The sequence below is a fragment of the Miscanthus floridulus genome, chromosome 4, assembly GCF_019320115.1.
Source record: "Miscanthus floridulus cultivar M001 chromosome 4, ASM1932011v1, whole genome shotgun sequence".
Lineage (NCBI taxonomy): Eukaryota > Viridiplantae > Streptophyta > Magnoliopsida > Poales > Poaceae > Miscanthus > Miscanthus floridulus.
Genome location: NC_089583.1, coordinates 94,605,151 through 94,675,216, shown reverse-complemented (window position 1 = coordinate 94,675,216; position 70,066 = coordinate 94,605,151). Strand labels below are relative to the sequence as shown.

General features: G+C 45.0%; 7 protein-coding genes across 17 annotated transcripts; 5 read left to right on the top strand and 2 right to left on the bottom strand.

Moving 5' to 3' along the window:
- Positions 1–10,149: 10,149 nt before the first annotated feature.
- Positions 10,150–11,474, bottom strand: LOC136552176 (auxin-responsive protein IAA26-like). Its single transcript, XM_066543710.1, has 5 exons — positions 11,344–11,474; positions 11,087–11,214; positions 10,857–10,947; positions 10,631–10,750; positions 10,150–10,178 (listed from the first exon to the last, which is right to left on the bottom strand). Exons 1-4 carry the CDS (start codon positions 11,472–11,474, stop codon positions 10,675–10,677), a joined length of 426 nt encoding a protein of 141 aa, XP_066399807.1. The 3' UTR covers positions 10,150–10,178; positions 10,631–10,674.
- Positions 11,475–18,491: 7,017 nt separating this feature from the next.
- LOC136550052 (B-box zinc finger protein 18-like) lies at positions 18,492–22,186 on the bottom strand. 5 transcript variants are annotated; one of them, XM_066541489.1, is made up of 5 exons: positions 21,828–22,186; positions 19,562–19,689; positions 19,350–19,465; positions 19,043–19,270; positions 18,492–18,939 (listed from the first exon to the last, which is right to left on the bottom strand). In XM_066541489.1, exons 1-5 carry the CDS (start codon positions 21,902–21,904, stop codon positions 18,853–18,855), a joined length of 636 nt encoding a protein of 211 aa, XP_066397586.1. In that variant the 5' UTR covers positions 21,905–22,186; the 3' UTR covers positions 18,492–18,852. The 5 variants fall into 5 exon arrangements, with proteins under 5 accessions (XP_066397586.1, XP_066397587.1, XP_066397588.1 ...); XM_066541490.1 differs by having other exon boundaries at positions 19,562–19,677; positions 21,828–22,185; XM_066541491.1 differs by having other exon boundaries at positions 19,562–19,658; positions 21,828–22,181.
- Positions 22,187–25,568: 3,382 nt separating this feature from the next.
- On the top strand, positions 25,569–33,147 carry LOC136550051 (kinesin-like protein KIN-7J). The gene is made up of 14 exons (XM_066541488.1): positions 25,569–25,656; positions 28,533–28,725; positions 28,818–28,907; positions 29,008–29,108; positions 29,223–29,336; positions 29,441–29,522; positions 29,627–29,694; positions 29,780–29,845; positions 29,949–30,073; positions 30,226–30,559; positions 30,693–30,809; positions 30,895–31,788; positions 31,995–32,293; positions 32,400–33,147. The coding sequence occupies exons 1-14, from the start codon at positions 25,618–25,620 to the stop codon at positions 32,710–32,712; spliced, it is 2,835 nt and encodes a 944-aa protein (XP_066397585.1). The 5' UTR covers positions 25,569–25,617; the 3' UTR covers positions 32,713–33,147.
- A 1,020-nt stretch (positions 33,148–34,167) lies between these two features.
- Positions 34,168–51,543, top strand: LOC136552175 (uncharacterized). Of its 7 annotated transcripts, none has more exons than XM_066543708.1 (7): positions 34,168–34,861; positions 35,007–35,113; positions 35,233–35,435; positions 36,175–36,253; positions 50,172–50,277; positions 51,133–51,252; positions 51,331–51,543. In XM_066543708.1, the coding sequence occupies exons 4-7, from the start codon at positions 36,177–36,179 to the stop codon at positions 51,364–51,366; spliced, it is 339 nt and encodes a 112-aa protein (XP_066399805.1). In that variant the 5' UTR covers positions 34,168–34,861; positions 35,007–35,113; positions 35,233–35,435; positions 36,175–36,176; the 3' UTR covers positions 51,367–51,543. The 7 variants fall into 7 exon arrangements, 2 of the variants coding, with proteins under 2 accessions (XP_066399805.1, XP_066399806.1); XM_066543709.1 differs by having other exon boundaries at positions 36,175–36,282; XR_010782764.1 differs by lacking the exon at positions 50,172–50,277 and having other exon boundaries at positions 51,331–51,522.
- Positions 51,544–53,701: 2,158 nt separating this feature from the next.
- On the top strand, positions 53,702–54,289 carry LOC136552174 (small ribosomal subunit protein bTHXm-like). The gene has a single exon (XM_066543707.1). The coding sequence runs from the start codon at positions 53,787–53,789 to the stop codon at positions 54,051–54,053; it is 267 nt and encodes an 88-aa protein (XP_066399804.1). The 5' UTR covers positions 53,702–53,786; the 3' UTR covers positions 54,054–54,289.
- A 4,549-nt stretch (positions 54,290–58,838) lies between these two features.
- Positions 58,839–61,616, top strand: LOC136552173 (EIN3-binding F-box protein 2-like). The gene has a single exon (XM_066543706.1). It carries the CDS (start codon positions 59,059–59,061, stop codon positions 60,853–60,855), a length of 1,797 nt encoding a protein of 598 aa, XP_066399803.1. The 5' UTR covers positions 58,839–59,058; the 3' UTR covers positions 60,856–61,616.
- A 3,614-nt stretch (positions 61,617–65,230) lies between these two features.
- LOC136552172 (homeobox-leucine zipper protein HOX6-like) lies at positions 65,231–66,623 on the top strand. The gene is made up of 2 exons (XM_066543705.1): positions 65,231–65,773; positions 65,940–66,623. The coding sequence occupies exons 1-2, from the start codon at positions 65,411–65,413 to the stop codon at positions 66,300–66,302; spliced, it is 726 nt and encodes a 241-aa protein (XP_066399802.1). The 5' UTR covers positions 65,231–65,410; the 3' UTR covers positions 66,303–66,623.
- Positions 66,624–70,066: the final 3,443 nt, after the last annotated feature.

Here is a 70,066-nt window from a genome sequence, read left to right as displayed (position 1 = left end):
CTCCCAAATGCCCTCATGGTGGTCTTGTGCCTCCCACAGATCTAGTCCAACCTTGCTTCATAGAGCCATTCGGCGAGGGGTCGAGAAGGATACCTAGAGATCTTACTCCTATAGCGAGGCTGCTTGATGCTATCATGAGGACTTTGCTCCCGAGGATGGGTTATCGCAAAGGATTGACTCGCTTCTAGTTATGGCTAGTGAACTCTCTGATACAGCAGACGGTTTTTGATATTTGGGATGCCATTCTTTCAGAGATGGAGGACACTCTTGTAGAGGGGTTCAGAGGTCACAGACAGCTGTCTTATGCTCACTGGATCACATTCTTGATCTGTAAGGCAGTTATAGTGAAGTCCCTAGAGACGATGGCCGAGTATACTAGTGCCACTACTGAGTTTCCTCCATACAACATGATCCAGATGCTCTGTCATAGCAGAGCAAGGACACCTAGCTAGCCATGTCATCACCCTAAGGTGCCTGAGACTGTAGCCTAGCAGGATGAAATCATCAGGAGCGTAGCAGCGATAGAGGAGGAGGAGCTAGATGCTCAATAGAAGGGTGTGGTTGAGAGCGACCCTAGTGATAGTTTAGATGATGACTATCAGGCTATTCCTCAGATGCCTCCTCGATGACGTGATAGTGAGGTCGGTGGCTCTAGCTCAGCTCCACGATAGCCACCACAGACAGATCCCGCTCTTCTTGCTATTCTTGAGCAGATGAGGCAGGATCAGGCATGCTAGGCCTAGGAGACTATAGCTGCACTAACATAGGTTCAAGCTAGACATGACGAGTTCCAGAGACAGCAGCAGGCCATACAGTAGTAGCAGCAGGCCATGCAGCAGTAGCAGCTCCTTATGCAGTAGCAGTTACTTGGATTTATGCAGCATGTTGTCACTGCTATTGGGGTTCCTCCACCACTGTCTACACCTTAGCTCAGCCAGCCTGCCACCACTTCAGTGACTCTAGCTTTACAGCCTAGTGGGCTTTAGAGTTAGGGACATGTAGCTACATAGTTTGCTTCACCGATAGAGCAGGCATCCCAGTGGTTTACTTCATCAGTGATAGCCTAGGGTCCGCACTTCACACCTATTGTTACAGGCTTCACTCCAGCTCATAGCTCCTCAGTGCTTGTGACTAACACCTAGTTCCCAGGAGCCTCAGTGCTACTTTTAGTGAGTTGACAGGGCAACCTACACCGCCAGAGCTATGAGTCCCTTCTCCTACCATAGTCGCTCTAGTTACTAGGACTACAGAGACACTCCCATCATCTATTGCATCATCAGAGCCAGCGCCTATAGTAATACCTGTAGACTCATAGGCCATGCCAGTCCTAGAGCAGACCTAGACCGCTTCAGCTTCAGTTCCAGCGATAGAGGGTCAGATAGCTCAGAGCTCTAGATAAGAGGATGATGCTATATAGTTTCAGATCGCTCACCGCACCTCAACGCCCGACTCGTCTGCTCCTGCCCCATCGACCGACCCTTAGGTTTTGGTGCTTGACGCCAAAGGGGAGAGAGATCGAGTATGTTAGATCTAGGGAAGCGATATATCTAGGGGGAGCTTATGATTTATTACTTTTGGCTTTTTATGTGTGATACATTACTATGCATTCATGTTTACTTTCATGCATTGAACTATATACGTGTGATTATGATATCTATGTGATATGTGACATTTGTGCTCTCTACTTTGATCTTTATATATGTCATGTCACTGCATTATGCTCATTTGGTTTGCTTCTATGTTTTACTCTGATTCAAATGAGCTTTATTTCTTGTACTCATGCTTATTTTATATCTATTGAGTACATCATGTTGGCTTGGATCATATAAGCATGTCTAACTTCTTTGCTCTTATTGTCAAAAGCTTATATGAACCAAGCATGTTAAAAACATCATCTCTTTTACATACTTAAGGTTGTATTGTCATCAATCACCAAAAAGGGGGAGATTGAAAGCATCTAGGCTCTTGGGTTTCGGTGATTAATGATAATACGAGATTACTATGACTAATGTGTGTTTTACAGAGGCAATTAAGTTAGGTCATGGTAATGGCAATTGATTGGGCAATCATGGTTGTCATGCCCCTACAATGGAAATCATTTCAGTTTTCAAAGGATGGATGATAAGGTTAAGGATAGACTAGTTCTAAGTGTCGTTTTGTGTTGAAGAGACACTTAGAGTAGTTTAGGACTTTGTTTTTCCTTTGGCCATACTATTTAGGGGGTATGGACTAGTAGCTTGACCTAGGTGAGTCTAGTGGGTTAGATGTGGTGCACATTTGTCAAATCTAGCACTAGGTAGCTCTAGAGTAGCCCTAAGATCAATTAGAGCAAACTTCATTGACATATGATTTTGAGTTGGAAGTGAATAGAGGGTTAAATAACTGATCGGACGTTGGTCTGGTTGTGACCGAACGCTGAAGGGTGAGTCTGGTCAGTTCATTTGATCAACTAGAGCCGTCTAATTGCGATCGGACGCTGAGTGAAAAGTGACCGGACGTTGGGTGCCAGAGTCCGATCAACTCCAGAGAGGTTCTAGAGAGGAAAATTCCTAATTGGACGTGACCGGTCAGTGCTGACCAGATGCTGGTCAGGATCCGGTTACTAACCGGATGCTGAACAGTGAAGTGACTGGACTCTGGATGTCAACATCCGGTCAATATCAGTAAGGTTCTAGAGAGCAGTTTTCATGACCGGACGCGTTCGGTCAGTGCTGACCAGACGTAGGTCTGAGTCTGGTCACAACTTAACGGCTCTGTGGCAGGGATAACTGACCGAAGCGTCCGGTCACCCCGCAGAGTGCTGACTCAACCTCCTAACAGTTTGTTTTGAATGAGGGGGTATAAATACTTCCTCTATTCATCCAAGGAAGTTCTCTTGCATATTTGTTCAGCTAAGAAATACCCTTAGTTGTGCTAAGGAGAGCAAGAACCTAGTGAGGTGATTAAGATTTAAGAATCCAAGATTAATGCCTCATTAGTGCAAAGAGAGTAGTAAGTGTGCATCCACCCTGCTCATTAGGCTTGTTGTGGTCCAGTGAGAGTTCATGCTTGTTACTCTTGGTGATCGCTATCACCTAGATGGCTTTGGGAGTTTGGTGATCATCTGACGGAGCTTATGGATGACCCAACTCAAGTTGTGAGCGGTTGTGGGTGATTCACCATGATGGAGTATCGAAGAATCAGCCTATAGAGAGCACTTGATCCTTGCGTGAATCAAGGGGGAGCTATACTCTTGCGCAGGTGCTCCAACGAGGACTAGTGGGGAGTGGTGACTCTCCGATACCTCGGCAAAACATCATCGAGTTCCTTCTCCTCTCTTTACTTTAAGCATTTGCATTTGAGCAATTCAATTCTTGTCTTTACATTCTTAGAATTGTCATGCTAGAGTAGGATTAGAACCTAGGGTGCTAAACTTTTGTGCGGTAGATCAATAGGAACACAGTCTAGGCACAAGAGGTGAAGTGGGCTAAGTGTAGGGTTTAATTATTGCAAAGAATTTTAGAATTAGCCCAATTCACCCCCCCCCTCTTGGGCATCTTATCCTTTCAGAGCCTTCACGTTAATCCTCACTAAGTCCACTAAAAATATATCAATGCTAGAATTTATCACTGAAATCAGAAACATTTGGTCATAAATTTTGTAAACTTTATTAGTCACCATTGGTAATAATATTCATTGGATATATTCTATTTTCTAAATAATTACCCACCTCTAATATTGTGTAAATGAACATAAGGTCACCCATGAATCTATATTTGAATTATCCACCTATGCCATTGAGATTTATGATCTAGAGTAAATTTAAATTTGAATATATTTACCTACCTACTATTATGATGGATAATATAGGTAACCCCTTACTTTTGCATGTAAGTTATCTCTTCTGCCATTATTAAAAGAACCTAAAATATTCCTTCAAATCTACATTAAATTATCAAATCTTTTGCTAATATTGACATATTAATACTGACTAAAGCAAACATATATGTTGTGTCATTATGCAAATTAACTACACATTCATGCACGAGGGATAACTATATATTTGTTGTTTCAGTAATCATAAAAAATAATTCCTCAACATTTCATAACTATCCTTAACAGTTCATATACCAATGATACTAACAAATTCTTTAAAATTATAAATAATACTGACATATAATTTATATATGTTATTACTTTAGTTATATTGATACATTTTAACTAACATGATTGATATATTGTTGGTACAAATTAATGCACACAGAATAATCCGCAAGTGCATGGATATTATATCGATGTAGCACTTTACCGAAAGTACCCAGTTTTATATCGAACTCGAGAAAACATGTGTGAGAATAACCAAATCTAACGTAACCCAACTTCACAATCAAGGCTAGATAATAGGAGCGTAGAGGAGACTGCTAAGGTCTTCTAAGTCTAACTTCGGTAAGCTTTATCTTCTATTGTTCAATTCTGGGGATATTACTAGAGAAAACACAGGCAAGGTATGTTTCCTATAGTAACAAAGTCCTGCTAGACCTACTAACGGAAGGTAGACTATAAATGATTCAATGAGGCTATAAAAGTCACCCTCGCGAGCTACCACCAATCCGGAAAATAGGATACATCCACGAGTAATCGAGTCTAAGCACCACGCTTATACTAAGAATACTACTTTAACCTAGGAGCTACAAGGATTAAAGTACTTAAAAGGGAGTCGCAAATCTGAAGAACAATATGAACAAGATGCTTACTTGAATTAGAAGTTGATTACCAAAGAAATCTCAGAACCAAGCTCAAGAAGAACTTGATTCCGCCAGGGTACAAGCCATAGAGTGAGCACCGACAGGTCAGGACTCCTCCAAACTCTTCTCTCTCACTCTATCTCTCTATCTCTAATACAAGACTAGATCCTATTGAGGACTAATCTTTTCTTGATTGCTAGCTCCGATCTTGGTGGAAATATGGATTAGGGTTTCTGGTCCTCAGGCTCTCATGATCAAATGCAAGGATTCCCTGGAGCATGGGGGTGCTGGCAGGTATATATAGGTCAGAGCGTCAATCCTGAGCCCTCGGATCAAACTGACTTGAATAAACAGCGGAGATACAATCCTTAAGGCGGTGGAGAACTGACATAGCAACGGGGGGCTAACATGGGGGCCCACAGGCTAGCCGGCCTACAGGTGGGGTCGACCAGCCCCACATGTTAGGGGCACAGGCTTCGCTTCGATGGAGAGCCTCCTGGAGTCTTTTAGAGTCTTCTCACGCTGTTTACGCAGCGTAATTCTATAATTTCCTTTGACAAATAGGTCCTTCTTGGCAGTTTTCTGATTAAATCCTGCTGACAACACAGATTCACCAAAACTCGTAGAATTTGTCAGTTAAAACCCCTAAGTCTATGTTAGTGATCTATTTTAGCCATTTATATAAGTTATATTGACGGTTTGTGATGAATGTTAACTACCATCAACACATACCCATATTGATAGTATAACCATTACTACACCTATAATTTTTTGACAAGAAGATTCAAACATCTTGAGTGGGAAGGTTAACATAGACCAAAGGTAGCAATGTCTTCTTGGCCATTTATATTCTTTTGGAGCAAATAGTAACTATAAGGCTTAAATATTAATACCCTATTGACGTTAGCATAGCTACCCAAGGTAGATCTCCCTTCATGATCTACCACTGATATTAAATAGCATGGTGCATGTTTTACATGACTGCTTAAGTCATCATAGTACTTAGGAGTGCATTCTATGACGTAAAGTTCTTATCTTAAAAGGTACAAAAGATGTTTTAGTAAAAGGTAAAAGATACAATAAGCACAAGAGTTTTTTCAACTTAATCTGAGGATTAATTTTTTTAATAACAAACAATAAGACTAACTTTAAAAACACAATTTAGATTCATGACGTCATAGGATATGGGGTGCAATAAGATCTACCATTGTTTAAGCTAATGTCTCAACTAAATACAAAATTGAAAATGCAAAGAGGTAGGATTCAAATGGGAAAATAACTATGGATATGGATGAACAATATATAGATCTATAATTGGTAAGTTTATCACAACTAGAGTATTTGTGTATACCTATTGTGTTAGAAAATGAATAAGGAGAAAAATGTATAATTCAATATAAGTGATTTTTATTAGTTAGAAGTGCTAAACAATACTCTCTCCCATCGATCCAATTTATACACACACAAGCACATTAGTATTCAAACTTTATTTTTTAAACAATGATATGTCCAATAATTTTTACCTACTATAAAATAGTCTTGATGCGATTAGATTTGTAATGAAATACTATCCAATAATCATAAACAATACAATATAAAACAAATAAATGATCAAAGTTTAACTGTGTCATGTCAATCTGTGCCTTATAAACTGGACCGAAGGGAGAAACTACTACTCTCTTCATCTTTTTATATGTCGTATTAGCTGTGTGCTAAGCCAAACATGTGTATCTTTTATCATCGGTTTAAAAAAACTATATAGGTTCATGACATAAGATTTATGTTTTAATTTAGATTCACTATGAAAAATGATTTCACAATGTATAATTCATACGCTGCGAAACTATAACATTTTTTTAGAATGAATGGTTAAAGATAGTAATGTTTGACTCATGAGAAAGTTAATGTGACATGTAAAAAAGAATAGAGGGAGTCCTTATATCTTTCAAGGTTCTAGCCCGTGCGAGAGCACGGGTTGATGGACTAGTTCTCTCATAATTGTTAGCACAAGCACTCGAGTAGACTCATCATTAGTTTTAATCTACATCGCATTAGTTCAATAGATTGCAGTTCCCTAACATGTTGATTTGTTAGCACTTAGCTTGGCCTATTAGAAACATACTTGTTCCTCAGGATTGATATTAAATTTTGGAACTTCTGAGAAAAAAAAATACAACACCGCTAAAAACGTGCATAACTGATGCTAACACCCACCCAGTTTTGAGTATCCAATATAGCATGATTGTTTGTATTTTCAGCTAATTATTCATTTAGAGGTAGGTAGTGTGCTCGTTGACAGTGTGCAACCTATAACTTTGGACGATTTGCGGCTAGTAGATTTATTCAGCGATCATGCCATGTGTTTGAATTCATCTAGGAATCAAAACTTTGTACATAGCTAGACGTATGCTGCTCTAACTCGTATGGGTATGTGAGATTTTAGAGATTTACAAATGATCATGTTATGCATTATTCCTATTTGTTTTGAGATTAAACTCTGTGCCACGGCTGAATACTCTACTCTAACTTGTATAGACACGAGAGAGAATGGCAGACCATGGAAACGCTTGGTAGTCCAATTTGTTATGGAATCAAACTCTACACCATGGTTGGACACACTAGCTCGTACGAGCATAGGAGAGAATTAGGTCCGTTGGATCTCCATCAGACGGTTGTAAGCGGCAAAGGACAACTCGCTTACTGGCGCAAAGAGTCGTTAGTGTGTACTTCTAACATTGAATGTACCGAAGCAACTCGCTCACCCGTGCAAAGAACTAAAAATTCCCTGTACATCGTTTTTCTGTTGACTTCATATCCCCTTGCTTCTGTATCTCGCAAGGTCAAATCCAAGTCGGAGTTTGATGCTTCCACTCAATCGCTGCAACGCCATCCTCATGCATGCAATGCAGCAATGCAATCATCGTGCGTGCGTGGCATTTGCAGCCTCCAATCCAAATCCAGCAAGAGGACAAGGCACAAATTCTGCCGATCTGCGTGAAAACGTTAGTCCGTCCGAAAGGGGCGCGAGCCTGGTTCTCGTTGGAGACAGGGGTAAACGGCGGCGAATATCGACGATCGCGACCGGGTAACTCAGCGTAACAACCGGCCAGAGATGGATACGGCAAATGTGCGACGTTTGCCGGAAAAGGGAGCTGTTAAGGTTGTCGAATTGGGAGGCCGGAATGCTTCTCTTCTTGCCAACTGCATAAAAGGAACCGGCCGGCGGATCGATGTGGAGGACCATTGCTGTCCTGCTCCTGCCCATGGGGATGGGGACCCTGTGGTCCGTGTCGTTCGGAAATGCAAGCAAGACTACTGCGCACGTAAGGGACAAATCCAAAGCATATTTGAGTGGTGCGTGTACAGGCTCATGGAGAAATCAATCAGTTCAGCAGAGCACAAATGTACAAGCTCATGGCAATTAAATTCTATTTCCAAAAGGTGGATTTTAAACTTCGAGATGCACAGTATCGTGCCTCAAAATCTCAAATAATCAACCACGCTGCTTTTGGGCGGGTCCTGATCTATATCCATCAGGTGATATACACAGTATGCAGGTAAATGCGAGCAGTTCAGCTACTCTGGAAGCAACACCTGGAGCATTTGCAGCGAAGGTTGCAATCCTGATAGATCTTCCTTTAAAAAAAAAGCTGGTAGGTGGATTGATCGAAGCACGCGCTTTCTCACGGAACAGGCCTCCGTTTTGCGAGACACCATGCGTGACACTCCAGCGCAACCTGCGCAGGTCTTTGCGTGCGAGAGTCCAAAGCTTAATATCCCGACGGTGATGGATCTAATCTAAAAGTTGAAAAAGCTTAGGCACGGTCGCGAAGCACCGGCGTTTAACCCTGTCACAGATGGCAAAGTTCGCCACCGACGGATCACGGGGCGCGGCGTGGGTTGGTGCGGCGTGCGGCGCACCGCGCACCGGCGCACGGCACGGGATAGGAGGGCGCGCGTACGCGGCCCGAGCCACGATTCATGCGTCCGGCAGAATGAATCCGTGTGCCGTCGTCATCGGGCTCTAGCGGCATGCAGCTCGCCGTGTGTGCTTGCTGGCCCGTTTCCGCACAGAGGTGGGCTTATTGTGCTTCTTCGTCCTTCGGGGCCGCGGCCCTCTAGGAGTAAGGGCCTCACACCAACAGAGTACATGTTCACCGGTCCAGCTCATGTTTCTCAAAAAAAAAGTAGGCCAGCTCATGACCACGGAAGTTCATCCGTCAATTTCCTTTTTTTTTTTTTCAATCACGTCAAACAGAAAACTGGCTGGAACGTCTATTCACAGAACTACAAATAGATCCAGCGATATTTATAGTATGAATATTTTGTGTCATAAATACTGATAATATTTTATATAAACTTGACCCCCAAATTTAAAATAGTTTGACTTCAGAATAAAACTAGAATAGCTTTCTTTTTTAGTTAAGCTCTTTTTTTTTTTGCTGTAAGCCAATAATTGTGATGGGTAAGTTACAACATTTATGTTTGCCTATTAAATTTATTTTCTCCAATTAACATGGTAATTTGAGGTGTCGACAATTAACATGGTAAATTATTTTGTTGGCCAATTAGGCAAGTACAAAAATAATAGATAGATTAACTTGTTCCTGAATGGTATCATAACAGAGGGAGTACTGTATCTCATTTAGACCTTGTTTGGATGCGCATGTATTCATCTCAATTCACATGTGTTGAAGTGGATTGGAATAGAAATTGAACTAGGTTTCATTCTATTTCACTCCAACACACATGAATTGAAGTGGATATAGTGCATCCAAAATAGGCTTAGTGAGATTGGCACGATCGTATCCTATCCTATCCTTAACCTACACGGCCACTTGCTACGATCGTATCCTATCCTATCCTTAACCTACACGGCCACTTGCTACGTCCACTATACGCGCATCAAAGATTCATTCTGCTACTTCCACGCTTTGGAAAATTGCAAGTCCACTGCTCTCAGCCCTGCCTATACGCAGACCTCCAAATGCAGCTAGGCAGCTAGCCATTGTCACACGATATCCGGACAGATGAATCGACGCGAAACAAAAGCGCTCTGAGCTCAACGCTACAACCCGACATCTCCAATCACGGTTAATATGCAACTTGTCTCAAAATTCGGGAGTTGCAACGACTCTCGATTCATGTACATGTGACATACAACAAGACAGAGCAATGTGACATGAGCTGGGTGGTGGTAGGTGTTTGTCAACCGTATCCCTGCTCTTGTGAGGAGCGGCAAGCGGGAGGAGATCGTACGTTCTTGCATTGGCGGCGTCAACTAACTTTTATTCCCACTAATCATGTGCAGTGCAGTCTGTGTGTAGATGGAATCGTACTTGCATTGCCTCATTCAGAATCGCGTCATCACCTTCGTCAGCTTCCTCGCCACTTGAGCTAGCTATGTGCAGCAGTGCAAGTTTAAGTTCGGATGATGCCTCTGCACATTCAAATCTGAAACCAAACTGACAGCCAATCAGTGTTTTACTTACTATATACAGAGGGGAAGAATGGACATGACTGAAATGCTCAGCGGCGACAAAAATGTTCCAGTTGTTCGAGTTTAAGTTCGATAAACATGTGGATGTTCTTGTTATGATGGTGTTTCTGGTATAGTAGCTTTGATGTGTGATCAATGCTACTGCCATGTATTAGCGTTCCTATCCCTTTTTTTCAAAGGGTTTCTGAATTCAACCTATTCTTTAGTTCTTTACCAATGTAGCGGATTCATGCCCTCAAAAAACAAAAGCTTTGATTCTTTTTAACACAGGAAAAGAACACATTTCTTCCTTTCAAAAAAAAAAGAGAACACATTTCTGAACATGTTAGTGCTGATTATGTCATTCAGCGCAATGCAACCACATGCAGAGTAGAAACAGCATATTTCTGAACGCCTCCCCCCTCACCTCTGACATTCTGTGTCTCAATGCTGTGCGGCGCGGCATGCCTGTCAGGCGTTGGAGCTCAACCCTCTCGCCTCGCACGATCGCATCACCTTCATCCTCTTGCACGAGGACACGAACATCCTGCAAACCAGATACGTGCATTTGCCATTTGTTAGAGCCCAGTACCATCTCTACTCCAATCGTCCAAATAATATAATGGCACTGCAGTTTCAGCGAGGGTGCTTACTCCCACGGCACGTCGCCGACGAGCATCCAGTCGCCGTCGCCGTCCTCGTACACCACAGCGTGCTCCCAGTCGCCGTACCCGTCCATCAGCCCTGCAGGAAACGAAACAAGAAGTGCAATTCTACATCAGTTTCCATTCTCCCTGTGGCTTATATATGCAAGAGCGACGTCGATCTGCTTGGGTTTCTGATCGATCTCGCGCAGCATAACACTAGCGCCAAGCAAGCTTACCGATTGAGCAGCAGCAGAACAGCTCATTGAGCGCCTCCACGAGCTCGCCGTAGTCGTCGTACGCCGCCACGTCCACCTTCCTCAGGTACGGCGTCCCGTCCATGCTAACCTTCACGAACGCTTGCATCCTGCTCGCAATCGGCCTCGGCCGGTCAGACAGAAACAGAACCACGTGCATGCCACCCACACCAGTCAACATGCGACCGGGTCAACCGCGAGAAATGCGGCAGGAGCAGGACCGAGGAGAGCTAACGTACATGCCGGATGACGACGACGGCTGCTGGTGCTGGCCGTTCTTCCTGGCTCGTCTCGCCTTGCGCGCATTGACCCCGGGTGGCCCCAGCGTCAGCTCGGTGAGGTCCACGCCGTCGTCGCCGTAGCCCGCCATGCGTTCCAGGCTCTCAGCTTCGTCCGTGCCGGTCAATCGATGGCGGCCTTTGTACGTCGTCGACGACGAACGGCTACAAGCTGTGGGACCTGAGGTGGAGCTAGCTAATCGTGAAGCTTGAAGGTGCTGGAAGCTCTGGGCGGCACCCGTATATATACCGGCGGTTGGGTTGGGCGCGGGCAGGCACCGCAGCCGGCCGGCATGAACCCTGGCACGGTGTCCTTCGTGGGGCCGACCGGAAGTTGCCAGGTAGACGCCCTGGTCTCCTGCCTCACGTCGCGTGCCATCGTGGCTGCCCGGACCGGAATCTGGTGTGTCGTCATTGCTGTGTAGCCAGTGCTCAGGCGCTGGTTTGTGGGTCAGAGGCGGCCTAATCATATTTACGGCCAGCTTAATGACATTCTGTACGATTGAGGGCTAGTATATTCTTGACAGGTAGTACTATATGCCCTGTTTGCTTGGTCGTGGCTGAAAGTATTGTTGGCTGATTTGTTGTGAGAGCAAAATACTGTTGGTTGGCTGAAAAAGTATGGCTTATAAGCAAGCGAACAGGCAGGGCGAATCTAACGGAAGACTGCAGTGGCAGACTATGAGTACAACCTGGTTATGAATACATTACTCTGAGTAACCCTGAACAGGTACGTTTCATACTTTTATTACTAATGTTCAGAGTTGTTCTAAGGAACGTCTTCATTCATGTACTGTAGCTGCCAATATCAGTACGTAGAGTAGCTATTTCCACACATGGCCGGCCAAAGGAACGTATTGCCATGGTCCATGGAAGCCGCCACAGTAGATCCGGATTCTGGCGAGGGGGTAGGGGACAGCCGCCCTCGCAAGGCCGCAAGTGGGCGCGTGGGAGCCGGCTACGTGCATGTGTCCCTCCGTGACACTGGTTCACGCCGCTGGAGACCCGAGTCGCGTATGTGCATGCACGCAGACGCAGGCGGCAGGACGCAGCCCGCAGCAGCGACGTGCCCGCACCGCACGAAGCCAACTCGGCTTCCTCCTCCGCTGCCCGTGTTTGTTTCGCAGCCCGCGGCAGCCGCTGGTCCCCGCGCTCGGTGCCGGGCCCTGGCTCGACAGCTCGAGGCCTCGCCGCCGCCGTGTCCGGCAAAGCGCGCACTGCTCCTCGCGGGACACGAGCATCGTGCTCCGCGCGCGGAGCAGCAGGACCGGCGGGCGGTAGTATAGTTCCATTCCATGCACCGGGTTGCCGGCCTACGTGACCGTGCCTGTCTCATGGCAAGCGCGCGACTGGTCACTGGGAGGGCCGGCCTACGAGACGAGCAGTGCCAGTGCGCGTGGATTTCCGCGGTGCCCACTGTCCTGGCGCGCGCCCGGTGTCGTGCCCCTGCTGGGAGAGCAGCGGGTGCGTGTGGCGGCTGGTCATTTGTTTGCGCGCGCGCCTCCCCGAGACTACACGCGCGGCGGTGTGCGATTGTTCGCGGCTCCCGCTGCCGGCAGAGGATTAACCTCGGAGTTGGTGGCCGGAGCGGCATGGGTTGGGTTCAACTCGAGTTTTGTAAGACATCCAAGAGCCTTTTGATGAAAACCATGTTTTGACTGAAAACTGTACTTCAAAACGAATGTTTGACCAGCACACTCGCGCCCTCAGTGGCACGAAACGTGTCGACTGGACCCCGTTGGGTGGGCACTAGGGTAATCCAAAGATTTGGGGTCGAGTAATTGAAAATTCGGCCATTTGAAATTACTACTACTCGATGTCTGTCCTGAAAAGGCATTTCCCAATAATTTGGGTTAGGGTTTGAGTTTTATCCAAAATTGATAAAAACAACAATTTTGACAGAATTCTTGTGCCATTTTAAAGCAATAAGCATTAACCCTTCAAATCACTTCATGTCTTCATATTAATTGTCAACAAATCAATGATCAAATAATAGATGTATACTGCACTGAACCATTTCATGTCTTCACATTATAAATAGAAGAGGAATATTACTAGTGCAAATTGGGTATATAGATAGTTTGGGTACTAGGAAACATTACCCTAACTAAATTTGGGTTTTTACAGTTACTATATGAAATTATAATCGAGCATTTCCGATCTTGCTACTTAGGTTCTGGGTTTGGATAATTCGGGTTCAGGAATTGGTATCGGGTATTTTTCCACCCTGGGGACCCCTAAATGCACTCCCATTCTTACGTCTCAACATGTAATTTTAGCTATTCTGAGATATATTTGCCCATAGACTTGGGACAAAACATTCAGCTACACTTGTCTATTTGGGATAATAGAATGGGACTTTCTTAGGAATAAAATTGTTGCATCGTTGTATGTACGAGATATGCTGCCAAAACTCCGTAAGCTAATGGAAGAATAAAAATGCTTGATTATAGGAGAATATGCCGGCCAAACAAACAGTACAATATGGATTACTTGTACATGAATACAAAAATACTAATTGTACCTAGTGGAAGATGATGTAGCACTATCAAGGAATGGTAGGGGTATTTGGGTATGACATATGGATAGCTTCATGTTGAGATTGAAAGTTAGTTGGGTTTGCCTTTACTAGATGGATATCCCGTACATTGCTGCGGGAATCACAGATGGTTTGAAAATGAAATTATATTACTTGTATTTACTTCATGAATGAATAAATATTAGAATGCATGTCAGTGGATGGTGTAGCATGCTGATATGGACAACTAAATGCATGTTAGTGGATGACGTGAAAAGCTTGAATGAAGACATAATTACATGAGCCACTGGGTTGTCATAAATCACATGCTAGGGGATGCTGATGTGGACAGATTGTATGGCGAGATAGAATGCTAGTGGGGATTAAAAATATAAGATGCTATAAGGATACCTTGCGTGTTACTGCAGGATTTTCTTAGAAAGGAAACCGTTGCATGTATGAGTTAAACCTACATGTTCATAATCCTATCAAAACTGGGCAAGGCAATAAAAGAATTCAATAAAATTCTAACAGAATTAGATAGAATTATAAGAAGACAGAACAACAAAACAAATACTATAGTTCTTATATATTGAAAGTAGTAATTGCGTTTAGTGGAGATAGAGTGGATAGCTTGCATTAACAGGCTAGAAGTTATTGGGATGGCATGGATATTAGTAGAAATTATGTGGATAGTTAGTGCAAGATGACATGGATGACTTGCATATTGAGATAGAAGATACTTGTAGTGCGGATTATCCTTATAAAAAGATACTAGTTGGAGTCCCCATGCGTTGCCATGGAAATCGTAGAAGGATTTAATATGATTGATATTCGAAGGGTTGAAGATGATAAAGTTCATGAGTCATTCTTGAATGATTGCTAAAGTCATGTTAGAATGCAAAAATCCATTAGGAGTTGAATGACATCTCTATTGATTCTATGACTATGAACATCGTTATGTTTGTAATATTTGATTGTACATGGCGGCAATGACCTGCACGAAGAAGCAATGTGCATCTGCATTGCATCTAATTGGAGATGACAATAAGAAACAAACAAAATCTTAACCAATACTGTCAACCAAGGTCCAGAAATAGAAGTATTGAAGATCACCAAATGTAAAACTCGCTTTAGGGCCTATAGCAGGTACCTTGCGGGCATGGTCCATGGTTGCTGCTTCCCTTTGTCCACAGGCTATTTTCTTGTTCCTAATCTTTTGCAAAAGAAAAATTCCAAACACCAAATGAACAATAACAGGCTAATGTAGTGGCTCTAGAGATTTTTTTTTTTTTGCAAAAGAAAAAATATTTCAATCATCCAAAGATAATAAAAAATATTAGAAAACTAACTAATGGCTTATCTTCAAAGTGTACAAAGTAGATGATGTCGGTAGCGAAACCGGCCATGGCCATGCAATAAGATGTGAGGGCACCATGGCAGAAGCTGACAGAGCTGGGATTTAGCAACGGACAATGGAGATGATCATGCTGAATGGAATCATCATGTCGAGAATTGCTTCTGCCACTGCGAGACCCAGGCCCAGTTTAGTTCCAATTTTTTTGGTAAAATGGGCACTGTAGCATTTTCGTTGTTATTTGGTAAATAGTGTTCAATCATAGTCTAATTAGGCTTAAAAGATTCGTCTCGTGGATTTCGTCTAAACTGTGTAATTAGTTTTATTTTTTATTTATATTTAATGCTTCATGCATACGTCCAAAGATTCGATGTGACGGGGAATATGAAAAATTTTACAAAATTTTTTGCAAACTAAACTGGACCCCAGCCTATTGGGCCAAATTACGGTCAGACCAGGCTACTGTAGTGCTGGGGTTCAGTACCCTATCGTGAATTCAAGCTCCACCAGATCAGATTAAATAGCCAGGCTAAGGATATGTAGTAACCTTCGGTTAATTGTTTTGCGCGAATTAAGGATGAAAGCGTAAGCATGTTGCTACGTAGGTGGGGCCCACCCCTCGGTAGAGTGGGCCTGTGGTGTTACAAATGGTATTTAGAGCTAACTCTCGCGGTTTCACGCTTCGTATGGTCTGGAAACCTAAACAAATACGAACGTGGCCAAGAGAGTCGATCCTGAGCATTTGTCCCGTATAGGTAAGCTAGTTGAATAGCTCAACAATGACGTCGAATCCATTAAGGGCGGGTGGATGTGAGACCCACCATGGGCTGAATTGCGGTTGGGTCAGGCTACTATAGCGCTGAAGTTTAGTACCATACTGTGAATTCAAGGTCCACCAGATCAGTTTAAATAGCTAGGCCAAGGACGCATAGTAACTTTCGGTTAACGGTTTTGCGTAAAGCGAGGACGAAAGCGTAAGCGGGTTGCAACGTAGGTGAGCCTCATCCCTCGATAGAGTGGGCCTGGGCCGTGTGCCGGGCCTGAGGTGTTACTTCTACACGTATAGAAGCTTTGATTGCCAAGGTGGATAAGTGGCAGCCGCCCACCGCCACCGGCCCGCCGACGCCCGGCCACGGCGCCGGTGCACGCGCCGGCGAGCGCTCTTCCACCCACCGCGTTCTCCCCGCCGGACCCAGGCGTGAGCGCTCCGCCCGTCGCGGCCTCCCCGTCATGCGTGAGGTGAGAGTACGAGAGCATCGGGAAGGTGACGGAACGGAGGCCTTAAAAAAAAGGATTCGTTTTTCGTTTCTTCAGGGCCTGGCTACCATGGGTCTGTTTGTTTGCCTGCACGTTTTGGCCTTGGTTGTTTTTCTCTACGTTGTCAGGCTGGACAGGGATCTTGTTTGTTTGCCTGCACAGTATTGGTCACCTTGGAGTTGGATGTGGTAGCACTCTTTTCATTGGCATTACATCGAACAGAGGAAGGTCTAGGCGAGCAATGGAGCAGAGCAGCACCCAGCACCCACACCCACCCCAACAGCAGGAAAGCAGAGAGAGAGAGAGAGAGAGAGAGAGAGAGAGAGTAGCAATGGAGGTCGCCTTTCCCTCCACGCTCCACCTCGCCGCCGTTCCGCTCCTAACGCCGCCGTATTCGCCGCCCCATCAGTGCGCCACCACAGCGCCAGATTCAGGCCGGGGAGAAGAGGTAGGAGGAGGCGGCGTCGGAGGAAGAGCAGGCGGAAGCGGCGTCGCAGGTGCTCGAGCTCGCGGTCCGGCAGGCTCCTCCTCGTCGAGCAGGGCGCGCCGCGGCCCTCCTCTCCTCCGGCGCTCCTCCTCGAGCAGGGTGCGCCGCGGCGGAGGAGCCGACGATCGCGCAGTATAGCAGGAGCTTGGCCACCGGCGGCGGGGTGGATCGGCGCGGTGGTGGTGGTGGTTGCGCTGACGAGATCCACTTCTATCCGTGAAGGCTGGGGAGAAGAAAGAACGACGCGCGGTGTCCGCACGGGGGGTGAGGGAAACCAGCAACACGCGTCCAAGCCAGTCGGGCTCAACGGAAACGGACTTCACTTTCGTTTCTCCAAATGCAAGCCCATGAGTGCTTTAATCACCGTGCGGACGAGGCTCTGAAAGAGTTCAGGCAAACAAATATTGGCCGCTGCACCGCCAGGGCATGTCCCAAAGGCCCGTCAACACGCCCCACGTGCTTTAAGCACCGTGTCGCCCTGGCCCATGAGGTCATCCAGGCTATCAAACAGCAGAAGTTGCAGCCCATCAGCCTGGTCTCTTCAGCCAGGCAAACAAACAGGCCCTAGTTGCTCTCTACTAGAGTCTAGGCCTCTCCCTGTGTGATTGGATTTTGTTGGATGTATTTGGATTTTAGGCGACCTTGATAGGATTGGATCGTGGGCACTTTTCATTGGAACAGACTGGACAGTGGATGTTCATTAGTTGGATTCTGATGTGGACTTGTTTATTTGTATTTGGATTTTAGGCCATGTTCGGCTTACCCCATATTCGATTTGTTCGGCTTCTTTTTTTAGCCGGAACAGTATTTTTCTCTCACAACAATTCAGCTGGAACAGTGTTTTTCAGCCAGTTTCGGACCAGCGAACGAGGCCTTAACCCATTGACAGGTCTAACTGTCTTATCAAAAACTTTATTAAAACACTGTCCGCTTGAACTTATCAGCCTAACTTATCAGCTATGATACAATGTTTTTTTCTCTCAGAACAAATTAGCTTCATAGAAACCATCTCGAGCTCCTGCTGACCCTATTTTTTATGATTCGGGTGAAGTTGAAGCAGCCAGTTACGCAAGCGAGGTGGAACGTGAGTTCAGCTGATCTCTGTACCACGAATCGTTTTCGACATTGATTGGCACTAGATATTCAGCCAGCTCGTTTCATCATAAACCATCGTGGATTATTTACTGCTAGCTAGTTTAGTGTAAGAAAAAAATATTATTTTAGCTTATAATTCACAGTCGTATACAACGAGCGAACATGCTAATTAGCTACTTTGGTACTTCTAATAATGGCACTCCTATAATTGCCTCAACGCTGTAAACTGGTGGCCTTGTTGTAACCACGTGTCCCCATACATGACGCATGCTCCTACCAGCAACTGATGCATGCTCCTACCAGCAACTGAACTGAACGTATGCCACCACAGAAAAATGGTGGCAAAAATGGTGGCCTTGTTGTAGCCACGTGTCAACATACATGACGCATGCTCCTACCAGCAACTGAACTGAACGTATGCCACCACAGAAAAATGACCGGTCTACATTAATCTTTTGTACAGTTTCTAATGGCACACAATACTCCGACTCCGAACTCCGAAGCACAGGCGACAGCAGCTGCGCTTCTATATATGAGTTCTGACAATCGCAAGTTCGCAACTAGAATGCAATTGACAGTAAATACTGTCTAGGGCCGACAAGCCGAATTGAGACGCGGTCGTTAGCTCCAACTCTGCCAGAAATATACTTACTAGTAATAGTAACAGAGAGACCACTGAATAACCCCATTTCGGCCCCCATGAGCTCCTATAGAACAGTAGACGTAGTTGAAATGTACATTCCGATCTTCCAAAGTTTAGTTGCTGGCATCTCTTTCGGAATTGCTTGTCGGCACCACCCCTGGAGAGTCATGGTTGTTCACACTAAGATCTACCCCCTGAGTCTGGATTTGCCATCAGGAAGAACAATTGTTACAAGATATGAAACTCTAATGAAAAGCGCGCTATAAATATAACAAGACATCAACCGCAGTGAGCATGACAGACCTGGGAATTTGATCCTTGCCCATGAGTACGAACTGGCCGCATATTAAGATCGATCATTTTCGAATCAATGTTGCCCTGGTCATCGCAATTGCCATCAGAGGCTGGATCATCGCCGTTATGGTGGTTTGCCATCTGCTCCTTGGGCGCCTTCTTCTGGTCTCTATGGTTTTCAGGATCTTTGATTTCCATAGGCACGTCATCCATATGGCCTGGTTTATCTCCTGGAAACTAGTAATAGCTCGATATTTTGAGAACTAAAAAAATACAGGGAGTAGCAATCCAGATAGGTTAAAGAGTAAAAACTTACTTCAACCCTTTGCCTTAGGAGCAGGTATCTTCCATGGGTTCGTTTGCCACCAACATGAACAGTCATATCACAGCTCAGGCAAAGTGAGGTGCCATCTATCTCACAGTAGAAGAAAGCTACATTGACAGGGCAAACAATGTGAACCCAGGCAAATGAAAGATTTATTAATCTACTAATTGTAAAATAGGGGATTCATAAATCAAAAAGCATACCGGGTGAATTTTCACATATATCACAACAGGCAAGTTTATTAGGGTCTGCAAGTCCAACTCTCACATGCCGACTAGCAAGCTTGTTACACATGTGTACCTGCATCAAAAGGGTATTGCTATAGACACCGCTTTTGTCAAACAAGGAATCTTTATTCAATATTGCAGGATGAATCCACAACTAAAGATAACTCCAGATTCCATCAGTTTAATACTGAATCAAATTATCTAGTTTTCCATCCTCACTTATAAATGTTTGCATATACATATGTAACAATTTGTCATCAGCATATAAGGAACACACACACACTTCGTGTGTTTTTTCTCAACAGGACACAAGTAGAGGTCCCGTACACACTGCTTGGCAAACGAATCAAACCATTTTGAAATGTGAGCTCAAAAAAATGCATCACGATGGCACAGCAACCTGGGAACTTTTGTTGAAAAAAAAAACTGTTCCAGAATGGAATCTCTATTCTTGGTAGTAATACCTACAGCTAGAATCATCCCAAGCATGCCAGACTCACACTTTTGTTCAAGTATATATGTTTTGAGTAGGAAAAAGATCTAAAATATAATTGCAATCATCCAATGTCCTACTAGACTGGATTTCAATTGTAGTCTCAATATGGTTTATTTGGATAGACATGGATTTAACTCAACCTCATAGGATCGGCGTGTAAGCTAGTTCTTTTGCCTCCAATCAAAAGGACTCTTGTTGATCTTCCTCTACTGAAATAAGGACTATAAGTTGGGAAATTCCCATTCTTTTGGTTGGATGAGTGTGGACCAGAAAGAACTGTGAAGAAGAATGGATGTTGTAAATCTTTTCTAGTCCTCCGGCACTGCTTGTTTATTCGTTTAAACTCACCTCACAATAAATGCATTAGAAATTATTTCCTGAAAAAGTGGGATAGTCTTAATTTGCCATGCACATATCAGCAATCAGTAGGATAAGCACTGGCGTATATACCAAATACCAAATTTAGCAGCCTAGTGAACAGACCGCAGCTGGATTATTCTTTACACAACGATCAGTTTTATAAGAGGATTTTTTTCCCTCTGCTACATGCATGCAAACAGCATATAATAAGTCTGAAAAATAAATGTTACTGATAGACGTCAGGATTTACAGATGACAAAAGTGCAATTTAAAAGATGAAGACCACCAGCAATGGAAGAAATGGTAGTTTTGAACACTCTTGAAAGGGAATTTCCCAACCCACTGCCAAGACAGTAAACACAGAATAGACAGGACGAGTACACGAAGGACGAATCAAGATTTTATAAGAACACGGTATAATAGGAAATGATATTTCCCCAGGGTCTTAATTAATTGACACAATCAATTTGCATTAATGAATTTTAAGCAAATATATTTATCACATAATGAGGTCTCTCAATTCCTTGAACATCAGTACGAGACCAAGTCCACTAGCATTGGGCAGCCCTTGATATGGAATCATGGTTTTAACTTTTAACCCACATACAGCATAGCAGGCTGATAACTTAATAGCATCCAGAACACCTTAACTGCCACGACATACAGTGGTGAGGGCATGGCATGCCCATGTCATAAACCTGGGTTGGAACCCATGGCGTGGCATCAGATGGGACACCCAGTCAAAAGAAACTTCATCAAACAAATGGCAAACTCGTCCCCAAATAGCCATTCATTCTGGTGATATCAACAATCCTACCTAGCAACAGAGCCTCAAGACAGTGTGAAATTTTGCAGACAAACATTCTCACAGAACAACTCTAATTCAACTAAATATTATGGAGAGAATGCCTTGGCTCATAGAAAAGGCAAAAAGCATACAAACATGCTTTGCGTTCCTAAGTATAAGATAAGACTCGATTATAAGAGGCCAATTGGGCCAACCCAGGTGAATCACCCCGAGCCCCTGTTATAGGTACATGCTCTTCTGATTTTCTCAATAACCATCTAAACAACTTGGACAAGTTTGTCACTGTCAAATGCTAGAATGTTCCTTTCTCCGTCGGGAACTTATCAATTTGGGCTAGTACGATTACGAACTTCATGCTAGATCGAAACAGATGCAGGATCGTCGAAATGGAGAAAGTGGGACAAAATTGTGTAAACTAGTAAGCCGGATACAACAGAGACCGACCGCGCGAACTGGAACGCAGGTAATAAAGACCACCGTGCGCCCGCCAGTCCAATCGAAACAACACTCGCATCCGATCTGCGAGAGGGACGGACGACGACCTCCGCGGGTAAGCGGGGGCAGGGAGCGGAATTAACCTTCTCGTCGCAGGGCCGGCAAAGCGCCGCCTCGTCGGCCGCACAGAAGAGCACCGCCGGTGCGCTCTCGCACACATCGCAGATCGTCCGCATCCCAACGCCGCGCCGCTCCCGCCGCCAGTGTCATCGCTCCGCCGCCATCCGGGCGACAAAACCGCGGGTCCCCCGCCTCGCGCCGGCGCTCCCGTGTGATCCCTTCCCAGCGCTACGGTGTCGGCGGGCGACGGCGGCGGCGGTGGAGAGAGATGTGGACCAGGAGGCGGCAGCAGAACAGAGGCCACACAGGAGCTTGGAGTCTTTGGACGAGGAAGAGATGTGGCAGCGACCAGCGAAGGACGACGACACGGTGGAACCTGTTTTTGAGTATTTTTTGATTTGGATGTGGTGGTGGTGCTAGGGCGTCGAGGGCTACCTCCTGCCTATGTGGTGGGCCCATTCTCTCGAGGCATCGTACCTGTCAACATTGGTAGGCGCGGTCTATGCACCCAGGACGCCTGAACGGCTGAACCACAGCAAGCGGCAAGTGACCTGTTTCGGCACGAGTATGGACCGTGCTCAGGCTAACTCGAGACGGGCCCAAATACTATTTGATGCTCTAGGTCTTCTTCGGGGTACAGGAGGATACCAACGTGACCATCACCGACATGTGGGGCAGGGCTTCCGCGGGCCCAGAAATCTGTGACTCGCACCTGGGGTTGATGAGCTGGTGGGGAGTTAGGTTCGGTTTTGGATATGGGGATTTAGGCGTAGGTGGGCCCTCGAGAGGCGTCGGCCACAGAATGGAAAAGGAGCGGGATTTTGGGGTTGTGGCTCTGAATCAAGAGCAAATTCCCTGTATGCCATTGGAAATTTAACTCATCCTTTACGTGCCATCAAAAATTAGTCCATTTCCTCATAGTCACTAGAAATTTAACTTCATCTCCTACTCGCCATTCCCGTCATCTTTATCTCACGGACCGTATGTGACGCCGTTATCTTTATACCATCTTCCTTTCTTCCACAAATCGACCGCGACCTCCCACACCTTCCCGTGATCCCGTCCGTCTCCTGCGTCCCTGCCCGCGCCGCCTCCGTCCTCCAGTCCCTGCCCGCGCCACCTCCGTCCGTCCCTGCCCGCTCCGAGCCGCCTCCGTCCTCCTTGCCCACGGCATCGGCTCGTCGTCGTCGTCGTCCTGGGAGGAGCGCGAGGAGGCGCGGTGGCTCCACGTGGAGTAGCGATGGCAGCGGGAGGGGTCCCGGTGGCGCGCCTAGCGCGAGGCCCTGCTCGCGGAGGTCGCGGCGCTGCGGCTTCGCCTCCATGCGCTCGCGGCCGCCGTCGACGTCGTGGCCCCGCCTCCGCGCGCTCGTGGCCACCGTGCCCGCGCCGCAGCCCAGGCCGGCGCTCGCCGAGGAGGTCAAGGTCGAGGTGAGGAAGGAGGTGGTGGACTCACGGTGGTGGAAGGGAGGAAGGTGGTGCAGCGAGGATGAGACGAGCTCGCGCGCGGCGGCGTGGAGCAGGAAGTGGCGTCCGGCCACGGCGTCGCGGCGCGCGACGTAGCCGTCCTAGAGGCAGTGGCCGAGCTCGCGGAGCACCAGGACGTGGCCGAGCCATGCGGCGCGCGCGCACAGCGCCACCCCACGTGTGGGTCCTTGTCCGCCTTGTCGCCGCCGCTGCCGTTGAACTGCACCACGTCGAGCGCGTACAGCGCCGCCGCGTGCCCGCTCGCCGCCGCTCGCGCCAGTAGCGCCGCCCCCGTCGCCATGCTCCCGATGCAATCGCCGCCGCCTGTTGGCTGCTGTCCCATCCATGCCTCGGCGTCCATACCAGGAGCCGCAAGATTGCCCCCATCCTCTTCCTCTCTCTCTTCTCCATCTCCAGCGCCGAGCGAGCAAGTTCGAGCACGGGAGGGCAGCCGCGCCGCCGCTGGCCGAGCACGCGGGCGGGCGACCGCGTCGAGCCAGCCGCGCTGCCGCCGGGCGAGCACGTGGGAGAGCGACAACGTCGAGCGAGCCGTTCTGCCGCCGGCCGAGCGCGCAGGCGGGCGTCCGCGACAAGCAGCCACGCCGCTGCTGGCTGAGCACGCGGGCGGGCGTCCGCGACACGCCGCCGCCGGCCGAGCGCGAGGGCAAGCGTCCACGACGAGCCAGCACGATGAGCTGGAGTTGCCGCGGCCGAGGAAGGAGGAAGAGAACGCCGGCGGGCAGGCACCTCCTGGAGCCGCTCGCCAACGCGACGGCCAGGAACCCCGCCACCCGGTGCTCTGTCCGCTATCCTGAGCCCGCGACGGCGTCGAGCCTCGTCGTGCCTCTGCCTCGATGCCGCCGCGACGTCGTGGGCCACGCTGATGCGAGCGCAACCATCCTCGAGCAGCATCCGAGCCTTCTCCGTGACGCTGAGCTCCACCCCGCCGCCCTGCTGCTCTCCGCCGGGCACGCCATCACCTCCAGCCACCGCCCTGCTGCTATTCGTGGAAGACGCCACCACTGTCGGCCTCATCATCTTCCACGTCGGCGAGCACCGGCGTCCCTTGCACCGAGCTGCCGTCGATGTCTGTACGCCGAGCAGCTCCGAGCTCCAGCACCACCGTCACATCTTCCTCACCTCGAGCCGCCTGACCCGGAGCCGTCGCGTCATGGGAGCCCCGTCGGCACTGCAATCCACCCCGGCATCGCAACGCCACCGCACTCGTCGCGTCCACCTCGGAGCCAACCACGCGGACGCTTGACATCCCCGACCACCTCGACGCCATGCCATGATGTCGAGCCTCCACTGACCTCGCCACGCCACCCTGCTCCAATCCTGAGACGTCGAGCCCATGACCCCAAGCCAGCCCTGCGATGGTGTCTGAGACGTCGGGTATGGGAGCAAGTCACGTCGTAACTCCTCTGTGACAGCAATGGCAACGAAGGAACGGAAAATCTAAAACTGATGGCAACGAAGGGAACATATAATTTTGAATGGCAATGAAGAGATTGTTATAGTTTTCGATGGCAATGAAGGAATTTTCTCCTGAATCAATTGCTTGGCTGCTCTACCGCCGATAGCCGGAGTCTTCCATGCCTTTTTCTTGCCGGCTGCCGGCTGACATCGCCAATCCGGCTGTTTTTTTTTTCCTTAACCCTCGAGCACAAGCTGTAGTATACGAACTCATGCACTGACTCACACCGCATACTTTCTCCGTGCTAAAAATGAATGTCATATTTATTTAGCTGATAAGCCATGGCTGAAAGTGTTGTTGATCGATTTGTTATAAGAGAAAAATATTGTTCGTTGACTCAAAAAGTACGGAACAGAACGGAAATCGTTATGGACAAGGTTTAGGTCAAGCATTGAGAATATAAATCATGAATAACTTTTAAATGGTTGAGTTTTGAAACGTGAAAACCATATGTATATATTTGTCTTGAAAAATATTTTCATAAAAATTTACATATATCATTATTTGATAAATATTTTTATAAAAATAAATAGTCAAATGTATGCTTTAAAGACCATGTCGCTGTCTAAAACGACTTTATTTTTTAAGTACGAAGAAAGTACACCATATCACACGTATGCGCGCGCGCACGCCTCCTAACGCACTATATTAGGTCTAACATAACACGGCGGAAAGATGCAACAATATTCACGCCACATTCGCGCGAGGTAACTGGAATTACCGGCGAACAAACCGTCCGAGCTAGCGCTCGGTCTCCCCCAATCCGGCTGCTTGGCGCAACGTGCCCTGGACGCTCGCCCCAAGCTGGGCCACCTGGGCCACCGAATGCATGGGCTCTGGGCTGTCGTCGGCTCAAATCTTGTGAACGCAGTATGATTAGAGATGGCACAATGGGCTCCAACCCTGACATGGTAATCAATAATCTTTAAATTATGATTTCATGTTAGCACCAATCTCTAAGTTCTGATGTGAAGAAAACAATTGTATATATGGGTATTTATTCCATTGAATATCAGAGACATCCAACAAATGGTGACAACATAATATGACACGATCTTCGAAATTACACTTTGACCATCTATTTATTTTATTTTATATTATTTATTATAAGCTTATGATTTTGGATAGTAGATTCAATTACAAATCTAACCATATCAGATTTGTGTTATAATAATTAAAAAATATTAGTCAAATTATTGGTCAAAGATTTTAAAGTTTAAATCTTAATATATGTGCACGTCTTATAAAAGAGAATGGAGGTAGTATACATCTAATCTCTTTGATTGCACGTTTTTAGGCTCCCATGCATTTAGGCTGAAGCTCCGCTGCAGATTGGTGGGAGAAAATGGGTTTTATGAACAAACCCGTAGAGCACGTTCGGTTCCTTGGAATCACCCTCTGGAACTAATCCTGTCAGGAGTGTTTCAGTAATTTATATGGCTAATTCTCACCGGGATTGATTCCTGTCAGGAATAGCCCTAAACGAGCGAGCCCGTAATAGTCACTGCGGAGTACATGGGCGGGCGGCCTGTCCGAAAGAAAGGACGTACTATGAATCAACGGAATAGCACCGTCATCTCCATCCCAGGATCTTCCGTCATTGAAGATTACCATGTTGCCGTAAGTGTACACGTGTATCAGCGTCACAGAGCGCGTTAGTTGCATGCGGTGCACGCCGCACATTCTATACTCTTATAAAGCTAAATTTCACTAAAAGTTTTTCTCAATATGCAAGTTATTCACATCAACAATTCACAAGAACTTGCAATTATAGCCAACTAGCACATATAATTATGATAGTTATCTCTTCATCCACTGACATATATTTAGATGTCCACATCAGTGTATCAAACCATTCATCAAAATTAATTTAAGATAGTTTTATTCATATAACTATAAATATAAATAGTCTAATTTCCTTTTGTTGCTGCGGGGTATTTTCCTAGTTTTACTATAATGCAGTACGTATATACGCAGGTACGATGCATGTACTTCATGCGGGTTCCACTTCCACCAATGGTGCGAATCGAGGCTGAGGTGTTTTGCTTGCCAGTTTGACGGCTTGACGCCATGCCCCGTGAACCACATGAGCACAGAGAGCACGGCACTTGTGGTGAAGCTCGATGGCCTTGCCCTGGTTCGGTTCCTCCGCCCCCAGGAGGACGACGGAGCGACGCCGATGCTCCACCGGGTGGTCCGACTACGCCCGGAACGAACCGTTTCAACAACCACGAAAGCGGTTGTGACCGGAATTCAAATGGCATCCATTCCAGCCATGCAGATATCGAGCGAGCGCAAATGATAGGTGACCAAGGAGCATTCAAGTGTGGACCGTTGTATTCGCAGTCACACAGATTCAGAGAAAAAGGCTGGCGACGAAATCGCCGACCGGATCTTGCGACTGGGGACCGGGGAGACTGACCGACGACGCGACGAGACGCGACGCTGATGATAGGACCAGAAGAGCAAAGACGAACGTTGGCCGCCGGCCCGGCATGGCTTTAACTGCTGCCTGCTTCACAAAAGTAGTACCATCCTGCTCCTTGTACGTGCCGAAGCTGATCGAGTGATCGGCGGCAATAAAAGCCGTCGGCCATGGACGTGAACCGCGATCGAGGTACCGGCCGGCCGCCCGGCCGTGCCCACAGCACACGCCGTACGCCTGGTACCCTGACGAGTGACGACCTGTGACCTGTGGGGAGCGGCAGCCGGCAGCAGCTCATTTCTGGAAAAGCCATTCCCTCCCTAGACGCGACGGCCGGCCACGCGAGGCTGGACGGGCAACCAAACCGCTTGAGCTTGACCAAGCGTTGTACTACATTTTTAGCCATCCCGCTTTTATTTTTCTAATTTCGACAAGGCCACCGCACGGTCACACGGTTATATTTAGCGAGTGCATGCTTCTGTAGTTCTGCATGTCCTGGCGCCGCTTGCTCCTTCACCGTCCGCGAGGGGGGACATCACCGTGCGTTCAGCCACCGCCACCGCCGCGCCGCACACGGCGGACACGAGGGTCCTCTGTGACCATCGTAGGCTGCGATGATGGCGCCGGCCTAGGATAGTAGAAAAGTGAAAAAAAAGAAAACACCCTGCCTCCGTCTCGATTTTTTTTTTACCTTTCTGTTTTCCAGCCAATTGAAGGGAGGCAGGAACCACCAGCCACCATCTCCTGCCCCGCTCCGCCCCTTCCATTCCCTCTCCTCCTCCTCCTCCTCTTCTCTTCCCTCGCGCGAAGGAGAGGAGGAGGAAGCGCCTCTCCGGCACATTGCCCTCTAGCTTCTGTCAAACAACGAACCACCGCCGCCGTCTTGCCGGAGGTAACGAACGACCTCTCCTCCTGCCTTCGACCAACATCGAGAGCAAATGGACGCTGCATTTTACATTCTCTGTTCGTTTGGTTTTACTTGCGACGCACGGGGCATTTCCGTCTCCCATGCGAGCGTGCGCGCGCGCGCGTCGTTTTCAAGGATAGCGACGCGACGCACAAGCGACCGCGCGCGCTGACTGCGGGCGGTGGCGCACCCCTTTCGGCCCAGCACCCACCGCAGCCTCCGCGCGGCGAGGCCGGCCGCGGGGCCAAAACCGACCTGGCGCCTACCGCACTCTTTCACGGGTCACTGCTCGACGGCGGGCCTCTACCCGCGCCACCAGGCGCTTTTGCTGCTGCATTTTGCACCCGATGCGCACGAACACGGCGCTGTTTTGGTTGTGCGTGCGTTGTTTTGTGATGCATGTGAGCGTCGGGTGATGGGTTGGTTTCTTGTTTCTTTTCGTGTTGGATCAGTAGCAAGCAAAGCACACGCGGGCCGGAGCAATGGCTGGCGAGGAGCGCATCCTGGTGTCGGTGCGGCTGCGGCCGGTGAACGCGCGGGAGGCGGAGCGCGGCGACGGCTCCGACTGGGAGTGCACCGGCCCGACCTCGCTCATGTTCCGCGGCAACATCCCCGAGCGCGCCATGTTCCCCGCCTCCTACACCTACGGTGAGAAATGCATGCATGCACCCTTTCTCGCTCTGCTGCGTCGCTCGCGTTCAATCACAATTCACATTGCTTTCCTTTGTCCTCCGCTTCAGACAGGGTGTTCAACCCGGAGTGCAGCACGCGCCAGGTGTACGAGGAAGGGGCCAAGCAGGTGGCCCTATCGGTGCTCAGCGGCATCAACTGTACCTACGCTTTGCAGAAGCAATACCAATTATATATTTCACGACATTGAAATGCAATTATTCTTACACAAATTTTTTTCTCTGAATCTCTTCATGGCAGCAAGCATATTTGCGTACGGTCAGACGAGCAGCGGGAAGACGTACACGATGGTCGGCATCACGGAGCGCAGCATGTCAGACATCTACGACTACATTGACAAGGTTGAGTGATGGCTGTAGAACTATCGGTTCATCAGATGTCTGAATCATGCAGCACTTTTCTGTTTTGCTGTGATTTCCCATTCAACTCCAACGTTCTGTCCTGGTCTCCTGCAGCATCCTGAGAGGGAGTACGTCCTGAAATTTTCAGCGATGGAGATATACAATGAAGCCGTGAGGGATCTCTTAAGCCCTGACGCAACACAGCTAAGGCTCCTTGATGATCCGGAGGTGAACTGTTCTTGACGGTTACCTGAAATTGAAACAATGCAAATTTCTTACGTGCCTCTACAACTCATATTTATCCATATGTGTGCCATTCTTGACTCAATCAGAAAGGAACTGTAGTAGAGAAACTCACCGAGGAAACTCTCAGGGACAAAGGCCATCTCCTGGAGCTCCTTGCAGTGTGTGAAGGTGTTAACCAAAGTTTCTTTTCTTTCCGTTCAAAGAAACAAGATTAATAGAAGCATCCCGTTGGGTTACTTCTAGTGCACTAATCCTTTCGGTTTCTGGGACAGCTCAAAGACAGATCGGGGAAACTGCTATGAATGAAACAAGCTCCAGATCTCATCAGATACTCAGACTGGTTGGCCCTTATGCAGAACTGAATGATGTGCAAATGTTTTAGCAGGAATTACTTTTTGTTCTAAAAAAACATGTGTAAGTTGCAGACGATCGAGAGCTCGGCAAAGCAGTTCATGGGACGAGGCAACTCGAGCACCCTTCTGGCTTGTGTTGTATGGATCTCTATTATGCTGAATTTTCTTATCACATCTTAAAGTATAGCACATTGTTCCATGTATTGCCCTCTGAGGTTTTCATTGTTTTCCATCTGGGCAGAATTTTGTTGACTTAGCAGGAAGCGAGCGCGCCTCTCAGACACAATCAGCTGGTATGAGGCTGAAGGAAGGCAGCCACATTAACAGAAGCCTGCTTACATTGGGAAAGGTCATTCGCCAACTCAGGTCCGTTAAGGTGCTCTAGTCATCTGTCTTTAGCAGAGAAAACTACAATTCCAATCATATTAGTGCTAGTTTTGCAATTTGTCTTGCACCAAATGCCCTTCAACATTGTAACTGTTGAACACCTGAATCTGGACAACTCATTCCTGATGCAGCAAGGGAAGAAATGGGCATATCCCTTACAGAGATTCAAAGCTCACTCGTATATTGCAGTCATCTTTAGGCGGCAATGCGAGAACTGCTATTATTTGCACAATGAGCCCAGCGCACTGCCATATCGAGCAATCCAGGAACACGCTTTTGTTTGCAAACTGTGCTAAAAATGTAGCTACTGACGCAAAGGTCAACGTGGTGATGTCAGATAAGGTGTTAGTGAAACATCTTCAGAGAGAAATTGCAAGGCTAGAGAATGAGCTGAAGTTTCCTGGATCAGCCTCTTGTAGCAATCATGCTGAGGCTTTGAGAGAAAAAGATGAGCTCATCAAACAGGTGTTTTTACTCTTAACAAGTCCTTCGCTTTTTGTGTCTGAATTCATGACATTGTGTTGCTATATTCTTTGTTCATTTTCAACAACGTATGCTGTTCTGCGAATGAAAAAAAAAATTTGTTATGGACTTTCAGCTGGAAGAGCACTTGAAGGAATTGATGGAGCAGAAAGACACCGTTCAATCTCAACTTGATAATTTTCGCAGAGTTGCAAGTGATGGCAATTTCAATGACCATGCAACAAGGCAATGGGTATCTATTCTCTTGTTACTATACTCTGTTATAAAACCATGCAGTGATCTTCTTAATGACATACTAATTGGCCTCCTTCTGACAGGATCAACGGAATAGGTCTTCAGAGTCCCTTCCACGTAATGTGTCTGAAGACGCACTTTCTTCTTCTGATACTCATGATGCTCTTTATGAAGAACAAGATGATCTGGGCTCAAAAGCGTTTGATGCGTCACATGTCTCTAACGGTCATCATCATGACCCAGAGCTTCCCAAAACAACAACAGAACCGTATCAACAAACAGTGGATGAACAGCCAATGTCTAGCTTGCATCAACCAAGAAACCACATTTCTGATAGCATACAGATATATCAACCAAATCGGGAGGCTTCTCCGGAGGTCTCCGAGGAGCATTGCAAGGAAGTCCAGTGCATCCAAACGAATGAGCTTAGGGGGAGTCAATTATTCTTTCTTGCTGATCGATCTCATGCTGGCACAAACATCGATGAAGAAAAGCATGGTGAAAACATAACAGACACATCAGACAGTGCCATCAAACTGTACACATGTGATTCTGAGCCATCTTCTGATACTGAAAAAACAGATACTGATGAATCTTTGGCACTGAAGAGGTGTGTGATAAGCTCCAGGGACAGTGTACTAACTAGAAGCAGAAGTTGCAGAGCTAGCTTCATGGTCATTCCAAATAGTTGGTTTGATGGTTCAGTGGATATGAGAATGACACCACCAGGTGACATTTTCAAATATGCTCACAGAAGGCCAGAGAAGGTTAGGAGGAGTCTGTATCCTGAAAATGGTCATTGCCAAAATGATCTTACATTAGACTGCCCTGTGGTCTCTGGAAGAGTTGCATCTGACACAGTTATAGACAAGAATACTTGCAATGAAGATGAAGGCGCCATCAGTAACATCAGCTGCATCACGAAAGTGAAAGAGGAGTCAGAAGAGTGTTGTACATCCCAACTAGAGGGCAATCAGGTACAAGTAGCTTCCTTATAGAAGTGGTCTCTCCATCAGTTCTGCTTGTGACACCTAGTTAGTTTAAGACCTCAAATTTTTCATTACACAAGCAATAAATGATATTTACATGTAGATAAACGATTAAACGCAAATGATTTTCCTAATATCCCAACATTTTCAGCTCATCAAGCTGATTTTGATGTCTGCATATATTTTTTAAACAGGATGACGTTACTGAAGAAATTTCAGACATGAAACATGCCAAAGATGTTGACAGAGATATATCGGTGACCACTGTTGACTCTCCTTCACGGTGGACTATTAACTTTGAGAAAAAACAGAAGGAAATCATTGATTTATGGCATGAATGCAATGTCTCTATAGTACACAGAACATATTTCTTCCTCCTCTTCAAGGGGGACAAAGCAGACAATATTTACTTGGAAGTGGAGCACAGGAGATTGTCCTTCATTAAAAGTTCTTTCAGTGCCGGGTGTGAGCCTAATGCTACTGTTACATCAAGGTAAGTTTTGTCACAGTTCATATGTATTCCTTAATAAGTTACTCAAATCGACAAATTTTCAGCTCTTTCTGTGAAAACGAATTGAGTGCATCCTTGTTATTGCCAGCTTGAGAAATCTTCGGCATGAAAGAGACATGCTCTACAAGCAAATGCTGAGGAGACTCAATCTTCCGGAAAGAGAGAGCCTTTACAGCAAATGGGGGATCGATCTGAATTCCAAACAGCGAAGGCTGCAGCTATCGCGTCGCATCTGGACACAGACTGACATGGAACATGTGAGGGAAAGTGCCGCTCTTGTCACAAAATTGGTAGAACATCTGGAGAAGGGGCAGGCCATCAAGGAGATGTTTGGGTTGAGCTTCACACTGAACCCACGAGCTGATCAAAGAACGTTCAGCTGGGTTAGTGCTCACTCCTAAACTAAGCATTGTGACAATGACGATTATGATGGTTGATGGTTGGATGAGACGACAACAATGGCATAATGGTAAATGATGAATACATGGTAGAGGAGATCTCTTGTCGGATCTGAACTCATCCCAGCATTGGTTTTCACTAATGCCCGATATATTTCGTATCACTTGTAATGCAGGTGTACATGTGATGGATTTTGCATTGCGGTACTGTCAAAATGAACCGACATGAGAAGCCAACCCTTTGCACCTAACTGTATGATGTATTGCTATTCTGAATTTTTGTGCATCGAATGTATATCTAATCTACCTGATTCTTTGCTAAGGTAGATCAGATGCTATGAAAATGCCAGCGTTTATTGTTGTCGTCGTTGTTGTAAGCTCATTCCCTTCCTTTCTCTTTGTAAGAGGCGCATCATGCTAATATATGACCAAACTAAGGCCCCGTTTAGACCCATTTTTTTTTTTGGATTTTAGCTACTGTAGCACTTTCGTTTGTATTTGATAATTATTGTCTAATTATAGACTAATTAGGTTTAAAACTTTCGTCTCGCGATTTCTCACCCAACTGTGCAATTAGTTTTTTTTCGTCTATATTTAGTACTCCATGTATGTGCCGCAAGATTCGATGTGATAGGTACTACGCAAAAAATTTTGGCAACTAAACAGGCCCTAACTCAAAAAACTTCGATTATGATTAAACGGGGAATATTCTGCGTGTTTTAACCCCATTGAGAAACTAGATTCAAACACTTCTATATGACTCAAAAGACATCTTTTACATATGAATCATGTCTCCAAAAGCTGGCCAGGTAGCATGGCCATGTCGCGGTCATTTTTCTAAAAACCCCTTCTATTTTTTGAAAATCAACCCGCAATCCAGAGACCCTCTCAGAGCGTGTTTAGTTCTCCAAAGTTACATATTTAGGTTACTGTAGCACTTTCGTTTTTATTTGACAATTAGTGTTCAAACATGGACTAATTAGGCTGAAAACGTTCGTCTCGCAATTTCCCACCAAACTGTGCAATTAGTTTTTTTTTCATCTACATTTAATGCTTTATGTATGGGCCGCAAACATTCGATGTGATAGATACTGTAGCACTTTTTGGGATTTTGGGATGAACTAAACACGCGCTCAGGCCATGTTTAGATTGCAAAAAATTGCAACCCGATGAATAGTAGCACTTTCGTCTTATTTGGTAAATATTGTCCAATCGTGGACCAACTAAGCTCAAAAGATTCATCTCGTGATTTCCAACTAAACTGTGCAATTAGTTATTTTTTTACCTACATTTAATGTTCCATGCAAGCGGCTAAAAATTGATGTGATGGAGAGAGAGTGAAAAAACTTGGAACTTGGAGGTGATCTAAACAAGGCCTCAGTATATTTTGCAAAAAAAAAAAAAACACCTCGCCCTTCCCCCCCCCCCCCCCCCCCCCCCCCCCCCCCCCCTCTCTCTCTCTCTCTCTCTCTCTCTCCCGAGGCGGCGGCGGACGCAGGGCGACGACGTCCCACGGGGGCGGCGCGCCGGCAAGAGCGGGCCCCGGTGACCCTCGTCCCTCACCCGCACGCGGCGGCGGCCCTCTTGCGCCCCCTTCCCTCCACCGACGGCGGCACCCACCTCCTTCCCCCAGGCGGCGGCGCCCCTCCCCTCATCAGCGCTCCCTCCGTCCCGGTGAGCAGGCCGGATGGGGATGTGCACGGCGATAGTGGCGGCGGTACTTCCTCGCCTCTGCATCCCCGACCCACCGACGACCCTCCACCCTCTCTCCCCTCACCTCCCCCACCTCGCCCTAGATCCAGATCGGCGGTGGACCCTTCCTCCATGGCCACCTCGCGGCACGGTGGGCGGCCACTCGCGTGGCCCCAGTGTCAGCGCGGCTAGATGCACGGGCAAGGCGGCCCTAGAGGCGGCGCGGCCAGATCCCTAAGCACGGTAGCCCCTGGCGGATGTGGTGGCGCGGGGTGCAGAGGCGAAGTCAGGCAGGCGGTGGTGGCGCATCTGTGCAGCGAGCGATGCACGTGTTGTGCCTGCACAGGCCGGTGGCGGCCGGGTGGGCGCATGATGGCAGTGGGAGGCGCGGGTCCGGGGGCTGGTGGCCGTAGACTTCCCGGAATCCTACAATCTGTTCCTCATCGGCTATGACTTCATTGTAAGAGCTCCATGCGAAGATCCTGTTGTCGCTCTATGGCCACTAGCTCACAGCCCACTGCATACGATTTGTTCGTTGAAATGCCTAGCTAGAAATGTAGAATATAGGTATTGACTTTGACACTATCTGACTAATTTGTGCACAGATTGCAGGAACTGATTCTACATTGGTGATTGGCTGAGATTTCAAAAAGTTACTTTTTTCTACATTAGAGGAACCAGGCAGGTCCTGTGTTGTTTTAATTTATTCCAGGTCCGAAGCTAACCTCCACAAGACTATCCTGAGATATTCTGTACTGTCATACTTTGCATCATGTTGTTATCAGTTTGTAACTAATTAACATTGCAATTTTGATGGATCTTTAATCTCAGGTACAGATATCAATCATTTTGAACAACCATGTAGCCACTGACTGCTCTATATGTTGAGAAAGGGTCGAGACAAGCTGATCTGCAGCAAGAAACAGATGAGTATTGATGCCAACAAATATTTCCAACTGAAAATTGAATTAGCAGTTTTCATGCTAATCTGTGCATGTCATATATGAGACAAGACGACCTACAGTGAGGAACAAGTGAGCATTTATGCCATCAAATACATACAACTCAAATTCAATTAAACTTCTCATGTTTATTTCAGACTATGAAAGATTCTCAAGTTACACATAATAAAAAAATTATGTACATTTTATTTTGCCTTATTAGTCTTAGTACATCAAACACTTGTACCCACACTGCAATCAATATATGATGATGTATACTTTATCATAGATAGAAAGGGTCAACTTGTTTTGATTGCAGCAAAGCATTCTGTTCAATCAAACATACTTTTCAATTTTCATACTAAAAACATATATTTTCTCCAACTATATTTTTATTATCAAACATTGTTCATACTATTGTTTGATGTAGAGGTTTCAAACTGCTCCTTATTTGATTTGTTAAAATATTGTGAGCAGGATATTGGTAGCTTACTTGGAATCTTTATCCAGGAATCTTCCTACGTATAGAGAGAGAGATGCAAAATGCACATATCATTAGCTTTGCTGCTGTCATTGAAAATCAAAAGGAACAACAACAATAATAGTTGTATATCGTATGGGAGTTTCTTTTTTTTTTCTAGCTTCTCTATTGTGTTTCCTACCACGTTAAACACTTGCTGATGCTTAGGATTATTTCAGAATTGGAAATGCCTGAAAATAATGTTTTCGGTGATCTGAGTTTCTTATGAGTTTTTCAAATCTTGCTAAATGTATTTGGGCATCTCTTTAATTCTATTATGTTGTCTGAAATTATGGCTTATCTATCTGCCAGGGATGAACCAGGATGGATTCATTTACTGCAGATCACACTGCCCATGGGCTATCCTAAAAGTCCTATTTCAATCTCTACAGTTAGTCTCAATCCTGATATTTCCATAAAGTATGCCTGTTTTATTATATTTTGCAATTGCATGAAATTTCAGAACCATGGCCATATAATCGAACTTGTCTCATTTACATGACATACCATATCTTCTAAAATACAGTGGTAAAAAACCTCAAGACCGAATGATGTTTTTTGCCAATTCCAAGAGGTAGGTGAGCTTCTTTTTTATTGCTTCAACGATATGGTTGTCCAATTCATGGCGACGGAGCAGGCTACGACAACGACCTGCGACTATGGAAACCAATTAAGTAAAATTTTAGGACTTCATCCATTCAATTGCAGGATTATGTCCCATCCTGATTTGGAGCATTGGAGTGGATGAAGTCTTTTGTATCAAACCATCTTCCTTCTACTAATCTTTTACATATGAATCCTGCCTGCTTTTCGAGGCCGTTCGATCGGGCGCGCGGACGGCCCAGATCGGGCGAGCTGCGGTCATTATTCTAAAAACCCCTTCTATTTTTTGAAAATCAACCCGCAATCCAGAGACCCTCTCAGAGCGTGTTTAGTTCCCCAAAGTTGCATATTTGGGCTACTGTAGCACTTTCGCTTTTATTTGGGCGAGGGTATATTTGGCACCTATATTCTTATTGTCACTGGCCTAATAAAAAAGGAAGACGTGGCAAAGCTGCGCCCGCGTTTCTAGTTTATAACTCATTTCAAGAGGGCTTCAAACATGATTTTGAAAAAAAACACTTTCACCTTGATGTGAAAAGGGGAGAAATCTATTTTTTGCCATCAATCTATCGCTAGAGTCTGATTTTGACTGTTGAAGAAAAACAGAAATCTTTAGCCACCCGACTATTAAAATCATACAGTTTGATGGTTTTAATAGTTCAATGACCAAAGATTTCTAGCTAGGTTTCGAGTTTAATAGTCGAACTCAGACTCTCAAGCGAAAGTTGAATAGTCAAAAATAGACTAATCCCTACATTCAAATACATTGACTCCATCACATTCACGCGACGACGAGGGAACGCGACGACGAGGGAACGAGGAAAGTGGGCGAGTATCGACGAGCCGTCGTGAGTCAGTGACTCGGAATCAGATCCTCTAAAGTCGACCAAAATGACTTGTCTCTGCAGTCGACGTGCATCTGGCCACTCAATCCCTATCGAACGGTGTAGCGAGAAATATCTGCTGTCCCACTCGGCTTGCTGGGCCGACCCAATTCAGCACGACGCACGTAAGAGATGTGGCTGCGGTAATTTTTCTGGCGCGAAGCTTCAATACTTTGGCGCCCGACTCATGTTTTTGGCGTGAGCAGTGTAGGTCATGCAGCGGCGACCGCTGTTCGCTGGTGCTCTCCATCGATAGACTGAACTAGTGCCAAAATCTTTACACTCATGTCATCTATTGCTGTGTACTTAAACCATAGTTATTGGGACCGGACCGGAGATCGAACCGACGAGGCCGTTGGTTCACTGGTTCACCGGTCCAACCGTTTCGAACCGATTGAACCGCCGGTTCAATTGTTTTGGACCGGACAAATCGAACCGGTCACAAATAGTTTGAACCGGTGTATATATATATATATATATATATATATATATATATATATATATATAATTATATATATATATCTATATAATTATATATGCTATAATTAATAATTGACGGATGACAAACAACATAAATTTAATTGCACAACTATAAGGTTCATACATATGTATATATAGAATGACATGTTCATAATTCAAAACATCAAGTGCTTGATGACAATAACATAACTTTCGTCTTCATATATAGTCCATACTTCATACATCATAGAAATACAGAAAATATAGAATCACGGCTGAAAGGTCTTAATGGCTAGAGGGGGGTGAATAGCCTAATAAAAATTTCTACAATAACACTTAACAAAATGGTTAGATAATTATGAGGCGAAGCAAGTGTTGTGCTAGCCTACTCAAAATGTAAGCCACCTACCACAGTTCTAGTTTAGATAGTATCGATTCACACAAGAGGTATGACACTACCCTATGTTAGTGTGCTCTCAAAGGCTAACTAAAGAGCCACACCAACCAAGCAAGCAAGCTCTCACAACTAGTTACACTAAAGAGCTTGTCAACTAGTTTGCAATAATGTAAAGAGAGCGATCAAGATAGTTATACCACCGTATAGAGGAGTGAACCAATCAATCATAAGGATGAATAACAATGAAGATCAACCACCTCGGAATCAAAGGATGAACACAATGATTTTTACTGAGGTTCACTTGCTTGCCGGCAAGCTACTCCTCGTTGTGGCGATTCACTCACTTGGAGGTTCACGCGCTAATTGGCTTCACACGCCAAACCCTCAATAGGGCGCCACACAACCAACACAAGATGAGGATCACACAAGCCACGAGCAATCCACTAGAGTACCTTTTGGCGCTCCGCCGGGGAAAGGTCAAGAACCCCTCACAATCACCACGATCGGACCCGAAGACAATCATCACCCTCCGCTCAACGATCCTCACTGCTCCAAGCCGTCTAGGTGGCGGCAACCACCAAGAGTAACAAGCGAAATCCACAGCGAAACACGAACACTAAGTGCCTCTAGATGCAATCACTCAAGCAATGCACTTGGATTCACTTCCAATCTCACTATGATGATGAATCAATGATGGAGATGAGTGAGAGGATTTTGGCTAGGCTCATAAGGTTGCTATGTCAATGAAAATGGCCAAAGATATGAGCCACAGCCGGTCATGGGGCTTAAATAGAAGCCCTCACGAAATAGAGCCGTTGTACCCCTTCACTAGGCACACTGCGCTCTGACTGGACGCTCCGGTCCATTTGACCGGACGCCAGTCCTCAGCGTCCGGTCCACTGATGGACGCCACGTGTCACCAGCTTCAACCGCTGTTCGTCAGATTTCAACAGCTATGAAACTGACTGGACGCTCCGGCAAAACTAACCGGACGCTGGAGCCTCAACGTTCGGTCGAGTACAGTAAGGGTCAAAAACCGGTTTTCCTTGACCGGACACGTCCGGTCCACCTTGATCGGACACAACTTAGCGTCCGGTGGTAAACCCTAGCCACTGTACTGCCAGTCAGCGCGACCGGACGCAGGCAGTCAGCGTCCGATGCTTTTGGATCCAGCGTCCGGTCACTTGACCGACGCTGGCATCTCCTCTGTTTTCACTTTTAACTTCTTCACCCTTGCTCCAATGTGCCAACCACCAAGTGTATCACCTTGTGCACATGTGTTAGCATATTTTTACAAATATTTTCAAGGGTGTTAGCATTCCACTAGATTCTAAATGCATATGCAATGAGTTAGAGCATCTAGTGGCACTTTGATAACCGCATTCCGATACAAGTTTCACTCCTCTTAATAGTACGGCTATCAAATCTAAATGTGATCACACTCTCTAAGTGTCTTGATCACCAAAACAAAATAGCTCTTACACATTATACCTTTGCCTTGAGCTTTTTGTTTTTCTCTTTCTTCTTTTCAAGTTTAAGCCCTTGATCATCGCCATGCCATCACCATTGTCATGTCATGATCTTCATTGGCTTCTCCACTTGAAGTGTGCTACCTATCTCATGATCACTTGATAAACTAGGTTAGCACTTAGGGTTTCATCAATTCACCAAAACTAAATTAGAGCTTTCAATCTCCCCTTTTTGGTAATTGATGACAACCCTTATACAAAGATATGAATTAAAATTCAATTGAATCCATGTTGCTTGCCCAAGCATATTTATCAATTGTAAAAGGATATGGACAAGTTTCATGAACCCAAATGGTAGCAATTGCTCCCCCTTCATGTGTGCTAAGAGTTTGAATTAGCTTGCACATATGCTTAGATGGGAAATATAGGAGTCAATGTCTACCAAATGATGCTAAGGTATAAGAGATGGACCTTTGAAGCGTGATACTAATCGAAGTGCACCAATATACCATCCTTAGCACCATGGTTAGCTTAATATCACTTGGAAACATACTTTGAAAGATACGACTTGTAAAGACTTACTTGAAAATGAAAGTTATTTAGTGATTTCATTTCATCATTCAATCTTACAACTAACATTCATCACACAAGCATGGATCTTACTTGTGTGCTCAAAATTTTAGTTGATCCCTTTTCTTTTTCATATCTCTCCCCCTATGTTATATATCAAGATATCTATGTTTCTTTTCTATGTTTCTTTTCCCTTTTTCATTACCTTTGTCTCTCTCCCTATCTTTGTTTCTCTCTCTATCTTTGTTTCTCTTCCCCTTTGTTATCAATGACCACAAAGGTTCTAAATATAGATAGTATTACTCATAGGGTCGAGATTATCAATGTCAATCAATGGGGCGAGGATCATTTTCCTAAATTTGGTTTAAACTAGAATATATGCCAAAGATATTTAACTCGGTTTGATCCAAGGATAAGCTTCTTCACACCTCCAAATAAGGGTTATCTTGTACCATGTTGAGTTAAACACTTAGAGCTTATTTTCTAGATCAAACACTAGGTTTATAAGCCCATAAATATGTTATATGCTATCACTAGATCAAATCAAGCATAGAAGCAATTGTGATACCATATAAACATCAAATTCATTTGATTTTCATGAATGAGCCTAATAAAATAGAACCATTTGAAAGTCCTAATTAGATTGAAAATATGACTAGATGCACTAAACATGTCCTTAGCAAGGATGTGTGTCATGCCAATCAACTTTTACCTTGGATTGCTCGAAGGATAGGCATGTCATATGAGTGGGGGGTGCATCAACACATATTTGAGAAATCCAATATGTTCAACTCATTTCTTAGCTTGCAAAACCTTTTCTCATCCAATGGCTTGGTGAATATATCAGTAAGTTGATCTTCGGTACCTACACTCTCAATGCAAATGTTCCCTTTTTGTTGATGATCTCTTATGAAATGGTGGCGGACATCAATGTGCTTTGTTCTTGTATGTTGCACCGGATTGTTGGTTAGCTTGATTGCACTCTCATTGTCACATAGCAATGTCACTTTCTTGAACTTGATTCCAAAGTCACAAAGTGGCCTTCATCCATAGTATTTGTACACAACAACTATCGGCGGATATGTATTCGGCTTCGGCGCTATTTTGCTTCTTTGATGACCATGAAACAAGTGATCTTTCCAACAATTGACATGTGCCCGATGTGCTCTTCCTTTCAACCTTGCATCCTGCATAATCCGAGTCAGAGTAACCAACTAGCTCAAACTTTGCTCCTTTGGGATACCACAGACCAACATTTGGTGTATGCTTTAAGTACCTTAATATCCTCTTTGTAGCCTTCAAACGACTTTCTCTTGGTGAGGCTTGAAATCTTGCACACATGCATACACTAAACATGACATCCGGCCTTGATGCGGTCACATAGAGTAGGCTTTCAATCATAGACCGATACAACTTTTGATCCACCATGTTTCTACTTGCATCACTATCCAAGTTGTCATTGGTTTCCATTGGTGTGCTAATGACTTTGCTATCAATCAAGCCAAACTTCTTGATCATATCCTTGATGTACTTGCCTTGACTTATAAAAGTACTATTCTTCAATTGCTTGATTTGAAGACCAAGGAAGTAACTCAATTCTTCAATCATGGACATCTCAAACTCATTAGCCATCATCTTTTTAAATTTATCACAAAAATCTTGATTTGTTGATCCAAATATGATGTCATCTACATAGATTTGCAAGACAAATAGATCTTTTCTAATCTTTTTGATAAAAAGAGTGGTGTCAACCTTGCCCATTATGAACCCTTTAGAGAGTAGGAAATCTCTCAATCTCTCATACCATGCCCTAGGTGCTTACTTCAAACCATACAAAGCCTTCTTCAACTTGTATACATGGTTGGGCTTCTTATCATCTTCAAAACCAAGAGGTTGCTCAATATATACTTCTTCATTGATGTAGCCATTGAGAAATACACTTTTAATATCTATTTGATAGAGCTTGATGTTGTGAGCACAAGCATAGGCTAGCAAGATTTTAATTGCTTCCAATCTAGTAATCGGGGCATATGTTTCTCCAAAGTCAAGACCTTCAACTTGTGTATAGCCTTATGCTACTAATCTTGCTTTGTTCCTTACTACTATCCCATCTTGATCTTGCTTGTTTCTAAAGATCCATTTGGTTCCAATCACATTGTGTCCCTTTGGTCTTTCTACCAACTCCCATACTTGATTTCTTGTGAAGTTGTTAAGCTCTTCATGAATAACATTCATCCAATCAACATCCTTCAAAGCTTTATCTATCTTCTTTGGTTCAATGGATGACACGAATGAGAAGTGTTCACAAAATGATGCCAATCTTGATCTTGTTTGCACACCTCTTAAAATATCACCAATGATTGTATCCAAAGGATGATCTCTTGCAATACTTGTTGGTTGGAGCAACGGAACTTGATTGCTTGCACTTGCTTGATCATTGGGTTGAGATGATGTGCGAGCCACTTGATCTTGATCAATATCATGAGAGTCACTTGCACTAACTTGATTTGTATCATCTTGCACATTTGAGTTACAGAGCACTTGCACTTGATCATCTTCATCATCATTCACTTGCCTAGGCCTCAATTCACCAATATCTATGTTCTTCATGGCATTTGAAAGTTGAATGCCTCTAACATCTTCTAAGTTCTTATTCTCTTCATGTGAACCTTTGGTTTCATCAAATTCAACATCATGAACTTCCTCAAGAGTATCACTATCCAAATTCCAAACTCTATATGCTTTGCTTGTAGTGGAATAACCAAGTAGGAATCCTTCATCATATTTCTTATCAAACTTGCCTAATCTAGTGCCTTTTTTCAAGATATAGCATTTGCAACCAAAGACCCAAAAATATGCAATATTGGGCTTTCTACCATTCAAGAGCTCATATGGTGTCTTCTCTTTCAATCGGTGACAATAGAGGCGGTTGCTACAATAGCAAGCGGTGTTGATAGCTTCGGCCCAAAAGGATTGACTCACATTGTATTCACTAAGCATAGACCTTGCCATATCATTAAGTGTTCTATTCTTCCTCTCAACAAGGCCATTTGATTGGGGTGTGTATTTGACCGAGAATTGATGTCTAATTCCAAATCTATCACATAACTCATCAATTTTAGTATTCTTGAACTCACTATCATTGTCACTTCTAACTCTCTTGATGGTTGTTTCAAACTCATTGTGAATGCCCTTGACAAATGATTTAAATATTGTAAATACATCACTTTTGTCCACTAGAAAGAATACCCATGTATATTTAGTGTAGTCATCCACTATCACAAATCCATATTTGTTACCACCGATACTACTGTATTGTGTTGGCCCAAACAAATCCATGTGCAATAACTCAAATGCTTTACTAGTGCTCATCATGCTTTTCTTAGGATGGGTGTTTCTAACTTGTTTACCGGCTTGACAAGAGCTACAAAGCTTATCCTTTTCAAACACAACATCTTTCAAGCCTTTAACTAAGTCATGCTTAATCAATCTATTCAATTGTTTCATTTTAACATGACCAAGCCTTCTATGCCATAACCAACCCATGTTAGACTTAGTGAACAAGCATGTGGACAATCTAGCTTCACTAGCATTGAAATCAACCAAGTATAAATTCTTATATCTAAAGCCTTTAAAGATCAAATTAGAGCCATCTATACTTATGATTTCTACATCATCTACTCCAAATATGCATTTGAATCCAAGATCACACAATTAAGCCACGGATAGCAAATTGAAGTTCAAGCTCTCTACTAGCAACACATTGGATATGCTCAAGTCATTGGATATTGCAATCTTACCAAGCCCTTTGACCTTGCCTTTGCCATTGTCACCAAATGTGATACTATCATAGCCATCATTGCCATTGGTGTTGATTGAGTTGAACATTCTTGCATCACCGGTCATGTGTTGAGTGCACCCACTATCAAGAATCCAATGCCTTCCTCCAGCTTTGTAATTGACCTATAAAAGAAGATCAATTCTTTTTAGGTACCCAAACTTGCTTAGGTCCTTGGAGGTTAGTTACTAAGCTCTTTGGAACCCAAATAGCTTTCTTCTTTGAGCCCATCCATGGTTTGCCAATGAACTTAGCCTTTACACCATTTATACCCTTAGTGAGCATATAGCATGAATCAAGCTTTATGAAGGATACATTAGCATTTTTTGCTTTTGTTGGTGCATTCATGCTCTTTATGACCAACTTGCTTGCAACTAGTGCAAAACCGACCATTGTTTTTCACAAAATTAGTCTTGTGAGGAGCAAAGACCGCCTTGTCTTTCTTAGGGGTATAGCCCAATCCCTCTTTGTAGAGAGAAGCTCTTTAGCTACCCAAGCACATAAGCAAGCGGTCCTCACCACCATAAGCCTTAGCTAAGGTGTGAGTGAGCTTAGTGACCTCCTTCTTGAGGTTCTCATTCTCGACCACTAGTGATGTGTCACAAGTGAGATCATCACTACTAGATGAGGTAGAAGTGGAAGTGCTACAAGAAAGGTTGGTAGGAGCAACAATGATAGGCATAGATAGTGATGTATCAATTATATCACAAGTTAAACCTACATTGTAAGTTTCAACATGCTTTTTTTTATTTTGCTCATCAAGTAAAGAGGAATGAGCCTTTTTAAGCTTTTTGTGAGCTTTGCCAAGCTTCTCATTGGCTTCCTCTAGCCTCTCATGAGATGCATTAAGCTCATCAAAGGCTTACTTAAGGGCTTTTAGTTCCTTACGCGAGCTTTTGCATTCTCTTCTCTTGATATCAAAGTGTTCTCTAGCATCTTCTAGCATGTTAAATAATTCGTCCTTAGTAGGTTCATCATCATCACTATCACTATCATTTTTGTTTTCATGTTCATCATCATCAACATGTTCTTTATCACTTTTATCATCACAAGATTATACCTTAGTAGCCTTAGCCATGAATCATGATGATGATTCGAAGAGAGAAGGCTTCTCATTGATGATAATGCTTGCAAGAACCTTCTTCTTAGTGGTCTTGTGATCATCACTATCATCATCATCATCATCACTTGAGGAAGCATCACTATCCCAAGTGACTACATAGGAACCACCCTTCTTCTTCTTGAAGGCCATCTTATCCTTCTTCTCTTTCTTTTCCTTCTTGTCCTTCTTGTTCTTCTTGTTGTCATCATTATTGTCACTATTGTATGGGCATTGAACAACAAGATGATCTTTGCTTCCACACTTGAAGCACCTTCTTGACTCTTCTTTGTTCTTAGATGAAAACTTCTTTCTTCTAGCACGATAGCCATTCTTCACCATGAACTTGCCAAATCTCTTGACAAATAGAGCCATCTTCTCATCATCATCATCATCATCCTATGATTCATCTTCTTCACTTGATGTTTCTTGCTTAGCTTTGCCCTTGGATGATGTTGCTTTGAATGCCACGCTCTTCTTCTTCTCATCCTTCTTCTCATCTTTCTTCTCCTTTTCTTCCTTCTCATCATCATCTATATAGGTATCATCGGTCATTATATCTCCCACTACTTGGTTTGGTGTCATGGTGTCCAAACCGCTTCTCACTAGAATGGTGACCAATGTACCGAATCTTGAAGGCAAGCATCTCAAGAACTTGTGGGAGAAGTCCTTGTCCTTCACCTCTTCTCCAAGTGCTTTGAGATCATTGATAAGCACTTGAAGCCTATGGAACATCTTCGGCACACTCTCATCATTCTTCATCTTGAAGCTTACAAACTTCTCTTTGAGAATGTATGTCTTTGCACCCTTCATGGCTTGAGTGTCCTCAAATGATTCTTCCAACTTCTTTTATGCCTCATGAGCCATCTCAATATTCTTGATTTGCTTAAATGTTCTCTCATCAATTGCATCATGAATAGCACTTAGAGCAATGTCATTGTTTTGGAGAAGCACTTCTTCGACGACGGTGGGATTCTCCAGATCACCAATCTTAATTTTGGTTTCTACCACCTTCCATACTTTTCTATTGATTGACTTGATGTGTGTGGTCATCTTTGACTTCCAATAAGGATAATTTATACCATTAAATTGGGGTGGCTTCTTGGTGTTGTTGATTTGAGCCATTTTTATACCGAAGGTTGTTAAGCCTCAAATAACGGTGACCTCTGCTCTGATACCACTTGAAAGGTCCTAATGGCTAGAGGGGGTGTGAATAGCCTAATAAAAATTTCTACAACAACACTTAACAAAATGGTTAGACAATTATGAGGCGAAGCAAGTGTTGCGCTAGCCTACTCAAAATGCAAGCCATCTACCACAGTTCTAGTTTAGATAGTATCAATTCACACAAGAGGTATGACACTACCATATGTTAGTGTGCTCTCAAAGGCTAACTAAAGAGCCACACCAACCAAGCAAGCAAGCTCTCACAACTAGTTACACTAAAGAGCTTGTCAACTAGTTTGCAATAATGTAAAGAGAACGATTAAGATAATTATACCGCCGTATAGAGGAGTGAACCAATCAATCATAAGGATGAATAACAATGAAGACTAACCACCTCGGAATCAAAGGATGAACACAATGATTTTTACCGAGGTTCACTTGCTTGCCGGCAAGCTACTCCTCGTTGTGGCGATTCACTCACTTAGAGGTTCACGCGCTAATTGGCTTCACACGCCAAACCCTCAATAGGGTGCCACACAACCAACACAAGATGAGGATCACACAAGCCACGAGCAATCCACTAGAGTACCTTTTGGCGCTCCGCCGGGGAAAGGTCAAGAACCCCTCACAATCACCACGATCGGAGCCGAAGACAATCACCACCCTTCGCTCAACGATCCTCGCTGCTCTAAGCCGTCTAGACGGCGGCAACCACCAAGAGTAACAAACGAAATCCACAGCAAAACACGAACACTAAGTGCCTCTAGATGCAATCACTCAAGCAATGCACTTGGATTCACTCCCAATCTCACTATAATGATGAATCAATGATGGAGATGAGTGAGAGGACTTTGGCTAGGCTCACAAGGTTGCTATGTCAATGAAAATAGCCAAAGATATGAGCCACAGCTGGCCATGGGGCTTAAATAGAAGCCCCCACAAAATAGAGCCGTTGTACCCCTTCACTAGGCACACTGCGCTCTGACCGGACGCTCCGGTCCATTTGACCGGACGCCAGTCCTCAGCGTCCGGTCCACTGATGGACGCCACGTGTCACCAGCTTCAAACGTTGTTCATTAGATTTCAACGTCTATGAAGCTGACTAGACGCTCCGGCAAAACTAACCGGACGCTGGAGCCTCAGCGTTCGGTCGAGTACAGTAAGGGTCAAAAACCGGTTTTCCTCGACCGGACACGTCCGGTCCACCTCGACCGGACACAACTTAGCGTCCGGTGGTAAACCCTAGCCACTGTACTGCCAGTCAGCGCGACCGGACGTAGGCAGTCAGCGTCCGATGCTTTTGGATCTAGTGTCCGGTCACTTGACCGACGCTGGCATCTCCTCTGTTTTCACTTCTAACTTCTTCACCCTTGCTCCAATGTGCCAACCACCAAGTGTATCACCTTGTGCACATGTGTTAGCATATTTTTACAAATATTTTCAAGGGTGTTAGCATTCCACTAGATTCTAAATGTATATGCAATGAGTTAGAGCATCTAGTAGCACTTTGATAACCACATTCCGATACGAGTTTCACTCCTCTTAATAGTACGGCTATCAAACCTAAATGTGATCACACTCTCTAAGTGTCTTGATCACCAAAACAAAATAGCTCCTACACATTATACATTTGCCTTGAGTTTTTTGTTTTTCTCTTTCTTCTTTTCAAGTTTAAGCCCTTGATCATCGCCATGCCATCACCATTGTCATGTCATGATCTTCATTGGCTTCTCCACTTGAAGTGTGCTACCTATCTCATGATCACTTGATAAACTAGGTTAGCACTTAGGGTTTCATCAATTTACCAAAACCAAATTAGAGCTTTCAATCTTTCTTTTTTGGTAATTATTGACAACCCTTATACAAAGATATGAATTAAAATTCAATTGAATCCATGTTGCTTGCCCAAGCATATTTACCAATTATAAAAGGATATGGACAAGTTTCATGAACCCAAATGGTAGCAATTGCTCCCCCTTCATGTGTGCTAAGAGTTTGGATTAGCTTGCACATATGCTTAGATGGGAAATATAGAAGTCAATATTTACCAAATGATGCTAAGGTATAAGAGATGGACCTTTGAAGCGTGATACTAGTCGGAGTGCACCAATATACCATCCTTAGCACCATGGTTAGCTTAATATCACTTGGAAACATACTTTGAAAGATACGACTTGTAAAGACTTACTTGAAAATGAAAGTTATTTAGTGATTTCATTTCATCATTTAATCTTACAACTAACATTCATCACACAAGCATGGATCTTACTTGTGTGCTCAAAATTTTAGTTGATCCCTTTCCTTTTTCATATATCTCCCCCTATGTCATATATCAAGATATCTATGTTTCTTTTCTATGTTTCTTTTCCCTTTTTCACTATCTTTGTTTCTCTCCCTATCTTTGTTTCTCTCTCTATCTTTGTTTCTCTCTCCCTTATCTTTGTTTCTCTTCCCCTTTGTCATCAATGACCACAAAGGTTCTAAATATAGATAGTATTACTTGTAGGGTCGAGATTATCAATGTCAATCAATGGGGCAAGGATCATTTTCCTAAATTTGGTTCAAACTAGAATATATGCCAAAGATATTTAACTCGGTTTGATCCAAGGATAAGCTTATTCACACCTCCAAATAAGGGTTATCTTGTACCATATTGAGTTAAACACTTAGAGCTTATTTTCTAGATCAAACACTAGGTTTACAAGTCCATAAATATGTTATATGCTATCACTAGATCAAATCAAGTATAGAAGCAATTGTGATACCATATAAACATCAAATTCATTTGATTTTCATGAATAAGCCTAATAAAATGGAACCATTTAAAAGTCCTAATTAGATTGAAAATATGACTAGATGCACTAAACATGTCCTTAGCAAGGATGTGTGTCATGCCAATCAACTTTTACCTTGGATTGCTCGAAGGATAGGCGTGTCATATGAGTGGGGGGTGCATCAACACATATTTGAGAAATCCAATATGTTCAACTCATTCCTTAGCTTGCAAAATATTTTCTCATCCAATGGCTTGGTGAATATATCAGTAAGTTGATCTTCGGTGCCTACACTCTCAATGCAAATGTTCCCTTTTTGTTGATGATCTCTTATGAAATGGTGGCGGACATCAATGTGCTTTGTTCTTGTATGTTGCACCGGATTGTTGGTTAGCTTGATTACACTCTCATTGTCACATAGCAATGTCACTTTCTTGAACTTGATTTTTTCCCACCCAAAATGACCGCGACAAGGATAAGAGTAATTTTTCCCTCCCTCAGCCAGCAAACAACCCTAAAGGACTCATTTTTACCGATGTACATCAATGCCCCTAAGTAGATAAGGTTGTCCTGAGTGCACAGAGGGGTAACTTTGGAAAAAATCAAAAACCCACTGGTTCGTATGGAACCGCCCGGTTCACCGGTTTGATGAAAAACCATCCGGTTCAACCGGTTTATAGCGGTCTGATTGCACAGACGGTCTTTGAACTGAACCGGACCAGTGTAGGCTCTGGTTCGGTCTGTTATCGGTCCGACCGTCAGTCCGGTCCAAATAACTAGGACTTAAACTAGTATTGTTCTGATTTGATTGTTTTTCCGTCCTCCCTTATTGGATTGTGCTGGAATTGATCGATTGAAGGAAACCTGATATGGAAGGTTGAAGGAAGCACCTATTTGGTTGCATCAAATTAAATTTTGCATATTTAAGATGGAAGAAAATATGTGCGTAATGTCATGGTTGTTTCTTTTTATTTATCTAATTAGGGTATATATTTTAGTTGTTCAATTTGCCGTCCAATATCATGCCATCTTTATTTGTTTTCTTGTAGGGAGGGCTTGTTTTCTAGTCTTTTACCTCAAGTTGGCATGGAGTTCACCACTATAGATGAGGCTTGGATGTTTTGGATTAGCTATGGGGGTCAGAAAGGCTTTGAGGTGAGGAAAATGTACACAAACAAAAGAAAGTTAGATGAGAAGGTTAGTTCTTGCATATATGTTTGTGCAAATGAGGGTCATAGAAAGCCAGATAAAAGAGATCATCTAACAAAGTGTCCAAGAGCTGAAACCAGAACCAACTGTCAAGTTCGCATGGGACTTATAATGGATAAGAAAAAAGAAAATTATAAAGTGACTGATCTATTTTTGGAACATAATCATACCCTTCAGCTGCCACAAACCTCAGACTTGCTGGCGTCCCAAAGGAAAATTTCAGAGTTACAAGGTTTTGAAATTGAGATGGCTGACGATGCAGGAATTGGACCCAAAGCAGCTCATGAGTTGGCTTGCATCCAAGTTGGTGGCTCAGCTAATCTCAGTTACACTCTTCAAGACCACAAGAACTATTTATGGGGCAAGCGGCAATGAGAGATGGCATATGGTCAAGCAGGAAGCATGCTTATGTATTTTCAGGAAAAAATTGCTGAGAACCCATCATTTCAATATGCACTGCAGATGGATCGGGAAGAACAGATTGCAAACATATTCCGAGTTGATGCTAAAATACTCACTGACTATGCATATTTTGGTGATGTTGTCAGTTTTGATACTACCTTTGGTATAAACAAGGAGAGTAGGCCTTTTGACGTATTTGTTGGGTTCAACCATTTTAGAGAAACAGTGGTTTTTGGTGCTGTTCTCATGTATGACGAGACATTTGAATCCTTCAAGTGGCTATTTGAGACCTTCCTGAGAGTCCATAATGGCAAAAAAAATATATATCAGATTTCTCTAATTGTATCCACCGTAAAAGTTTCAATTGTGTTTAACTATTTGATTCTCTTTAATCTGAAGGAGCAAGAAACTATACAAGTGACGGGCGATGATGGCGCAACAGTACAAATGTCATCTTTGTTCGAGGAAGGGATTTTTGAACAATACATGGCCATTAATACCTTTTCTGAACTATTGACGGTAATATTTCAAAGTAACAAACCTTTTCTTTAAACCATACATGGCTATGATGCTGAACTATTGTTCTTTTATTTTTAGGGATCAATGACACATGGTGTTATTGGTGAATTCTAGTAGTATAGATCATGTATGGAATATATGGCTCACCAAAAGCAATGTCATCATGTTCATATATTTTATGGTTCTATATTTCAAGTGTAATGTTCAGCAGTCTGCTAGCAGCTTTTGTGACAATGTTGTTTCAAGGTGTGTGACATATTGGGTTCACTGAAAAACAGTTCAGTTGTATTTGATTATTTGGTTCTTTTTTATCTGAAGGAACAAGAAAATATACAAGTTGCATTCCATGATGATGTAGCAGCACCAAATATGGTGTTATCGCTGACTTCTAATTGTACAGATCATGTAGTCTCTGCATCATGGAACATGGATCATCAGCCTCCTTTGAATCTTGTGCAGATATTCAGCAATAATATCATATGCACAAACTATATGTAGCCTCTGAAGTTTCAATTCCCAGCAATAGCTTTTGTGCATTGCATCGGCAATAGTATTATAGAACAATTTATAATACAATGGGAAGCTTGCTCACACTTGCACAACGACAATCTTTACAATTTCATGGCAATAGTCACAATTTACATAGGTTACTAGCACTTGTAGAATTTACAGTAGTGGGAACTCAATTTACAACATTACTGGGAACACAGTTTATCCCCAATCAGTGACCACCAGTGTGCCTGGCCATGGAGTGGCATCGCCTGCAGCCCTGATGCCGATTGATGCGGTGGCAGGGAGGAACTTCCGGCATGGTGAGGAGCGCCGCCGATGCGACCGGCTACGGGACGATGACGATGCTTGGTGGCGCGGAGAGGAGCGCCGGCGAGATGGAGAAGCAGCTCACACGTGAGATAGAGATCCATGACAATTTTGGATCCCTCACTTTGTCTGAACTTTTCAGTGCTTGCCACATCTGCGGATTGAATATTTCCTGAAGTTAAAATAGAATGGAGATTGTCTATGACATGGTATAATTTAGAGTAGACAAGACCTTTCTCAGCACCAGGTTGTAGTGCAAGATCAAGAAAAAGTTGGATTATAATAATGAGGTAAATAACTATGCATAGAACCATAACTGATATGCAGGGTATAGCAGAACAAGACATTTTATAGCTATGTGCAGTTTGTGAAACTACATATGGATGGAGGTTTATATAATGCCCATAATAGTCATCTGAATACAACAACTTCGTGGTGAATTTATCATAACAGTGAATTCATATTTTTTTCTGAATATGTTGAAAACACTAGTTTCTAGCATGCCATTTCATAGCGTTCATGCACTTATAAGTTCAGCCCAACAGAAACATGTAGCTGTTTCCAAATGCATCTCAGAAGACCCGCAAGCACACCAATGTCATACCACGGAGCACGGAGCTCAGCGTCTTCAAGGCCGATCCAAGCAACCTCTCCTGTTGAACCGAGCGGACACGCACAGGGCAACGAGCGCCTCCACGACTCCATTCCGTATCGCGATCCCTGCATTCTTTGAACCCTCGCCGGAGCTGCACAGGCCGCGCAACTCATCAAGCAGAGAGACGAGTCCGTCGAGATCCTGCTCCGACCCACCGCTGGCACTGTGAAAGGCCTTCAGCTTGTCCAGAACCTGCACCACCGGGCTCACCTCCGCCGCGGTGGCCTCTCCTGGCACGCGCTTAATGGTCCCTGGACGAAGCAGTGAGGGGCTAGGTGAAGATTGCAAGAGTACAGAGAACGTCGAGGCGCGGATCTGACGAAGAGTGGTTACCGGAGAGATCGGCACGTACGTGTGCACCATGTCCATCACAGCCGCCGCAGGAGCCCCACCGCCCCGTTGCCATCGAGGAGGCGGTACTGAAGGAAGGCCTCGCCGTCGGGCGTCTCGAACCTCCCCTTGTCCTCCCTCCACACGATGCTTTCTGTCTCCGGCGGAGGGGCCTCCATGGTCCGCTGGGCCGCGCCGCCCTCCTCCTCCTTCGCCATCACCCGGTGCTAGCCAACGGAGGCGCGACTCGCAGGGGAGTCCGCAACGGCGACGGAGGGGCAACTCACGTAGGAGAACAGGGAGTCGAGTGGCTAGGCTAAAATGGGCCGGCCTGTAGGCCTATTAAATTGGTTAGGTTCGTTACTTTTAGAGTCTCACAGTTGGATCTAAAACAAACGGCTGCGATGATCAACTGCAGAGTACAGTTCAGTTGGCCAACTGTAGACGATCTCGTTCCGGTGACTCATAGTCGTGTGTGGATGTTCCTCTCTCTCTCCAAATTACAAAGAACAACGCAGAGCGTCCGTGCGTCATGGTCGTGGTTGGGGGAAACCAATCAGTAGCAGGCTTCCATTGGGCCTTGCTTAATTTGTTTTGAATGGGCTTTAGTAAATTTGTCTTGGGCCTTGCAAGATGCAACCCCTCTTCCTCATTTTCACACTTCTCGTCTCCTCTACGGTCAATCGGGTGATCTGAAGGAGGCGGCGGCGGCACTCCGAGCTTTCACGATATGGCGATGCGGTTGGCACCGGCCGCCGCGTTCGTGCGGCGCCTGGTTCCGGCGCGCCCACCAGTACCCGTACTGGCGGCGGCATCTACGGCGGAGGCGGAGGCGGTGACGTGCGGGCGCGGGGACAAGAAAACCAAGCGCGGGAAGCGGTTCAAGGGCTCCTACGGCAACGCACGGCCCAAGCGGGAGAAGAAGATTGAGCGCATCAAGGACCGCGTCGAGGTGCCCCGCTCCACACCCTGGCCCCTCCCCTTCAAGCTTATCTGAGTGGGGACTCCCAGGCCCCCCTCCCCCTCGGTTCGCGAGAGTACCTAGGGTTTACTGTAACAGTTGCTGCTACTTCGCTGTTTCCAGTTAGCTGCACGCCTGCACGGGCGTGTGTTTGCTTTGTTTTTAATTGTTTCTCAATTGTGTGGTGTCAGATATGTACTGTCGAACTGCTGTGGTTCAACTTTGACCAATGCAATATCCTTTTGGATGGAAGTGAAATAATGTTTCTGTTCCATCCTTCTGTTAGTGTATGCATAATTGGAAAATAAATTGACCCTTTACTCATCAGCAGTTAATGATGTTCTCCACGCCTGTTAATAGAGTTGTTGAAGGATACCAGCTTAGGTTGGATCCTCTCTTTGTTGTTCTACTGTCTTCACTTAGTTCAGTCACATGCCATTCATAATGAAATGGCAAAAACTGCCAAGTATATATTTCTAAGATGACAAAATCCAAATTATTGGTGTCTTGAATTTCAAGGTGTTCAAGGTACATGTGCTTGTACTGTAATTTCTTTGTAAAATTATAACTTACTGAATGAACATCTTATTTGTATGTCCTGTGTTACAGGGTTACTATCCAAGCAAAACGAAATCCTCTTCCTCCCCAAGTCTTCTCACTTATTTCCCTTCTGCTGTTCTTCAAAGCGTCCCAAATTCTCTTATATTTTTATCATTTGCTCGCTCTGAATCCCAGAATTCATCCAATCGAAGCTGGGATACAAGGGTTTATTAAATATGCATACCTTCTTCCACTGAAACATCCATTCTCTGCCCCCTCAAGTAGCTAAACTCTTCCTAAATAATGTTGTAAAACAATCCTGTCTGACAGAGACAAGATCTTTACCAGTGCTTTGTGGACTGTATTGTTCAACCTCCTTGGCACTAAACTGCAGCTCAGTACTGCTTATCGTTCCCAAACCAATAACCCAATAGCCAGACTGAGTGTATCAATCATTTATTCCTTGTGCCTATGGAGTTTTTGCACACAACATTTCATTTCATGTGGCACTTTGGCGTTCACTTTCAAGGTATTATTTGGTTTTGAACTGCCACAAGGGTATGTTCCTATTTTGTCTGAAAGCACACATAGGTGACTTCTGAAATACTACAGGAACGAAAACCGTTTCCAGATTTGCTGTTAAGGGCTCAAAACAAGTTGAAACTATGTGCTATTGAGAACATGTCTGATTTTCACTTCCTAGTTGGAGAAAAGATTTAACTCAAGCTTCAGTCTTATGCTCGACCCTTGGTTGGCCACCGTCCATTCCCCAATTTGGCACTATTGTACGTGGCCCCCTTCACCATATTCAAATTATCAAATGCGTTGGACCTTCTACTTACAAATGTGGGCTTAGCCTTGTCGCACTAACATACATGGAACAACAGCCTGTTACGCTTGGCAGGCTGGCCTGCTGGCCTGACAAGGCCGTTACCTAGCTTCCGATACCCATCATCATCCTTTCTGTTCCTCCTTACCCGAGCTGTTGTTTAGCCAATGTGTAAATGCTACAGAAATGCCAATTGCATAGTTTTTGAGGTATTCGGCCAATTAAATGGGATGCCTTATACTCGATCTTGGCAAGCCTCAGCTTTTATTCTCAGCCTTAGCGGGACTGCGTGTTTTTGCTTCTAGGTGGTGACCAGCACGTGTAGGCGGCAAACTAGCATTGTTGAGAGATCAAGCTCAGCCACATATGCGAGAAAAAATAGTATGTGGCTACGAAGAATTGCACGCACATGGCCTGTCCTGTTTGTAAGCCCTTTAGGGCATGATTGGTTGCTTGCGTTAACCCAAGACTGTATTGGGTCCAAGCCAAGTTAGCCCAACCCAGTATAAATGTATGCAATTAGTTGGTGTTTGATTGCCCTGCATGGAGTTGCATTTGGTAAGATTATGTTTGATTGGCTGAATTGTATTGCATGAGGTCATCTCCTTGTTCTTGTGGTGAGATTAAAATATAATCACTTCCACCTTCCCACCTCCATCTTAGTTCACACCACCTCGTCTTCATTGTCGCTTCCTCGATGCCCATCCATCTGTGCTGTCATCCTACCCGTACCTCGCCGGCTCGCCACACACTGGTGTTGTCAGTGTGGCCACGTCCCTCAAGACGGAGGCCCCCGTGTCCTATGTTGGGATGCGGTGGGATCCTACTACTCCTGCTCAGGGGCAACAGCGAGATCCCTATGATCCGCCTCCACATTTACGATGTTGATGAGGTCGACCTGGACCTCAACCGTGTCAAGGGCCATGGGGGCTCGCTACCTGTGGTTCCCAGATCTGCGGTGGCCACGATGTGTTAGGAAGTGTCAAGGTGGCGTGGTGGGTGCCAGGAGGGGTGGCGAAGGGAGGGGGCACTTGGGAACACGGTGGAGGTCAGCCATGGTAAGTGACCTGGGAGGCTGGGAGTCTGGGACGATGTAAGCAGTGGAAATGGGGACATAAGGGCACTTCAACCTTGTGGACCCATGGTTTGTGCAAGATTACACAAGCTAGCACAATCAATTTTGGCATGATCCATGATGCAGGTTTGGAGCCTGCTTTTGCACTCCCTAAGGGCCCGTTCGGTTTCCAGGGACCCGTTACCTGGAACTGATTCCTGGCTGGATTGCTTGCCTAATTTATATAACCTTTGACCTGCTGGAACGATTCCTGGGTGGATTCCGGGCTAACCGAACAGGCCCTAAGCCTGCTTAAGGCCCAATTTGAGTAACCAAATATTACAAGCTTACCACTGGTTAGGCCCTAATGAAAGCAACCAATTACAACCTTAGGGTTCCTCTCTTCCATTTTCCACCCGCAACCACTCCTCATCGTCCAGCCGCCGCCGCTGCCACTGGTTTGTTGTCCATTGCATGCCAGCACAGCTGCTCGTGTGCGACCTGGATCCTCACTCCTCAGTGAGCCGTGCAGTCTAGCTCTCCTCCGCCTCTTTTCTTCGGCTGTTTACCATTCGTCCAGCTCTCATCTCCAATCTACCCAGATCCGAGACTCGAGCTCCAGGTATTTTTTTTCATCCTCCTCTTGTAGACTCTAGTGCTTGGTGTGTTGTGCTCTGTGTCGTGCTGCTCCATGAATGTTTGTGCTAATTCTCTATTGATTATCTTCATTGTAGCAACTAGTTTGCTTTCTACCTTGTGTGCATTCTGTGCTGGCCTATGCTTATGTGCTCTGCTCTGCTCAGTTTGTAGTGGTTGTGTGCTATCAGACAAATCATTTTGTGGTGAGATTAGAGCTGGCGCTGAATTGTTATGGCAATTATTGATATGAATCGTTGGTTAATGAATTTGAGGACAATGAAAGATTGAAGTAGAAATCCTAATAGTTATGCCCCATATCTCATAATCAGTTTCTCACTTCAAAATATGGTATGAAACATGCCATCTATAGTTATATGTTTGCGCATATGCTTGAAGTTCTTGATGCTACCATGCTATATTACAAACTGTGTAGTTGCTTTCTACACATCCTAAACATTAAACAATGAGTGACCAACCATTTCGCGTTTAGTACTTTAGTGTCTTGGTGAATGCATCTAGTTTGCTCTGCTGCCCCCAGTTTGTAGCATGTAGCTCTTCTATTTCTTGCTGGAATTCGTCAAGTGTAAAATACACCGGTGGTCCTCGAACTTCTTCTGTGGTTCACTTAGGTACATGAACTCTCAAATTGAATTGCCATGTTTCTACATTTTTCAAGTGGTTCACTTGAGGTCCATTGGTGCCTATTCAGTGTCTCCCCCTTTTGCAGTTTTAGGTGATTTAGGTGAGTTTGGGAAGAGACCTCCTTTATGCAATATGATTATATTTTGGCTTGATCAGGGGTTATATTGAAGCACAATATATTTCCTATTATATACTTGATGTGTAGAAATAGTTGCATGTGGTATAAGTGTCGTATGTCTTGGATTGACTAATGTATATGTTTATGCATGGGGTTTGTGCAATTGTTTTTGCAAATAGACTTTTTTCATGAATTGAGAATATTTGGAATATCATGAAGCAGCTAGCATATCAATAAGAACTGCTTACGTTTTGTTGTATAGTTGGGCATTTTAGAATGGAAGATGTAGAATTGTTCCCTGGTTTTTATGTAGATGGATTGTTTACTATGCTTTGAGGCACTGTTAATAAAAATGGGGGAGTTCGGAAAAATGAAGAGAGATGTACAGTTCTCGAATCTTCCGTGTTTTGGTGATCTGGTTGTTTGGTTTGGTGCAAGTCCATATGTGGAGTGGAGGATGAGGATCTTAGCAATGAAGTTGGCATGAGTCAAGATGTACAGGCAGCTTGCTCGGGGTTTACATATTGCATGGAGGTGGTGGTTGGCTGCACCTTGCCTAACTAAAAGGTTGCCTGGCGAAGATTTTTGATAAAAAAAAGCAAACAAACTTGCCCTTCAATCTTAGTTTTATTAAATTGGAATAAATGTAAATTCCCAATATATTTCTTGAAATGGAAAGTTTGCATTATGCATTACTACAAGATGGATTCACGCGCAATTAAGGCTTTCTGAACTTTTACCAGTATCAACAACAACAACAACAACAACAACAACAACAACAACAAAGCCTTTAACTTTTACCAGTATATGTAAACAAACTTCTATACTGGGCAGTTGAAAATAACATTGATAGATCATCTTCAATAACATTATCAGGTTAATTTTGCTTTCTTGCTATATGGTTGGTAAAACACAACTGATGACGACCATGCTTTGCTGTTTTTGGATAGTGACTAACACACTTAGAAAAAAAACTATATGTTTGCAGTAGGTGGTACATGCTATTTATGCAAATGAAAGTTCCTTTTTAGGAATGTTAAACAGAGTTCTGGAGTTTAGGATTTCTTTTGGGTATCTTTTGTGATGCATTCATATTATTAGTAAAGGTATATGTTGCAGTACAATATATTTATATTTCTTTGTTTGGAAGAGTTTTTTGCATGCCAATATTTTATTAAAGATTTCCCAACTCAATTCATAATCAGTTCATTATTTCTTCATGCCACCAAATCTGATCGAAATTGTTTGTATGGCAGGAAACATGAGGCAATCAAGCTGCCTTAGAACTGCTTATGAATCCTGTAACAACATAAGACTAGGTTATTCCAATTATCAATCAAGAATTCTTCCACAGGACTTGATAAATGAGCTTCCAGAAGCTTGCATAGCTGAAATATTCAGGCATGTGGAAAACCCAGAAGATCGGCAGTCATGTGCCTCTGTCTGTTGGAGATGGGCCAACGTATTGGTCTCTCAGCGGCCAAACTTTTGGGGCCCCTTCAGTGTTCATCAAGCCGTTCACCCTTGCCTGCATCTGTCTAACGTTTATGACGTCAAGCTTGCAGCGGCTGTTGTTGACATATGCGCAAGGGATGTGGTGACTGATCTTGATCTTCATTGTGCGCCATGTGGGGCTGTTGTTGATGGAGTTCCACGGCTCACTGATAGTGCTATCCGTTTTGTAACCAGTGCATGCCGCAATCTGAAGTCAGTTTGTCTCGTTGACTGTCTCTCTCTCACGGATAAAGCTGCCAGGATCATTGCTTCAAACTGCCCTGCATTAGAAAATCTCGTTATGTTACAGTCTTCAATCAGTGATGATGGTCTTTCTCAGGTTGCTAAGCAATGCAGAAACCTGAAGTTCCTCCATATCGAAGGGTGCTTGTCCATAACTGAGGCGTCTCTAAGAGCCCTTGTGCAGTATGCCAAGAGACTTGAGTCTCTTACTCTGGGAAGCTGCCCTCAAATTGGGCAAGATGCCATCTTGTCTTTACTGATGAACCAACCTTATCTGGACAAGCTTGAGCTCAAGGGCATGATGACTGGAGAATCACATATAAATTTTGCTAGACAATCATCAGCCCTCCATCAATTATGCTTATTTCGCCAGCTCTCTAGCCTCATCCTGGTGAAATGCCCAGGTTTACGGAACCTAGGCATGCTTAACTTTGCTAGAATTCACTTTCGATTGCTACGACATTTGGTAATTGATGACTGCAGGGGAGTGACAGAACTTGGCTTGAAGTGGCTGTTGGGCAATGCCATGAATCCCACTAAGCTTAAGACCATTAAACTTGTCAGGTTCCTATTTTTTACATATAAAGCTGCAATAGAAGTTATGTCCTTGATCAGCAGTACAATTGAATCAATGATTATGGATTCATGTGATTTTGGCATGATGATGCCACACTATCTTGATGAAGCTGTGGCCTGTGAGTGTCCCAAGCTGAAGGTGATCAGTATGGAGCACTGTGAGAGAACTATGGAGCTGCTCTTATTATGGGTCAACATGGTGTGTCGTGGGCTTAAGGAGCTTAGGCTCGTTGGCTTTCCAGCACGTGGTCAGGCTTCTCATATGGAACTCATTTTAAGTGGCATCCTGCACAGCAATGGGATCACAAAGGTTGAACTGCAATCCTACCATTTGACAGACAGGCATGTTTGCATTGTAGCTCAATCATGCCAGGGAGCTCTGCAGGAACTTATATTGGGTGAATGCCCGAACATCCGGGGCAACTTTGTCGTGTGTCTCAGAGAGTCTTGCCCCAATCTAATCAAGTTGACCTTGAATCATATTCAAATCAGCGATGTCCAAATCAGGATTCTTATGCTTGTAGGATTTCACCAACTTGAGGAGTTTAGTTTAATGGAGTGCCCCTTGATCACTGATAGGTTACTAGCTATCTTACATGCATCAACCTTGCCCAACCTGAAGAGAATCAATTTGTCAGGTTGCCCTAATGTCACCCAGGAGGCTGTTGCCATTTACCAGCGTCGCTGGGAAATCGAGTACTAAGGGAGCTGAACCTCCAGAAGAAAAATAAACTTGGCTGTGTGCTTCTGTTTGCAGCTAAATCTGGTAGGGTCATCGTAAACTTTGATTTCACCTTTGAAACTTTTGTCGTCTTGTGGAACCGAAGTATGTGGTATCGTCCTTGACAATGTCGGTCCTGTTGCTGTTTATGTTCACAGCTCCTCTGAGCTGCTGTGCTGCTTTTGTTTTCCGGTTTATATTTCTGGAGCATAAGGTGCTGGACTGCTTGTTCTGTTTGCCAAAAGATGCAAAAGTGTAGCCCAGATTTTGCATCTATGAACCTGTGACTGCTCACAGCAGAGGTGCTCGACAGCCCGTGCTCATTTTTTTGTTCTGATGATTGGCAACACCATCTATAATTTAATTTCATTTGTGTGGCAAGTCGAGATGAGAACACGGCGAAAATGCCATTGTATCTGGTTTCAATGACAAGTCTAATTTCTCAGGTAGTGAGATCATGCTAGCCTCAGCGATCATGTAATGAGCAGGCAGTTGACGGGGCTTTGACCTCGACGCGGCGGCTACATCAGACGATTAGCTTATTACCTGATCGCTGAGAATGGACCTTAGCTTAGCCATTACCTGTCGTTGAAATGCTCCTCAAATGGTGTCATGCTCTTGGATCTATGCCTATCCATCAGGCTGCCGTCAGGTAATGGATCCTATGACGATGAGCAGTGCCTGATCATGACAAGCGAGCGACCAGAAAGCTCTTGGCTTAGCTAGCTACTAGCTAGTACAAGTAGTAATCTCTGTGATCCTCGGAGCAAGCAAAGCATAGAAAAGCTCCATGACCCTTGATCATGGCGCTGTGCTGGAGTCACCGGTTTCGACGAATCACAACATATTTGTTCAGCCTTCAGCGTCGGTCATGGGGGGTTCAGGTACAGGCAGCACTGTTCAGTGTTCGCCATGATCGTCCTCTTCCCGCCCTGAAGGCTTGGCGTTCTCGAGTGATGGCGATGAGATCACGGACGAGTCAACCGCAGATTGTCCCCGTCGATCCGCCTGTGCGGAGCGGAGCCCGCGTTGACTGTTGCTGTTCATCCCAGGGCTTGTCCTGGTCGAAGAAACCATATATATCTACGCTGCTTGTCCGAAAGGATCACGACGTCCGTCCACCACAGACAAAAGAAAAAAGAAAAGTCTTCCTCTTCACGCAGTAAAAAAGGATCGGTCGGTCTCGATCGTTTACCTGCCTTACTTAGCAGCAGATTTACATTGCCAATTCACCGTGCAGACAAGCACGGTGGCGGTTGTCAGTTTATATTCTTCTCTACCAATATATGCCCAGCAAATCTACTCATCGGTTTTTCTTTTTCTTTTTTTAAAAAAACAGAGACAGGCCGCAGTACTTGTTGCAGTAACAACACATGGCGGCATGTATGAAACTATGTATGTATGAATTATGATGATATACGTATCTCGCCAGCCATACGGTTCAGTGAAGAAGCCAGTCGGGGACCGGAGATATTCGGTAGCCATTGGCCCTTCCGCCCTTGTCGATTCCGCGCCCGCGCTCGCGGCGGCCGTCGATCCATCCATCGATCGAGAGAGGGCCAGGGCCCATGCCGAAGGCACTGTAGCGGTAGTACGTGTCGCTGGCCGTGGCCGATTCCTCGCCTCTCGTTCGTTCGCTGGCCACCCGCTGCGGCGCTACCTGCCCGTCTCGTCCCGGCCGGCCATATGCCTCGCGTGATATCACCAGCAGTCCAGCACCACGCGGCCAGCCGATGCCGATAGATCGGCGCGCTGTAGCGTAGCGTAGCAGGAGGGCCCCCGTGAACAGTCTCCACGCCGTGCGGCAGCATTCATGTCGGGTAGGTTCTTGTTCGCCGCTATCTATCGGCTCCGGTCGAGTTTCGTTTAGACGCCGTTTAGTTCCACTTTATTTTACAAATTTTTTAAAGATTTTTCGTCACATCGAATCTTTGACGCATGCATAAAGCATTAAATATATATAAAAAATAAAACTAATTACATAATTTAGACGAAATTCACGAGACGAATCTTTTAAGCCTAATTAGATTATGATTGGACACTAATTGCCAAATAACAACAAAAATGCTACGGTATCATTTCGTCAAAAATTTTGTAAACTAAACCGGGCCTTATTTGCCCGACGAAAAGTCGAAAACGATGGGATAAGTACTAAGTCGATAAAGTTTGGATGAGCACGAGCTCATCCGATCAGCGCCGGCCGGAAGACGTACATGCCCTGTCCAAACTTAAATTCGTCTTACACAATTAAAGCCACGTTCAAACGTAGACCCTAAACTACATACGGTCTGTTCGCTTGGTCGTAAACGATCGTAAATTTTTAGTCAGAATAGTATTTTTCTCTTACATCAAACCAGTCAGCAATAATAATCCACGATGTATACGATCGTTTTAGCCTAGCCTATATAAAGACCCGGCCCGGCACTGAACAAATTCTTAGCTGTCTAATGAAACGACAGGGAAATCCAGACCCACATGAACAGAAAACCTGTAGCCTCTACGCGCGTACTTAGCCCACCCAGTCCGACGTTGCACCTGAACGTAATTTCCTATGCATTGAGTCCATTTGCAAACTGCGGCGAAAGGCCTTTCTATCTGTGTGCCCTTGTCAGTCAGTCCACGATAGGTAACTCATCAAGACACGAAAATCTGAGGGGCCATCATCGATGGCATAATACTCAACTTGATAATATAGTAACCGGGAAGGGATCAACGAGAGCCAACTAGCCGGTCAGGGACTCGGAAGGGCGGTGTCAGACTTTGCTGCCGAACGGAGCGAGCGATCACACACACACGGTCCAAGCAAAAGTCGCCAGCGGCACCGGAAAAGGAGGACACCTGGATGACATGTGCAGGAGGCTGATAACCGTCCTGTTCGTTTGGCTGATAAGCTATGATTGAAAGTATCGTTGATTGATTTATTGTGAGAGAAAAATACTGTTCGTTGTGAGGAAAAATACGGTGGGAACAGGGCTGGCTTGCCTTGCGCCTCCCAGTCCAACTCAACCGCGCCATCTGCTTGCTGTCTTTGTTTGGGCGCAGGCGCGTCACTGAAAATGAAACCTGGGCGCTTTCGTGTCTATATAGGTGCCGTCAACGTAGACTAGCCAGTAGCCACAGTACGTGTAACGCGGACCACGCATCGTACTGAGCATAAAATGGTGATATGTGTATGGTACTCCGGAGCCCAAAATGTACTTCGCCGGTGGTGATTGCTGCAAACGTTGACAAGTTCGATCGGCGACGCCGTTTGAGAGCCGTATGCTAGCTCTTGAGTCTTGAGCAGCGAGGGTTCGGTTCCGCAGAATCGAAACAGCAGCTAGCGCCCGCGGAATCGAAACAACCTGGTGACACCACTCGCCCTGCAACCCCCGCCGGCCGCGGCCAAATTCAGCCGCGCGTCGTTAACCGCGCCACCACCACGACGGAACCCCCCGCGCTCCCCGAGGGGCGAGGGTTTGGCGGCCGGCAGGTAGCTAGCCTAGCCTGGCACGGGGACGCGCCGCCACTGCACGCCCGACACGTCCCTTCCTGCCCATCTTCCCAACCAACCAGCCAGCCAACCCCGCGCACGCAAGCGCAACGCAGCGCAGGAACGCGACGCCACGCGGGCAGTTTTTTAACCTTATCCCGCCCCGCCCCGCCGCGCCCGTACGCACGTCTCCCTCCGCACCAACCGGGTCGGCGCCAGCGGCACGCCCTGGCCCGCCCCACCCGCGCGCGGCGCCGTAACAAGCACCACCACTTGCTCGCACACGCACCGCGGCACCGGTAAAAATCGCGGCCGCCGTCGGCATGCGAGCTGGCGCTGGCTCTGGCTCCGTCGTTGGTGTAGGGTTTTGGTTACACATTCTAAAATTTATAGTCCATGCTTGACACATGTATGAAGTATTAAAAGTAGATTAATTATAAAATTAATTGTACAGATTGAGAATAATTTACGAGACGAATTTATTAGACCTAATTAGACTCATGTTTAGTCTTTCTAATTAGTATCTAAATATCCGATGTAATATCTACTAAATTTTAGTTCTTGAATTCGAACACCTCAAGTCCCTGTCATATCAAATGGACGAATACATGGAGTATTAAAAGTAGACTAATTATAAAACTAATTACACAAATTAAGACTAATTTATAAGATGAATCTATTAAGCTTCATTAGATTCGTGTTTAGTCTTTCGACGATCCGAACACCCCCGAGGGATAGGGATCGGGAGCGAATTCCCGGCCTCTGTCTGCCCCACGACAGCGACGCGGGCGGGGCCGCGCGGCACAGCGCTCGCTAGCTAGCTATAGAGAGACTGGAGAGGGACAGGCCGCGCGCGCACACGCCACCGCGCTCCATTGGCCACGCCGTTGCCATCACGCCGATTAAACTAGTCGATCGCCCAGCTCGCCTCGCCTGTGATCGATCGGGCTGCTGCCTCCCTCCCTCCTCCTCCTCCTCAGCGAGCTAGCCAGGCAACACTACTAGTACTAGCTCTAGCTGAGGAAGTGAGCTCGTGATCCGAGAGGCGTGCGTGCGTGCGCGGCCATGGACGGCGAGGACGACGTGCCGGAGTGGATGATGGAGGTGGGCGGCGGGGCCGGAGGGAAGGGAGGAAAAGGCGGCGGCGGCGCGCTGGACAAGAACAAGAAGCGCTTCAGCGAGGAGCAGATCAAGTCGCTGGAGTCCATGTTCGCGACGCAGACCAAGCTGGAGCCCCGGCAGAAGCTGCAGCTGGCGCGGGAGCTCGACCTGCAGCCGCGCCAGGTCGCCATCTGGTTCCAGAACAAGCGCGCGCGCTGGAAGTCCAAGCAGCTGGAGCGCGAGTACTCCGTGCTCCGCGACGACTACGACACGCTCCTCTGCAGCTACGAGTCCCTCAAGAAGGAGAAGCACGCGCTCCTCAAGCAGGTCAGGACGATGTCAAGCTCGTCACTCATCTCCCATCTCTCGTTCGTTCGCGCGCGCGCGCCCCGTGTTGATCCGTTGCATATATGCTCTCAGATGATCATGCATACATGCCCAGTTCATTTTTCCCCCCTAATGATCGATCGGTTCTTGAATGCGTTGCGTGCAGCTGGAGAAGCTGGCGGAGATGCTGCACGAGCCGCGGGGCAAGTACGGCGGCAATGCGGACGCCGGCGCCGGGGACGACGTGCGCTCGGGCGTCGGTGGCATGAAGGAGGAGTTAACGGACGCCGCTGGGGCCGCGCTCTACTCGTCCGAGGGCGGTGGCGCTGGCAAGTTCGCGCACTTCACGGACGACGACGTGGGAGCCCTCTTCCGGCCGTCTCCGCAGCCGATCGCAGCAGGCTTCACGTCGTCGGGGCCGCCGGAGCACCAGCCGTTCCAGTTCCACTCCAGCTGCTGGCCATCGTCGACGACGGAGCAGACCTGCAGCGGCTCGCAATGGTGGGAATTCGAGTCCCTCAGTGAGTGATCGATCGTCAGGTCAGATCATGCGACGACGATCACAACGGGCCACTCGATCGGTTCCAAGCACGTAATTAAGGACGAATTCTTAGGGGTCATCAGATCAGCCCCAGAGCAACGGTGTACATAGCTTCAGTAGATCAAAGTCCAGGTCTGTCCATCAAGCAGTTTCTTCTTTCTTCTCGTCATCATCATGCATGCAAACGAATTTAGATCAAAGTCCAGGTCTGTCCATCAAGCAGTTTCTTCTTTCTTCTCGTCATCGATCATCATGCATGCAAACGAAATTTTCTCTCCCCAACATCTTCCAACCTTGTCGTCTCTGTCAGATCATGTAATCCAGGAACATGTAGAGAAAGATCAAACGAGCTTATAGAGAAGGTCACATGCGAGCTCAGCTAGTCAATTTTATTCGCCAAGCATGTTCAATGGCTGCTTTCTTCGTTCGTTCTTTCTCCCAAAGATAGTAGATGAACAGCTAGCTAGCTATTAGAGAGAACATGAAAGTACAGATTGCAAAAAGATGCCGACGTGTTTGGCTAATAAGACGGGCTGAAAACACTGTTGGCTAATTTATTATGAAAAAAAATACTATTTGTTGATTGAAAAAATACGGCTTATAAGCCAAACGAAGACAGTGGATGGAGATTCTTAATCGAGCAGGAGAGGGGAAGGGAATCGAACAGCAAGGCTGAGTACAGTACGGGGGGAGGGTACAGGGTGGCACAGATCACACAAGTAACATGCATGCAGCATTGCAGCCATTCTTTTATGCAGATGATAAGGCGCGTTGTTTAGCTAGGTCAAGCCGAAATGCATTGTATATTTGTTTTTAATTTGATTGATAAGAGATCTCTAGTGTAGTTTAGTGTGGATCGCACTCAAGTTAAGGACGGCAAACGAAGGTACTGGTGCAAGCAAAGTTTCAATGGGCGTTCATTGAAAAAATAGTATAAAATACATTTTCAACCTCCAACTTATATAGCAGTTCGATTTTCAACGAAATCGGGTGAAGTACGCCCCAACTATAAAAACTAGATAAGAGCTTGTTTGGAACGCAGGAATTTCACAGGAATTTTGTAGGAATTTTATAGGAATCAGTTCAATTTCACAGAAAAAACACAGGAACAGGAATTTTTTCCTGCAATCCAAACAGGCCCTAAATTTAATCCTCTTGCCGGTATCGTGGTTTTCTATTTTATAAAAATAATAACAATATAATTTATTGTCTAAAAATCCACATGATTTATTTTAAATCAGAAAAATATGAAAATTGTACCAATTTTATTTTCTAACAATTCTATCTACCTATTTATGATTTATATATAGTTATTTGAACTAATTTATTCATATTTCTATTGTTTTATTGCTCGTAGTCATGTTCATTATTTATTCCAAACAGATAAAAGTCAAATAACTCTATATAAACCAGTCTGAGCATAAAATTTTTCTGGTATTGACAGTTAGAGAGCATCCATTATCCCTGTTTTATGTGTTATTATGGTTCAAAAATGTATTTTACCCGAAGAAAATACCAAATCGACTTTGACGTCGCGGCAAACATATAAATATAACGTACACTACTCCCTCTTTGCAATGAAACACGGCAAGGCACACTCAAATAATTTTGATTTAGGTCAATTTTATTCGGGAAAATATGATAAAGTTGGGTTTGCCTAAAGAAATGGTTCGATAATATCGTAACTTGTGTTTGGAAAAATATATGATAAGTAAATGTGAATGAAGTTTCTCATTGCTAATTTATACGTCACTTCTCGTTTGACTGGAATTCAGATAACTTCCCTATCTATTTCGAAGAAAGGATCAACGGGGGACGTGCGCTCATCCTCGTACAACAATCTTCATGGAAGGCTTCCGTGATTGTACTTGAATAAGCTTATTATGTGATTCGAGGCCGTCGCGTCGAACGAGGAAACTGATGTTAAGTAAAATCATGCATGCTGGTTGATGCACGACTCTGCCAACTCCATGTTGGATTGGATCGTCAATTTATATCATTTCTAAACTTGGAACCTCGACGACTCCGTTGCAAATGAAGTCAACGCGTGACGCTGGACACTAAGATCGATCTCATTCGCCCTACCCTGGCCCTAATTTACCGAGACGTACTTATCGTAGGTAGAAGCGACAAAACTTTTACCCCACAATAGTTCTAGAGTCCTGACAGCGACCAGTACAAACGTGGTAAAAAGAGCTCTCAGCATTTTTTTTCTTCTTAAAATAAACGTGGTAACTGAACCTATTTTGCCAATGCTGATTTCGCCTTCTTCGCGAAGAAGGGACAGGTTACACACTCGAGCGTGATCCCACAATGGAATCGTGACGTGCCCGTCGCTTACGAAATCAGTGGATTTCGATGATGTAAAAAAGACGCGGTCTTCAGATCTGGGTGTAGTTATAGATTTGTTTGTACACGGGTAGTGTAAGTAGTGTGCATGTGTTAAGTTGGCGTGCGTGTATACGAACAGATGCTACAGCTCTATCCAGATGAGAGGCAATAAAAAAAAGTTACTGCCGGTAATTAATATAAGACCAAAGAAGTGTTCGGCTGATGGTAAAGCCGCTGGTGCTGATTTGTATAACTGATTTTTTTTTTAAAAAAAATATTATATCATGACTTACAAAATAGCAAATAAACTGACTGAAAGACCCGCCGAACACTCCGCGAATCACCCGCTGTTTGTTCGGACGCATACGCAACCCGTCGAATTCAAGCTGTTTTATTCGGCGAGGTCTCTTTCTCTCGCCCTCAGCTGCTGCCGCGCCGGCCCCACGGCATACAGTGACATGTCACACGGTGACAATTTAGCTAGAATACTTTGATACTAGAATTCTAGGACCTAAAAAAAAAGAATCCAGAGAGGCTCTACAGGTTATATTTATATATATTTGAATGAGGGGAGGCTCCAGAATATCACAGGAGCTTGTCGTGTTATCGTGAGGGTGGTTAGCGTTGCTTCCATCTAACCGATATGGGTTCCACTCAAACGTGACAACTCATGACCCACGTATTATAAGCAACGCGTCCCTGTCAAAGGCAAAGAAGGCCCCATCGGAGAAGGGGAAGGCCAGGCCACCATGTTAGCTTGAGTGTTTACGTGGCTTATAAGTCGACTGATGCTGTTTTGTTATGAGAGAAAAATACTGTATTATGACTGATAAGCATGGCTGATACGATCAAACAAATATGGTGTATAGTTTAATGCAGATTAGTGGTATATCGATTTCCTAATCCGGCGACAAATGGAGCCACTTGTACAGCCAGTTTGATCAAGTGAAAGATTTCTGGCGTAATCAGATGTACACGTCGCTTGCTATTACTCAGTGCGATAGTAATGCACATTTTTTATTTTATTTTTTTGAACCCACGATAGTAATATGCTACAGCTACCATCTACAGACAATTATTATTAATCAGAGGATGCTGCAATGCACTCCCATCAGAGAGCCTCGAACACACAATTAGTTTGAATCTCCCATTATAAGAGTCAAATGGCAATAGGTGTCGACGCCAAACAAGTTACGGAGCACACAGAAAATGAGCATATGGTACGGCAACGTATAAGTAATATTACTATTACCCAACAATTTAGCAAGGCATCAAACAACTGCTACAAAATTTTCTAATTCGTAAGTCGATACAGTTACACCTTCGACTTGTTTAGTGATGCATTACTTGCTAATTTATTGGTCAGGAATCGTTCGGTAATTAAAATCTCCAGGACCTTCGCGTTCGGAACAATCAATTCA

Coding starts and splice junctions, on each gene's coding strand:
- LOC136552174 (XM_066543707.1), top strand. CDS start 53,787: ATGGCGATGCGGTTGGCACCGGCCGCCGCGTTCGTGCGGCGCCTGGTT.
- LOC136552176 (XM_066543710.1), bottom strand. CDS start 11,474: ATGGCGGGCTACGGCGACGACGGCGTGGACCTCACCGAGCTGACGCTG. Junction 11,215..11,343: donor CCGTCGTCGTCATCCGGCAT/GTACGTTAGCTC, acceptor GATTGCGAGCAG/GATGCAAGCGTTCGTGAAGG. Junction 10,751..10,856: donor GTCGGCGACGTGCCGTGGGA/GTAAGCACCCTC, acceptor TCTGGTTTGCAG/GATGTTCGTGTCCTCGTGCA.
- LOC136552175 (XM_066543708.1), top strand. CDS start 36,177: ATGAACCAGGATGGATTCATTTACTGCAGATCACACTGCCCATGGGCT. Junction 36,254..50,171: donor GTCCTATTTCAATCTCTACA/GTTAGTCTCAAT, acceptor GTTTTCTTGTAG/GGAGGGCTTGTTTTCTAGTC. Junction 50,278..51,132: donor GGGGTCAGAAAGGCTTTGAG/GTGAGGAAAATG, acceptor TTTAATCTGAAG/GAGCAAGAAACTATACAAGT.
- LOC136550052 (XM_066541489.1), bottom strand. CDS start 21,904: ATGTGTGCGAGAGCGCACCGGCGGTGCTCTTCTGTGCGGCCGACGAGG. Junction 19,466..19,561: donor TATATGTGAAAATTCACCCG/GTATGCTTTTTG, acceptor CTGTCAATGTAG/CTTTCTTCTACTGTGAGATA. Junction 18,940..19,042: donor GGCAAGGATCAAATTCCCAG/GTCTGTCATGCT, acceptor TGGCAAATCCAG/ACTCAGGGGGTAGATCTTAG.
- LOC136550051 (XM_066541488.1), top strand. CDS start 25,618: ATGATTAGAGATGGCACAATGGGCTCCAACCCTGACATG. Junction 25,657..28,532: donor TGGGCTCCAACCCTGACATG/GTAATCAATAAT, acceptor TTGGATCAGTAG/CAAGCAAAGCACACGCGGGC. Junction 29,523..29,626: donor GCTCCTTGCAGTGTGTGAAG/GTGTTAACCAAA, acceptor TTTCTGGGACAG/CTCAAAGACAGATCGGGGAA.
- LOC136552172 (XM_066543705.1), top strand. CDS start 65,411: ATGGACGGCGAGGACGACGTGCCGGAGTGGATGATGGAGGTGGGCGGC. Junction 65,774..65,939: donor AGCACGCGCTCCTCAAGCAG/GTCAGGACGATG, acceptor CGTTGCGTGCAG/CTGGAGAAGCTGGCGGAGAT.
- LOC136552173 (XM_066543706.1), top strand. CDS start 59,059: ATGCCACCAAATCTGATCGAAATTGTTTGTATGGCAGGAAACATGAGG.